Below are 52,292 nucleotides of genomic sequence, written 5' to 3'. Positions count from 1 at the left end.
ATTCCCAAGCCAGTTACAGGTATCAGTTACAATATTGCCCTTTGCAGTTTCAATATAAACAAGAAGTTATTCTTATACCATCATATTTACTGACTATTTTTATGACATTGTGTGTGGTAGTGATGAAAAACTGAAATTCTTCCTTTTCTCTTACATTTGAAAACACACTGATAGGAACAAAAATGAAGAAACATTTCAGTAGCTCTTCATTAGCATTTTATAGCTGTGGTCCAGGTCTTTGAGGATCTGACAACTTGATTCATTTATGAATCACTGCATGTCTGTGTTGATAGGTCAGCTAACTGTAAACTACAAAGAAATTTAAATAATCCAAAAAGAAATAAAAATATGAATTTATTTCACTAAATTCAGACTCATTTTTACTGTATAATATCTACCAAGAGCTCCCTTAAGTTTCCTTGATGAATCTGGGATATTTCTAGTGTGAAAACCATCTTATTTATTGAAAGAGCGTCCCCTGCAGACAGAGCTCTCAGGTTATTTATAGAGTGCATAAACAGCTGGAGAACTAACTGCACCATCCTGGAACAACACATCCTATTCCATTCAGTCTGCTGATTAAAATTTAAAGTCTCAATTTCTACATTTTTAAAATGCTGCATATTTGATGATCTGTAAAGAAGAAGGATGTGTTTGTGTTGCTGGGTAAATTGGTAATACTGGAAAATGTCCATTAGTGCAACTGGTAAGAGATATGATGCTGTTAGCATGTGTTGTTCCTCCCAAATAAGCTCCAACTGGAGGAGGTGGTTGCACATGTAAACCTGGAACATGATGGTCGTATCTTCTGTTTCACCTGCTCCTATTTTACACCGCATCAGTCCCGTCTACTCCTGTCTCTCCTCAATGCAACTTGTCAAGCTCATGCATATTTAAGTGTGAGTCCAGTGGGTTGCTATCAGATGAACCCGACTGGCTGAAGGGGTAGTGCTGGGGAAATGATGATGATGATGACGATCATGTGTAGAGTTAGGGGCTGGCTTTGAAAAACCAGCTACACCTGCCCCTCCTCAACAGGAATGGATGAGTTGGATGGAGAGGAGACGTAAGAAGCTCATTCAGACACAGAGAGACTCACAATGCCGAAAGACTAAAACAAAAGGATACACTCTCATTTACTTTCTTCTTTATCTCCCAGTATTGCCCTGACCAGGATTTTTTGGAGATGAAATAAGTTACTTTGGCTTGGCGGTGCTTTGGTTGTTCAGGACTGCATCCTACTCTTCTCACACTGGAGAAGTCTACCCTACCTCTGAGGGACCCCTGGCACCACTGAAAGGTGGAGCCAATCCCCGATGCCACAGACTCTGGGAGGATGAAGATTAGCTTGTAGTGCATTTTGATTTCATTCTCACAACAAACTGTGCAACTAGTGAGGTATCAGGGCACTGTTTTGTAGTAAAAGGGACAGAAAACAGAGGACAATGCCATTTGGTGGCTTAGCAGGTTTTAAGGAACAGGTGTTTAAACCTGGGAAGGAGGAAGTGAAGAACACAGTGGGGGACTCTCTAGGAAAAATACAAAGGTGAGTGGGTTTTTATGGTGGGAAGAGGGAAGGAGGCATGAAGGAAGAACTGGTTTCATTAGATGTCATCGGAGTTTTTTCACTCATAGATACTTTGTATTCACAGTGGAGATGCGTTTTAATCTTATCTTCACCTTAATTAAAAGTACTGAAACATGTGCTGTCAGAGTGATGTAGAGAGGCTGCAAGTGAACACATTAAGCTCAACGTGTTATCAGAGATCCTGACGATAAATAAATATTTGATTCTTGTGCTCGCCAGGCAATGTAAGTGATGTAATCATAGATTTTATTTTAAGACATTAATACATATTTCATGTCTGATTCATATTTCACACACAGAGGGATGTGTGTGTGATAGTTGGAGGTAGATGACTGCATATATGTGAAACCTGTTGTCACTGCTAAGAGATAATGTGCTACTGTAAGAGGTCAATTTCCTGAGAAATCAATTTCATGTATCATTAAGATGTTCCTCTTTTTGTTTCGATGAGGGGATTTTACTGACCACAAATTAAAAATTAATGGGAAGTACAAATGTTTTTATTCACTGTTAAAAAGTAATAACTCTAAACATGGCTTTGTAAATGCCTTACTTTATTTATATCACTACAGGCTTTTATTGGATGTATTGAAAACTACTTTGCATAAATACACAGTAGATATTAAGACCTCATAATCTGTTTTTTGTTCAGACCAAATTTCACTGAAAGCTGCACAATTTTCCACTGGAAAATATCTGCTCATATGCAGTTGCTGGTTAATTTTTATCCCTTAATTTTTAATGCCCAAGTAACTTCAAAATACAGATTTTTGTTTTTTGTCATTAATACTAAAAGGCTATGAGTTTTTATTCTGTGATGCAATTTCAACACATTTAATATAGACCTCTACATTAAATAAACCCATTGACTGTCCATCTGTCTGTCCATTTCAGATGTCTTATATTCTGGATGGTTTTGCTGTGTTACTTCATGCATGATATGATTTAGGGCTGAGGAGGTGTAGATTCATCCCAAAATATTATCTAGATGAGAAATGTCTGAGACTGTATAAGACACAGGATAAACCCTGGCAGTGACTATTAAAACTCACAGTATCTCCAATTTACTTTAGAAAATGTTGTGAATATTATTATGTAGCCCTGATACATTTGATAAGATGACTTTCTGTTTGTGTTCTTCTGTGATAACTGAGACATCAAAAGTGAGTTGTCATTATAAAGTTCTGCACTCTTTAGGACGAGTTTAAAAAAGACACAAACAGTGTAAAAGTCCACATCCAGGAGTAAATTGTGGTACTTTTGAATCATTCACTGTGTTTGTGAATGTGTTTCTACAAACTAAACTGTGAGGCCTTGACTAAATGAACCCAGTTCCTTTTCATTTTTCACTTTCAGCATTTCAGCATCTGTCACTGCCTAATGAGAGCAGGAAGACGGTTAAAAAGAGAGGGATTCTGGGTAGTGGAAAAGGTGTGGTGTATAATGCACCTGGAAGCAACCTGATAAGAGCAGCACTGTGACCTTTTTAGTCGTGTGTCTCCGTTTCACCTCCTGCCCTCTGTAAAATGACAGAGACTCGTGTTACTGTAAGATTTTTGATGCCAGAATTCCATGTAGACATTATGATGAAAATGAACACATGACCATATTCTATATTACGGAGCCTGGAAGTCCTGAAAAAGTCTTAAAATGTCTTAGATTCAGCTAGTATTAAATGTCTTAACTGTCCAAAGTATTTGATTTAATCTTATTAATGTTTCAATTTCAATTTTAGCAAAATTTAGGTTCACTTAAAGCTGTCAGATCTTAAATCAGGATGAAAAAAAAAACACCAGAATTGGAAAATACACTGTCCTTCTGCAGCTCTTTCATCTTGGTCCAAAGCAAAAGACTAAACATAAATATAGATAAACATGACGTTGAAGAAGCCACTTTTTTAGCTTCTGTGTCCAGATACAGAGCAGAATTGTAGATTGTATCATGGATTAGTGATTAATTATTACAGCTGTCAATCAAATATTTAACCCGCCCACAAGCACCATCAAGAACTGAAGCTGTAAGTCACCCTAATAACTATATCACTACATAAACCACCTCTTTATTGGACCAAATACATACTGCTTAACCTTTATGTTTGCCTGCTTCAACAAGAAAAAGAAAAATCTGAAGTGATCCTAAAAACATTTAATTAAAGTATGATATCTATAAATGTCATGTCCACCTTTGCTAGAATAACTTCCAGCCAAATTCATCTTACATAAATCACAAAATATATCCACATGGGAGCTTTGAAAAACAAAAAAGAAAGCTAATCATCCCACACTGCTCATATGCATGTCATTATTTCCATTCTGCTTCTTAAGGAAAATTGATGGAAGCAACGTAGAAGAAGAGGACAACATCGAACTGACAGAAGATGGGCGTCCGGTGGCATCAGCGCCTCGTTCTGCTCCTCTGCTGGACTGCAGCTGTGGTGGTCTGCCCAAGCGCTACATCATCGCCATCCTCAGCGGCCTGGGGTTCTGCATCTCCTTCGGCATCCGCTGCAACCTTGGTGTAGCCATTGTGGAGATGGTGAACAACAACACTGTCTACATCAATGGGACTCCAGTACTTCAGGTAGAGCTGGACGTATAGATGGGTTTAAACTGTACCTGTGATGCATGTTGGTGGAACAAACCAGCCTCGTATTCTGATTTTTTAGTTATGTCTGCATCCTATGGTGTGTTTTTTCTTCTTTCTTCCCAGAAAGCTCAGTTTAACTGGGATCCAGAGACAGTAGGGCTGATCCATGGCTCCTTTTTCTGGGGCTATATTGTCACTCAAATCCCTGGTGGTTTCATCTCTAACAAGCTGTCTGCCAACAGGTCATATATATATTTACTGACTGTGATTTATCTAAGCATGAAACAGAGAGACTTTGCTATGACGTTGGTTGTTATTTGGGCTTTTGTTAACATTTTCCGAGGTTTAATGTGGCAATTTTTTTATATCAGTGTTTCAACTGTTGACAAAAACTGTGACTCAAACTAAAAATAACAAGGAAGAAATAGTTTTAAGCAATATAACTGAGAACTGTGCTTATTAAAAACATGGATGATGAATAATGCTAAAGACTAAAATAGAAATGCAGGTCAAATCAGTTGCAATTTGTCTTAATTTTAAAAATTAATTCTTTATTTCTACTGCAAAGCAATCCATTCCAATCAAACCCATTTTTATCTATAAAGCACAAATCTAAACTAACACAAAGGTTTCCAAAGTGCTGTACAGTAAAATAAATGCAATAAAACATAACAAAATGATAAAATACTAAGATAAAAACACAATGAAACATGATAATTAAATACAAAGCAACCATAGAGTTGTAAAATATCACTTATATGGGGCACAATGTGGGACCTTTAATGAATAAGGGTTTTGTAAATCATATATTGTGTCACTTTGCCATTTCCAGCTAAGATTTCCTCCCAATACCTGAAAAAAAGAACCTTAAAATCCAAATGCAAAACTTGTACATTTGTAAAAACTAAACTAAATCATTCTTAACACCTGAGATGAATGACTGTGGAGTTTAATTAACAGTTAAAGTGAGGTCCCCTGCATCACTGATCAAGGATGTTAAATAAAATGACCAGGAGAAAAGGTGCTGAAGGTTTTGGGAGCTCCTCATCAGCGCATGTGGTTGAAGGGTTAAAGCTGTACGGTGCAGTGAGCGGTGCTGATGGAGCAGATAGCAGTCCTGTAATAAAAGCTTCACAGGAAAAGAGGACACGCCACTGACAGAGTTAATAATGAAAGATCCTGCCTCTGATTTCTTTCTGAAACACCAGCCACTGGAATATTACAAGTGTCACTTACACACTGTTTTGGAAAAAGAGAAGGAAGGGGTGGGGTGGGGGGGAGTTGACGAGAAGGAGAGAGGAGGAGGGAACTGAGCAGTACCGCCGCTGTGATGAAACGCAAACTTGTGGCTTCAGTCAGACATCTGTATCTCAGTGAAACGCGCAGAGAAGAGATCTGTCTCATTGTGAGATTAAGAGGGTTTGACAATGAGATATGTGGAGATATATCAGTACCTGACAATATTAGACACATACAGGAGCCTTTAGACACATGGATACATGTTGTTACTACACTTTTAATCCCTTCAAGAAAAATATCACAGGATACAGGAATCAAGTAATACCTTAACCCATAAAAACCCAGTGCTACTTTTTAAGCAGCTTCCAAAGTAATTTTTATATCTATTTGACCTTTTGCAAGTGATTTATCCTCTGCATTTTTTACTATAAATCATGTATTTTCCTCTATTTAATTTCCTATATTTAATTCAAATGTTCATGAAAACTCAGAGTAAATTCAAAGGTTATTATATCAAAACAGAGAAAACTGAATAAAAAGTGACATTTTCAGTAAATATATCAATAACTGAACATAAACCAAGTGTATCCATCAACTGTCATTGATCCAACTCCATAGGTTTTACTGGTGAATCAATGTTATAGAAGATGACGGTGTTTCCATGGTAACTACGGAGCATTTGAACGTTCAAATGGATCATAGACGATGACCATGAAAAGATGACAAACTGCGTTTCAAGGTTATTATCGTTAACGAAAACTAACAAAATGATGAAAACTAGAATTGTAAAAATATTTTCATTAACTGAAATAAATAAAAACTATAATTAAAAGAAAAAAACGATAACTAACTGAAACTGTTTTGTGTGTCTACAAAACTAACTAAAACATATAAAAATTATGGATAAAATTCCCTTAGTTTTCGTCTTTGTCAATGTTGGATTGATACGAAATCGATTTATTTCCAAGCAAATTTAGCTGCTGGCACCATATGATATTTAACGGTCTGTCACTTCTCGTCACTTGTGGTTTCCAGTCGTCTTCTGGTCCCCACTCTACCTGGAAACATAGAGACTAAAGTTGGGAGAAAGCAGCAGAGTCCTGTACGGGATTTATTTGAATACGATGGCGAAGAAGAGAAAAGATACGTCAAAACTAAACTAAAACTCAGCATTTAGAAAATAACAAAAACTAATAAAAACTAGCAAACCTGCTCTAAAAACTAATTAAAACTAACGGAATCGGAGAAGAGAAAGTCAAAACTAACTAAAACTAAACTATAATGAAAAATCCAAAACTATTATAACCTTGTTGCATTTTACACCAATTATTTACATGTATTGACAGGATTAGTGGATCAATTGTTATTAAATATTGTAGATTAGTAGATGCTTTTGGTTGCCGGTGGATGTTTGGGTCTTTATGGGTTAATAAGAAATTTCCTTAAAAGGACAATGAAAGTTTGTACTAACAACCAATTCTTTATAGACTTGTAATGCATTGAAACACAGCAAATACAGTTCTACTCTGAGAAAGTAACAAATATTCTTAAATATAAGCAAATTGTCTTGTATTAAGGGGGAAAAATGCAAATGCAATGAGCAAAGTTTGGTTAGCTATATTTATTAAACTAGTATTAAAGACATAAATACTGAAATATACTTTAGATTAAAACTAGACAAAGTATCATTTTATCTTAATAAAACTGATGGAATATCTTATTCAGGACAAAGTTGCACATATTTTCTGATAGTACACACTTTTTCTTTAAAAACAGAAACAGGCTTATTATTATAAGTCCCTGAAGATGCTTATTGATGTGACCACTTTTGTCTAACCCTGATATATGGATGCTGATGATGAAGTTCTTCTCCAGGGTGTTCGGAGCTGCCATTTTCCTGACATCAGTGCTGAACATGTTCATCCCGTCTGCAGCCAGGGTTCACTACGGCTGCGTCATGTTTGTCCGCATCCTTCAGGGCTTAGTGGAGGTAAGAACGCCAAACTAGAACAAGCAAAGTGTTTCCTCAGACTCATCCCTCAAGTTAAAGTTTGATCTCTGACTCTGACAGGGTGTCACATACCCAGCATGCCATGGGATGTGGTCCAAATGGGCTCCGCCTCTTGAAAGAAGTCGACTTGCTACCACTTCATTCTGTGGTGAGTGATTTGAAAACACAACACAAAGCTTTTCTTGTGTCCTGTATAAACCCTGTCTCAGAAATTGGCGAGTGTTGGTCAGTAAATGAATGTAAGACAGCTCATTTCAACCGCCTCAGATGTTAAAATGGTGCCATGACAACCCTGCCATGCGTCAAAACGCTCTTGACATTGTCTGTAAATGAACACTGCTCACCTGCACAGTCTGAAGGAGCGTCTCCCTTTATTCGCCTAAATGAAGCGTCATGGTGCTTACTGTACTAATACACTCTCCTGCTCCCAGCTCTATTGAAAGCATCAGCCTTCATGAATCTGTCAGATAATAGGAAACACATTAATGCATCCTGTCTGATGCCACAGTATTCATTCAATGAAACTAATGTGTGTTAGTTTATATTATTAGGACACATTTTCGTTTCAGTGTAGTTTACTTACAACTGAAGGCAGCTGCATACATCCATACATACAGTTATAGAAAAAGGACAGGTTTTGTTTTTTGTTTTTTGGGTTTTTTTTTATTATTATACTCTTGAGTTTTTTAATTCACATGACCAGTCCGAAGTGGAAAATGAATTGTTGTTACAATTTGTCTCTTTTGGATTGAAGTAAAATATTCCTTTTTGCTTTTTTTTTCTTTCTAAAAAATCCTGTATATTTTGGATTTTATGAGTTGTATTTCTCATAACAAAACACAGAAAGATTAACATATTCATGAAAATTAATTATGCACTGTTGTTGTCCCTGGTTATTTACATCATGCGTTTTAGTTTCTGGACTGATTTTATTCCAGATCTGCACTGTGAATAGTAACTACTTAAAAGTAAAAAAAATAAATAAATAAATTAAAAAAAAATTTAAAAAAAGGCATATGCTGGATTAATAAAAAAAAAACAGATAGATGTCTGACCATCTGGGCATTATAACTGGAGGTCAAAGCTATCTAGTTTGTTGTGAATATTAAACTGATTTCCAGTTTTAGTTTGTTTGTTTTTACTAAATTTTAAATATGTGACCTAATTTATTCTTCTTTCCATCCTTGATTATGTATCTTGGGACATACATATATATTTTTTTATAATATCTTTTTCTTCAGCTTAATATTAAGACAACAGTCCTAATTTGTTTTATGAGTTTTATTGTTGTTTAACTGAAAATACATATGATCAGTATTTAATTACTTGCAAACATTTCCTATACCAGTGTCAGCTATGATGGATTCTGCTCAGACTGGATAAATGACAACAGATAACCTGAACCAAATCATGTGACCTAGATACTAATACATTTTATATTAATACCTTTTGATAAATGATAACTTGATGAGTCACAGTTTTCCATAATGCCCCCCACAGGATGTTAAAGAGTTTATATCTCCTGGGGAATGTTGTGTGTTTAAGAGCTACAGTTGCTGTTCTTTGATATCAGCCTCTAAAACTTGGATATTTTTGGATTATGGACTAAACAAGACATTGATGTGTCTTCTTGATTAACATTTTATAGAGAATAGAAGCAACTTAATAGACAATGAGATGAATTGTTAGTTACAGCCTTAAATATCAGTGGGACTAGTGTTAATGCTGTCATTATAGGTAGATATAATTGTAATCCATTGTAATGTGCTATTGATTGATTGCAGGATCGTATGCAGGAGCAGTGATCGCCATGCCTTTAGCTGGAGTCCTCGTTCAGTATGTTGGCTGGTCCTCTGTCTTTTATATCTATGGTAAGACCGATACTGAATGATCATCCAATGAATAGCCTTATATTATAACAACACTTTATGGGCCAATAAAGTACGAGTTACCACATGAGTGTACACAATATAAAATGACTAAACCTTTCACCTTAACTACTGAAAAAGGTCAAATGAGACACATTCTGGTTTATATCACACAGGTCAAATGACAGCATTCCTCAAAAATTGTTCATAACTTCCAATGTGACCACATACATACTGGTTGAATCAAATAAAACCCAGTTTACAGCAGCAAAACCACCAACATGACATTTTTTTAGCTTGCAGTTTCACGTCTTTTCCTACAATGACCAAAAATGCACACAGATTGTACACTTTTGTGCAGGTACCGTAGGAAAAGTCATTAAATATGAAATAAAAAATGGATATCAGTCATTTATTTAGAAGCTTTAAACAATGACAAGTGTCAAATTTACACCTAAAAGTAGGCAGGTGCATGCTCAAACTTTATAAAAATCAGTAAAAATCAATATGGTTTTCACTGTATGTTTTCATGTATAAGGTTTTGTGGGATTTTCTACAGAAAGTGAGTTGATCTTGCTTTTTTTCCAGATGTTAATTAAAGATTAATCAACAATTTATTAATGTTAAATAGGCTGTTTTTAAATTTTAAATACATCTATGGGTCAGAATTTGGTCTATGCCTTTATTTTTAGGGGATTCTTGGGCTCTTAAAAATAGATAATGAACAAAATGTAAAGGTTAAAAGTCAGTCTAATAGACGTGTCCTTGGAAACTTTGATTATGTTTGTTGGTTAATCATCAGCAATGTCTGTACATCTCAGTTGTCATTTTTTACTTGTATATTTATTAAATGACATAAACGTGCACATGAGATCCTTTATGTTAAACATGGTTGATAAAAAACAGTCTTTTAATTGTGCTTCAGCCATAGTTTATACAGGTTGTCATAAGGAAAATAAAGCGCCCAGTTGTTTACAAGGCTTTTCTAATGTATTTTTCTGCCTACACCACTGGTTACATGATGTTTTAACAGCATTATCCTGGTGAAATTCAGCTAAACTAATGTGATGCAGTACAGAGTCCAACTACCTGTGTAGGTGATGAGTCACTGAATACACTAGGTGTCAGTTTAGTGACATGGTGAGTGGTTTTTGTGATCTTTGGCTTCTTTGTGCTGGTGTATGCAGGAGCCTTATCTGAATTGCCTCTGGGTTTGATTAAAATCATTAACACTTGCTTAAAAAAAAAAACCTCAACTTTGCTAAATGTGTTTTAATAAAAATCTACTCTAGTACTGCTGTGATACAATCTCATGATTTATTGATGTAAATTAGCATTTTTCTGTCTGGGCTCTGTGACTCATGTCTCATTCATTTCATTTTAATAATGGAAATTCTCGTGGTCTAGTCTGGTTTTAATTATGGTGTTCATCCCTCATACTGCTTTGTACTTTGGAAACCCTTGACTGCAAAGATACACAGCAAATCAAGCAGTGTTTATTTTCTAGAGTTGTGTTGATGAGTGTTGATTTGGATGTTGTTTTTACTCTCCTGCAGTGTGAAAGAGGTCAGTGGGCAGAGCTATTTCCACAGTGTCATTATTTTAAAGGAGTGACATTTAGCATTTTTAAATGGAATTACGCATTGTGCTCTACATAAACTGTAAATGCTATGCTTGGTTCCGAATTCTTCATTCAACTCCACAGGTCCATCTTCAACCCTATTCCTGACTAATGACACTAGAAAGGTTGTTTTGAGCTCTGGCCCTTTAAATCCAAATGAGCCACCCCCTCCAGGTTGTTAATTGTGCGTTCTGTCCTGTTCAGCTACTTGTGTTCGTTAATACAACCGACGACTGAACATTTTAGGTAATCGGCTCAAAGTTTGGATATATTTTCAGTTTTTACTACAACCTCTGCTGCTGACAAACAATTGTGGTGCACTTGGAGAAATGTGTGACGGAAGTCTTGACCTTATATGTGCAAAGGTCGAGACACAAAATGTGTCAAATTAAGCAGGATTTGAAACAAGTTGTAGAAATCCACTACATTTTTGCCGGAATGAATATAAAGATAGCTTTGCAGCATCTGGAGGGTTCAAATTCAAACTTTTTGAACTATTAGGGTCCAAATACAAATGTACCAAAGACTAATAAAAGTGGATTTAGCAAAATATGAACCTTTTAAATCATATGGATTGTCTTAAGGGGGCGTGTCCTGGAGGATGTTGGGTTGTAGCCAGTGTTGTATAAAGTACCGGAAAGTCACACTTGAGTAGAAGTACAGGTACCCAACAAAAAATTATTTTGGTAGAAGTTTAAGTCACCAATTGAAATGCTACTCAAGTTAAAGTGTATTTGCTGTACTTAAGTATATCAAGTAATGTATAATTAAATGTACTCAAGTAACGGAAGCAAAAATACAAGTAAATGTTAATAACAACCAAAGGCAGTCAGAATTTTGAATATTACACTGCTGCTCACATCAACAGATTGCCGGCAGGTTGAGTGTGAACTGTTGTTTGCACTTGTTCATTTTGTGATTAGGCCCAATGACAAATCCACTTCCTGACTTTGTTGATGTCACCGATAATCTCAACGGTGAAAACACTGAATTTCTTTGACCCATAAAGACCTAGTGTTACTTTTGTGGCAGTTCCAATGTATTATTTCCCTCTATATTTAACTTTTTTCCTCAATGATTTATCACCATTTACTTATAATATTACCCTCTGTGTTTTGTGGTTTTTTTTTTTCAGTGAAATCATGTATTTTACTAAATTTAATTTACTGATCATGTAGATGTTCATAAAAGCTATGATTAAAGTTTTTGGGTTATTGTTTGAGAACAGAGAAAAGTCAGCAAGAAGTGACACGTTCAGCATAGGTTTTATAGCATGGGTGGAAACTTGGTAGAAATTTTGCTCAATGTCATGTGCCAGCATAGAGCATGCTTTCAATTTGTCAAGCTGCAAGTCATGCATTGGGTCGAACAATCACAACAGGATAGCGATTGTTCGGCCTATGGCTCTCACTCATGGTGCAACTCTAAAAAAATACAAAAATAAACACAAAAAGGCCAATAAACATTGCCATACACATATTAAGTCAAAACTAATACTAACACAATAACCCTGCTGAACTCCTGCATATACAAATAACACATTTACAACAACATGCCCACTACCCACAATGCACTGTGGCAAACAAGCCACAATATCATTAACTGAACATAAAATAAGTGTCTCCATCCACTGTCATTGATCAGACTCCATGGGTTTTATTGGTGAATCAATGTTGTTGAGGATAACGTTGTAAAATATGTCATACATTCAGAATGCTCACCACAGACACGTCAGGGGTTAAAGGGTTAAGAGCAGTAAAGCAGTGTTGATTTGAACTCTGAGGGTGTTCAAATTGTTTGCAGTGTAAATGGTCGGACATAGATATGCACTGACCTTTTGTTATTGTATGTAAAGGTGTTTTTGGGATCATATGGTATATCCTATGGCTCTTGCTGGCATATGGAAGCCCGGCCCAACACCCCACAATCACAGATGAGGAAAGGACTTACATCGAGGCCTCCATCGGTGAGAGCATGCACCAGCAGAGCGTCACTGAGGTGTGTGTTTGTGTGTGTAATACGTCGGAAATCACAGATTTCATCTCATCACACGCATCAAAACCCCACTGATAACTCTCTCCGCTACAATTACAGAAATTTAAGACTCCTTGGCGTCGTTTCTTTACCTCCATGCCCGTCTACGCCATCATTGTGGCCAACTTCTGCCGCAGCTGGACTTTCTATCTGCTCCTCATTAGTCAGCCGGCGTATTTTGAAGAAGTCTTTGGCTTCCCCATCAGCAAGGTTTGCCTGAGATTTTCACTACAGCTGCTAAACAAACAAATTACACTATCAAAAACACAGATTGTTCAACACAGGATGTATCTGAATGTGTCATGTACTTACAGGTGGGGATACTCTCTGCCGTCCCCCACATGGTGATGACGATTGTGGTCCCTATCGGAGGACAGCTGGCTGACTATCTACGCAGCAACAAAATCATGTCCACTACAAATGTGAGGAAACTCATGAATTGTGGAGGTATGTCAGAGTAAAACTACTATTATCAATTCAATTCCAAAGTTGTCTATGAATTATATATCTGTCCTTATCTGTCCTCATATTTTGTCCTTTTCGAAATGACACAAAACATTGTTTTATGCTGAGAATCAATTTAAAAGCCAAATTATACTAAGCGCCCTTTTCCACTAGCTCCATAATAACCTTTGCTGCCTTAACTACACTGATGGCTCCTCTGTTTTAATATTTAATTTTGGAATTATGTGTTTTCTGTTTTTAATATAGAAGTAAATAATTAAAAACGTAGTGCTACTCTTTTCATTTCTGCACAGGAAAATCTTGTTTGATGACAGTGATTTCTTATATTGTTTTTTAAATGACCTAATAATTCCTGACGGTGTTTTTTTTTTTTTTTTAACAGGCTTTGGTATGGAGGCCACTCTGCTGCTGGTGGTCGGGTTTTCTCACACTCGTGGGATTGCTATCTCCTTCCTGGTGCTTGCAGTTGGCTTCAGTGGATTTGCCATCTCAGGTGTGCCATAGTTTTCAATATTTCAGATGGATCTGCACTAAATCAGTCCTATTGTATGAATGGTAAAGCAAAAAAGAGAATGCATGATCTTTTTTTAGCCTCTTTTTACAACTTGTAGTTCACTTTTCCCTTGGATGTGATGCACATACTCAGACACTAATGAATATTTTATAGATTTTTGTCAAATCTGCTGTTGTAAATGCAGATCTGAATCATACTTTTTTAAAAATACAATTACAAAGTGACTAAATATGTTATGTTTAATTAATCCAGTGCTCTTTTTGTGTCTGTTGTCATTAGGTTTTAATGTCAATCATCTGGATATTGCTCCTCGCTATGCCAGCATCCTGATGGGTATCTCTAATGGTGTGGGAACACTGTCTGGGATGGTGTGTCCTCTGATTGTTGGCGCCCTGACTAAACACAAGGTAAAAAACAGACTGATGTGTAAAACTGACCATTTTCCATACACGGTTTTTGATATTTTATTGGCTGTTACTACTGCCCTTTATATCTATCACATCTTTTTACACACTTACACATTTACATCACAAGTCCTTATGAACAAAATGAAGAGTTTTGTAAAATAATTGTGAAAACATGTGAAAAGGCTTCAATATTGCAGTAGTGAAATTGTTAAGTTGCTGTTTTGGTGTTTAAGGTTTTTCAGAAAATATGGCTTTATGATGTAGCATGAACACTGTGACATCATAAAAAGCCCATTACAATCAGTGCTTCACCTGTTTTATGCTATCAATATTATGTATTTCTAGCTTGACTAAATGGGGGAAAAAATGTTCTGTTGCAGACTGGAAATGAAAAGGTTGATCCTTTAGTGTCCTCATTGTCAAAACTGGATTCTGGCTGAAATATGCATGGAAATCCAATAAATCTGCTGGATGGAGCATCCGCTTTTCAGATCATAGAATTATTAAAAATGGTTAAGAGCGAAACACTGGAGAGTTATTTAGTGTCTCCACTGCTCCACCTCTTTAGGAGATTGTATCCCGTCTCATTCATTCCAGTGGGAGAAGTCATTTACAGATTTCAAATGATTGTTTTGTCTAAGGTCACCCAAGTAAATACAGTTTTCAAAATTTCTGTATTTTCTCACCATCCTGACATTAAAATGACATCTTTCAGACACAGATCAGGATAAAATTAACTGTGTTTGAGCCTAGTCTCTGTTTCAGGGACAAACTTTGTTGAGAATTTGCAACATGAATTTTATCTGAAAGAGATTAAAACAACAACCAAGAAGAAGTGAATTACAATTTATACAGTGATAGTTTATTATTAATTTATTTAGGCCTCAATCATCTACTTTCATCCACATTAAAGTCTCAAAACATCAGGCCAAGCTCAGTTAGGAGACAGGAAGTGAACTTTGTAGGAGGATTTTTGAATGTATTTGACTGTACCCATTGTTTAATTGTTCAACACTATTAATGCACAGAAAAGCACTTTTTATTTTATATACGTACAGTATGACAAATTTGGAATACACATTTATTACTGCTTTATAAACTTGTCCTCCTAGAAACTGTATGCCACTGATGTTTTTTTCCTCACACCATGTATTGTGAAACAGAATATCTAATGTTGCAGTTATCAAATGCTGCTGTTAATGATTTATAGCACTGGTTAATTTATTGTACACGTTGCAAATGTATGCAGTAAAGCATTGGATTTACTGCATTACCTCAGTGATAGGCCACCTCATTGAAATATCAGTAAGTCTGTTTCTGCCAGGGCGTTCACTGACTATTCATCTTCCCACAGACTCGTCTGGAGTGGCAGAATGTCTTTGTTATTGCCTCCATGGTGCATTACACTGGGGTCATCTTCTACGCTATCTTTGCTTCTGGAGAGCAGCAGGAGTGGGCAAACCCTGAGAGCACAAGCGAGGATAAATGTGGCATTATTGATGAGGATGAGCTGGCTGAAGAGTCTGAGCTCAACAGTGAGAACATACTGGCTGCCAAAAAGAGTTACGGAACCACAGACAATTCATCCGGTCGAAAACAGGGCTGGAAACAGAAACGAGGGGCGACCATGCAAGATGACGAGGAACATTATGGGAACGGGGACTACCAGGACCGTTACCAGTGAGACGCCCTGTTGGGCTAAGCACTTATAAACACTCACAGCCGATTTGACTTGATTTGCATCTGTGGATACATTAGAAACATCTGGAGCAGCGACATTAGCCTGTACCTCAAGAAGACCCTTCCTTCATCATCATGTCCATGGGGGAAAAAAACACTTGTCATAGCCGTGTTTCCACCGTAGGAATTTTCCTCAGGAACTGGGACATTTGAAAGAACTGAGTTTGTTTCTATCGTAGGGAACAGGCTCTAAATTTAGTACAAGGGATTTTATTTTAGCCCCAAATAGTCCCTGCTTGGGTGGTAGTACATTCTGATTGGCTGCCACAATATGTTTCAAGGCATTACCATGGAGCAGAGGTGGGAAGTACAAAGACTTAGTAACTGTAGTCAATTTTTCAGGTATCTTTACTTGAGTGTTTCTTTTCTATTTACTCTTAATTCCATCTAGTGATGAGGACGAGACCGCGTATGTCGAGACCGAGTCAAGACCAAGTCTTTGAAGGGTCGAGACCAAGACCATTGGTTTTCAAATGCAGTCGAGACTGAGTCAAGACCAAGTCTTTGAGGAAGCAAGACCGAGTCTTTCAGGAGTCAAGACCAAGTCAAGACCAAGACCATAAAAACACGTCAGTTCTCATAACCATGATTTAATATCAACCCAGTTGATAATCAACAGTTAGGCCTACAGACTAAGCTAGCCTCGAAATTGTTTATAGGAGCAGTCTGGCACACTCGTCTACTTAACCTCGTCATATTGACTTTTTACTATCATTCTATGTTTTTTTTTTATCATTTAAATTTATTGGTAATGATGAATAATTGGATTTTTTGTTAATATGAACATAAAAAAAATCTTAGTCTTGAGGACTCACTCTGAAATTATGAGTCCTTCTCCTCCCACTGTGGTCTGAGACCGAGTCAAGACTGAGTCCTTGAAGAGTCAAGTCGAGACGAGCCCAAGAACACAGAAAATGGTCTCAAGACCGGTCTCGAGTCTGAGACCAGACTGATGAACTACAACACTAATTCTATCATTCCAGCCCGCACAGCTGTACTTTTTAACCATTAGCAAACTGACATAGTAGTGTAAAAAATATAATAAGACAAAACAGACTGAATGAGACATCAGGGACCTGGAGAACTACTACCTACATTGATGATGTGAGGTAGAGGTAGATTTGCACAGAACCAGTGCATAGGAATGTAGAAGTTTTTCTTACATTCAGTCTTTGTCTACATTTCAGAGCTTGTATGTTTGCACTTTCACTTGAGTGAAGCTGTTAAAACACTCCTTTTTGACACAAGTATCAGTGCTTTTACTTGAGTAAAGAATGTATGTATTTTTTCCACCTCTGCCATGGAATTACAGAACAAAGCATGTGACAGACAAAGCACCAGTGAAAGTCCAGTCTGGTTTTGTTTTTTTTTTTTGCATTTATTTACAGCATGTTGTGTAGTAGCACACGATAACAACTTATTCTTTGCGGTGGAAATGCGGACAATTAAATGCCTGACGGAACCCTGTAATTCCTGAAAAGAGACATCTGGAATTGCATGTATTTTGGGTGGAAATGCGGCTAATGAAGTAAAAACATCATAAAGAAACTAAAGGCTTGTAACTTAATAATATAGACAGCAAATAGTACAATGGAAGAGTCAGTTGTATTGACACACTATACAGTAGAGTAGTATGATGTTGTAATGGAGACTAAACCACAGACAAACATTATTGAACCACCTAGTGCTGTTTACTAACATCAGAAACACATATCAGCTTTCAAGCCTGACTACTTTTCATACAAACTGTGCTGATGATACGTCATCTGTGAGAGCTAATGAAGTTTGTGTCGCTTCTTCTTCCCATGTTTTCACATGTTTTGTGTCAGCTATGCAATGTGAAAAGGGACACGTTCCTGGAATGTAGCCGTGGGTTTGACAGCAGACCACAGTGTTAACGTAATGAGCCTTATTTTTTTCCTTTTTTTGCTGGTACTGTATATATTTGCCGTTGCTGACTGATTGCACTTTGTCGCAGCTTTTTGCCTCTTCCTTTCCGAGAAGGTCTTGGTTCGCCCTATTTTTGCAATGCACTTCTTCCAGCATTATATCAGCTTTATTATTTATAGTGCTCTGAGCTTGTAATGGGACAAAATGGATTTAACACTGACGTATCTCAGTGAAGCATTTAGTGTTTCTCAATTTAGTCATCTGCTGTTTGTCTTCTTGCAATGTGTCAGTGTTTGATACATGGGAACCTAGTTTGTTTCTAAAAAAAATACTGTACTGTAATGTTTCACCATAAACCTAAAGGAAAATGGGAACTTTACACTCACTGCTTATTATTAATACTATAGAAAAGAAATCAATTTTGTACAGTAAATTATTATCTTACTGTTTGAAAAGGCATTGATTTGATTTGCACTTTACTTGAACACAAAAGAAATGTAATGAAATACATTTCTTAATCTGTATTATGATTGTTTAGGAACATAAAATCACTAAAAAAAAGTGTCAATTCTGAATTCCTGAGTCAAGCAAGTTATTTAACATTTCACATGATATTACATAGAACAACAAATGTTACAATTTGTTTCCATTTCTCTTATGCCTCATTTTACTCTAAAATCTTTGCTCCCTCTACAGTTTAGATGTTTTCTGCTCTGGTCGACCAAGGCTGAATGTTTATGTTGGAGGTCTCAAATTAGACATCTCCATTTTTAAATATCCCAAAGGCTGCTCTGTTTCTTATCACGCTGTGGTAAACATCCTTTGTCTTATCTGTCTTTATCCACCACTGCTTCATTTTCAACACCAAACATAATTACTGTACAGGATATTCCTCTCCAGTGATGAAGCCACAGCTACAAACAGTGACAAACATAAATACACATATAAAGATATGGTTAACAAGTAGAATCAATACATTGTGTGTGTATAACCTTAGGCACTACACACATTTACAATTTGCACAAGCTGTGCAACATTATTATAAGACTGTACCCAATTAAATACTATTAAACAATCAACGATTTTATTATCAGACATAGTTCTTTATTGCAATTTACTGCATTTTGTCAGGTGAAATATCAAGTGAAATGTTAGTTTAAAAAAAAAAATAAATGTTTGATGTTAGAAAAAGTAGATTTAACTGTGATGAACGTAGAAATGTAGTTTGATTAACAAAATATTTCACAAACATATTCTCAGATTTTTTATCTACTAAAGGTCTGGGTAAAATGTTAAATTAACAAAATGTAGGTAATTTGAATAATTTCTTTAAAAAAAAAAAAAAAATGTAACAATTTCAATAGTTCATAATAAATCAGTGCAGTGCAATCCTGGGAAATACCCAACACTGTCTAATTAGTAAATAGTCTTATTACCAAATTTATTAACTAAGAATTTATTCAACTACAGATGCAATGATTAATGAACTAACAATTTTTTTTTTTTTTAATTAATTCATAAATGTGAATATTTCCTGGTTTCTTAAGTGTTCTATGACAGGATGCTGAATATGTTGAAAATGTTTTTATTTAGGGTTTTTTTTTTCAATTTATGGAAGAAAAGTGAGGATATCATCAACAAATAACATGACAATGAACTTTCTCACATTTAACATTGTAGATATGTTTAATACATGTTGCATTTGTCAGAATAATGTTGGTTTCTATCTGACATTGATTGTAGTGCGATAAAAAGAATCTGAGTATTATGTACTTACTTAGAGTAGAAAAAAAGCTGAGACTGATCCTGCTATGCTGAATAAAGAAGATTATAACGAGAGAAATGTGTAACCCACGGCACAGAATTATTATTTTTTTTAAATCAGGCATACTGAGGGACAACAGCATTTTTCTGAAATCAGAATTACATGTACATCTCTATCATATCTCTTCATTCTCTTCAAATTCTTCAAGAGTTGAGTTCATGTTATTTCATGTGTATGTCACAAACAGTCAGACTGTCTGGAAGGAGTAACAAAACACCAAGGTGAAAGGAAAGACAAAAGCCCAAACCCCATATCTGTTTTACCAGAGGTGGACGGACACATTTAAATGTTTTAAATGAACCTCGTAGATTATATCGCCTGACAACTGTTCCCGTTGCTCATAAACATGTTTGGTGGAGTTTTGTGTCATCTCTCCTCACAGCTCATCCCTCACATGCTCAAACACAGACCAGATAGTTCACAAACAGGCAGCAGCCAATGGCAAAGGTTCTGTTTATTTCAGAGCGACTGTCTGTTGACTCAGAAGGGCCTCTTTGGATGGAGCAACAACTCACCCATCAATGATTAAACGATTGTTTTTGCACAAATTAAGAACTATTAAGACATGAAGGATTGTATTTAATCTGCGTATCTCCGTTTTAGTCTACGCAAAGAGAGCAGGTTAGTGGATTGTTTACAGGTGCAAATAAGAACAAATCTGGCGTATTTTGGCGGTACACATCACCCTGACATGATAAAATGGCTTTGATAAGTTCAAGGACGCAGAGTAATGATTGCCTCACAGCCTGCTTGCAGAGGTTTTCTATTTCTCCATGTACTAGTCAAAATATTTTAAAGATTCCAACTAAGTGTACACATACATTTGGCGTAAGAGCACCACATAATACTGTTTTCATTCGAAGATAAGTCCAGTAAACTAATGAACTGATAGCAGCGTACCACTTGTTTGTGTCACGCTAATGACTGGATGTATGGTGCATGTGTGATGTTTTTGTATGTGGGTGGGATTTCTGCTCTGCTGGAGGATTCATGATTCATGTGGCAGCCCCTTGTCTTGGTGAGATAAAGAGTTCTTTTTTTTTTTTTTTTTTTTTTTTGTGGGAGTCTGTGCTGTATGGGTGGGTGGGGGGTAACGTACAGGAATGAACAGTTTAATTAATAACCACCAACCATTTCTCTCTGACCTCAACTGGTTACACATGCTCTCACTGGAGTCCAGACACAAGCTGTTTAATGTTCATTAGTAAGAATTGATGGAGCTGTAGTGGATATCAGAAAACACGGCTGAATAAAATTGTAACCAGGCAGGAATTCGACACAGGGGGGAACGCAACTGTGCATTATAAGGTAAGGTATGAGACCAAACATATTTCATGTTCACAGGTCTACAGATCATTTCTTATGAGCCATCGGTGTGCCACTATTCCTGATGTTTGGAAGTTGTGTGGGTTGTGAGAGTGTAGAGTGTAAAATGGACTGTGAATTGTGGGCTGCTATTGGATCTCAAGGGAAATTACACTATTAGAGTTAATTAAAAAGTGTATCAGATGTGGTCAATAAAAGTCATGTTCACATGTGACTGTGTTGTGGCCTGGATACCAGTAAAAACCTCAACTTTATTATACCTTCAGGCTCAGGTCAGTATTTACTAAAATGGTTAAATTTGGTAACTAAGGCTATTGAAGATTTATATTTATCACAGCTATTAAGGTAACATAAAAAAGTGAACTTGAGAAGTGAAACATTAAAATACCACAGTACAAATTTGCAAACCATGGTTAATTCCAGACTAAAAGATTTTTTCATTAAGTTTTGGTCCTGACGAGGTTTAATCCTGTCTGGTTGAATGCATCCTTGAATAAATAATAGCACAAGATATTAAATGGACTCAGAGGCCTTTTCTGTATCATCTCTGTGTGGGTGAGAGGTGCTTTCACTGGTGTGTTGATGTGAATGTTCACTAGTTGACGTTTAATTACCGTGTGCTGTCGGTTGTATAGGACCTCACAGACCTACAGAGTAACAGAATGCACCACTGTTTTATACTTTTGTCAGAAGTGGCATAGGGAAGTATCCTGGCCACTAAGTCCAACCTGTGTTATTGAGTTGGTGCCTGAAGACCCTCCTGAATGAATGAGTGGGTGGGCCCCGACATCAATGTGGTGGGACCACTGCAAATCCCACCCAGCGATGAATTCTCCATCTCTGAGAGTTCCCACTTGTTTGGTAAGTCTATTTGGAATAAATAAATTGAATTCACTAAAAACAAATTAATACAACAGGATATAAATAACCCTTAACCTCCTGAGACCCAGGAAATGTCAGCAAAGTACAAGCTTTTTTTGTTTTTTATTAAATAAGTGCCTATATTGGAAACATTATGATGCAACAGTTTTTTTCAGATGCAGTTTTTAAAATTTTTGTGGAATGTCCTTTGTGGTGGACAGTTTTCTTTTTTTTGTGTGTGTGTAAAGTTGTGAAACTCTTGTCCACAGATGTGGACAGAAAACCCATACCTGGGTCCTGGGAGGTTAATATTACATTTGAGCTTGTTTTAAGTATATTATCTTTTGGCCTCACACTTAACACACTAACTAGAGGATGTTCCTCCTCAAATGATGTTTAAAATATGAAAAGTGTCTGAAATTCCATGTATTTACAGGGTAATTTTACAATATGCAAGCCCTGGACACTTCATTTGCATAAATTTCCCATAATGCAATTCAGTTGTGGCAACAATGGACAATGAAAGCAGGCAAATAGCAATAATATTATACACTGATCAGCCATAATATTATGCCCATTGACACGCTTATCTTTCTGTTTCCAACACATCAACTTCCAGGGTTAAATGTTCACTTCCTGCCTAATATAATCAACCTACTGGCAGGTCCCATAATATTACAGAGGTGCTGTTAGAGGTGAGATTGCCGGTTACCAAGGTTACATGTATCCAGATGGTGAGGAAGCTTTCAGGAAGTAACATATCCTCCTGAGACTGAGGAAAGTCACATTTTCTGCTTGTTTGTATTAAATAATAAGAAATTAGTAATTAAATACGGGCCATCATTTTCAGATGCATTTTTGATTTTTTTCTTCCAATGGATGATTGCAAAGCGCACCTTACAGCTCTTCTATTCAAAGCCTAAGCAAATGTTCCATGAAAAGTTTGGATGTGTGATTTTTAATTTCACTCAAAATAATCACACAGGAGGTGTGAGGCTGTTTAGTCAACCTGGAATACCTCACTTGTAAAGATGTTAGCACATGTAGTCAAATTAAAAACCTAAAAATAACGTGTGAATATTGGTTTGACCTTAGTGAACTTAATGAAAAAAGGCTCATTCTGAGCACCATAGGTCAGATGTTTTATGATTGGACCGTGGATTTATATCAGACACTGAACATAAACATACTATGAGCAAACAATACCTGATGAAGCTTATTGATCCACCTCTTGACAGGACCAAAAAAGGACTATTTATATTTGATCACAAATCGTAACAGACCAAACAGTAGCAGTCAGCTGCTACAATCACCATGTAAACGACCGCAGACATTTGCCACTCGCAATGATATTCAGATGATATACATATGTAATAGCGTGGTTAATGAGTAGCCATGGTAACCTTTGCTCCTCTTGGGATTTCTCAAGCAAGCACCAAGTGCTCCTGTGCTTGAGCTACCGTACTCACTTTTACAGGAATGTTTCTGATTAAAAGAAATAAAAGGTGATTAGTTCAAAATAAATGCAGGACTGAGGACCTTCAGAGTCAATGCTGTAGGAGTCTGAATAGTCTGAGGCTTTGGTCGGACTGGGATGGCCATGGTTCAGACCAAGTCTTCAAGAGGTCAGTGTTGCGTACTTTACACAATTTACAGTACATTTGGTCAGTTTGACTTTGCTAATTAAAATATCAATGTATATTCATTAAACCTGAGAGTGGATTCTTTTGACTTTAGTTGTTTTTATAAGCTCTGTGCTGTTCATTAAGGATGTGTCAAGTCATAATAATTACTGTCAAAAATCCATAATAGTATTTCAGTCCTATTGGTCCTGTAATTGAATCAGTTTGAGCATGTTTGAATTGAAGCTACATGTCATTTTAAAAACACAGTGTGTTCTGTGTAGGCTAACTGTTAATCATTTATGGGTTTATAGTATGTGCTGTGTGGGTTACCTGTACTGCTGTGCCACTTTCTCTTCCACGGAGCCTCTGCAGTCCATTTTGTGGTGTTTATCTCATTAAAACCCAGGGATTACAGATCTTTCATTCACTTAGCAGCTTCAATATATGTGATTTTACTGTATGTGATTTATTTTTCTTTTTATATTTTCTTTTACATTGATTGAATGACAAGTATTCTTTACTGTTATGAACTCATTTGGCCACTTATATTGAAAAGACTTAATATGTTTAGGGACTTATAGGGATGTAACTGTATGACCATAAATATAGAACCACATTTTCACTAGGGTCTAATCACCTGAGAATAGAGATTATTCTGATTTCGTTTCCATAGAAGGAGTAATTTACAATCATGTTCATAAGCATTTGTACACCACCACAGTGGATCTGACATGTAGCGATCTAGATGTGATCGAGGTACGGATTTATTGCTTTAATTCAAGGGGTTTTACAAAAATATTGCATTAACCATTTAAGAATTTCAATCATTTTAATCCCAAATAGAACTGCTTATGTCATGCAACGCTTATACAATGTCACTATAAATGTCGTGACATTTATTTCAGTCCAGATTTCCATTAATTTTGCATTAATGTCTTGCATTACATTCTTGTAATGATAATGGAGAGTCAGACCACTGTATAAGATGACTCCATCAGATCCATACGATTCTCAATGGGATTCAGATCTGGACTCTGAGGTGGTCATGCATGAAAATGACATGTCATGCTCCATGAACTACTCTTTAACAATCTGAGCCTGATGAATCCGGTATTGTCATGTTGTCATCAGGGAAGACAAAAAAGTCACTCAGTATATTCAGGTCATCAGCTGACCTCATTTTTTGGACACATAATGTTACTAAACCTAAACCTGACCAACTCAGTCAACCCCGGATCACAACACTGCCCCCACAGGCTTGTACTGTAGGCACTAGGCATGACGAATAATCACTTCATCCACCTCTCCTCTTACCCTGATGCACAAGTCTCCCTAGAACAGGGTCAATCTGGACTCATCAGACCTTTTCACACTGAAACACAGTCCAATCTTTATGCACTCTAAAAACTGATGGTTGTTTAAGAAATGAGAACCTATTTTCTGCATCACTTAAAGAACTTGAAGCTGAAAGATGCTTTCAGCTTTAGAAGGTTACAGATTATATATTGATGTTTTGTTTGCAGCTTATTCATATAGTTGTTACTAGTTACAACTAAAAGAGACACTTCTGCTCATGCATTGTTTATCATTTTTTCGTCTCCCTCTCAGATATTCTGGCAGATCAAGGCAGTCCTCTTCTGCAAGATCCTGACATCCTACCTTTCAACAGTTGTCCCAGCATGCAGTACCCCTCCATGGAGCCGGCCATGTCTTCCACACCATATTACTTCAGTCAGAACTACTACCCTCAGTATAATGGAGATGAGTGGTACTCACACACAGGGATATATGAACTGAGAAAAGGACCACTGGATGTCAGCTATGATGCTGAGATGGACGAGGTGTCCACGGCGGTGCCTGCTGTGTGCAAGAGGACCCGACACATGTCTCAAGGTGGAAGGGTCAAAGGGGAGGAACTGTGTGTAGTGTGTGGAGACAAGGCCTCTGGATACCACTATAATGCTCTCACCTGTGAGGGATGTAAAGGTGAGAGGGGAAATGCAGTTTGGCTGAATTTAAGATCAGAGGAGACCAGATGGAAATTTGTTTTTTTTGCACTAGATTTCAGGAAAACTGAAAATATTCCATCTAAGAGAGGATGGAGACAGTGTGCTCAGACAAAAGACCCATATTTTATATCAGGGAAATGATGTTCAGCACATCATTTTGTCCCCTTAATCTAAAAGCTCTAAGATGTAATGTATTTTGTAATGTAATTTTCCTATACAGTTTAATACTCGTAACTAGATCTAGCAAGAAATTAGTACCAGATTGTCAGTGTACCACTTCCAGGACTACATGAACTCAAACTCCCTGTTGTTTTAACAGACTTGCCCTAATAGTGCAAATTCAAATTGTCAGACTGACCTGTACGTGAGAATGTAGAGGCTCACAATGTGAGGCAATGATGCACATTCACACAAATCACAGTTTGAGTGATAATCAGGAGCTCAAACTGCCAGAAATTCAGGCCCAGCCATTCCATGAGGAATGGTAAATCTGAAAAGTCAATACACATACACAAAGGAATATTAGGGCCTTTACTTTGAAACAGTTACAGGAGGTGAAAAGTAGGATTTGTCAGATGCAGTTTCATTCATTTTTAAGCAAGATGCCAGAAAACCTAAGAGTCACAGGTTTTGAACTCGTCAATGTATGTGCCTGGTTTCATAAAGATTGATCTAACTGTTGAGTTATTCTTTTCATTCACTCCCAAACAGATGGATATGAGTGAAAACAATTCCCTTTTCAGGGAAGTAATATATACATAGTGCCCAAACTTATGTTATTGTCTGTAACCTTTAACGTTCAGAGGTCTTTTAAGACTAACATGTTCATAATTATTCTCCAAACATGAGCTGTAACATTTCAGCATCTGATGCTGGCTCAGGGTCTGTTGTGCCTTCTGCCAGTAAAGACAAGATAAGTTGTTTTGAATAGGCTGTGGTTTTATTAACTGGCATATTACATACGCATATGTTTGTGATAAAGAAAAATAAGGATTAGTATAAAAGATAAAGGATTTAAATAATATCATATAACTATCACTGTATACTGTGGAATAGTGCTTATTGCATGTTTAATTGTAAGAACATATTCTAATATCCAGACTGTAGCACCTGCAACCTGTGAAACTCAAGAACAATGTTAAAAGGTCAAAGTTACTTTGCATTTATATTTCCAATATTTAGCCTTTTTGACACCAAAGTCATGGCTTTAGGAACTCCCCTTTACATTTTATGACACTGTGAATTTGCTGTGATTCCTGCTGGACCGTGGGGTGAACGGAGATGCATGTAATTCCACACTGACTTTGGACAATGCCAGCAGTGCAGCAGCTGGCCTGTCCTGCCATTTGACTGAGAATAGGTTCATGTCCACCTGAACTCTACCCAGAGCTGCTGCCAGATTGGGTTCCCTCTCAGCTTTCTGCTGTACAATGCAGAGGCAACCTGAGCTCAGTTACGCTAATGCACGCCATTGTCCTTAATTTTCTGTGTCAGAATGTCTAATAACTATTCCAGCGTTATTCTCTGTATCTGTATTTGCTCTGTTGCTCTCCATACTGGGTCTTTTCCACATGAACCTCTCTCTGCAGCATTAATAGAACAGTGTGTAGTCTATGATCTATATCATTTTACAAGAGCCAACATCTAAATTATCTTGTCATTGAACTGAAGTAGAGCACCAAACAGATAAAATAAATTTCTATGGAGTTGGTACAGACTAAAAACAGAGTTAATAAGGGACAATAACATGAATGAAAACCAAAACGGTAGCAGAGTTGTTTGGTTTGTTTCCCTTTTACAGCCATGTGTTTGGAACAGTATCCTCTTTAGGCTGATCAAAATGGACATAATGTATGGTGTTATATAAATATACGATTTGATGAGATATAGTATTTATTTGTGCTTTTTATGTAAAACTTTAAAAAGAAGGAACTTGTTGAATAAGTAGAGGACTTGAATGGAAATAATGAGAACTGAAGTAATCTGCTAAATTAATTTCAGAACATACAGATGAATTTAATCTATGTCATTTGTCTATGTTAGCATTTCTGTTTTATGCTCATGGTTGTCATATTTTATGACCCAGGTTTTTTTAGACGGAGTATAACAAAGAACGCTGTGTACAAATGCAAGAGTGGGGGGAACTGTGAGATGGACATGTATATGCGCCGGAAATGCCAAGAGTGTCGACTACGAAAGTGCAAAGAAATGGGGATGCTGGCAGAATGTAAGTATCCCTGCAGAAATTCTAGTATCTGAACATGAAAATAACCTTTAGTCAAGAGAGAATAAAGGCAGTGAAGGTATTTTCTCACTTCCTGTCAGTTCAAGCTGCTCAGAAGAACAAACTGTACTCTCCTTGTGGTTTTATCAAGAGCTGCTGTCAAAGTCTACAGCCTGCATGTCTCATCTTCTGTTCTGACATGGTCTGCTGCATTTTACAGAGCACTGAATGTCCCATATTACACAATACAAAGGGTCCAGCTTTTGTTACCGTTACAGAAATAGAAACTGTTACGGGGACACCACATGCTCCATTTAGGAAACACTAACACCTTCAACATCATTAAAATGAATTTGTTGTGGATTATCTTTCACCTTGAAACTCCTTATATGATAGGGGGTCAAATACAAGGCCCTTAAATGTGTAATTGTAGCCTGTGGAGGATTATTAGTTATAGAGTCTATTAGGACCTGTCAGTGGAAAAGAGCAGGTGGATTGACTGGACTCCTGTTGCTCATAAATAGTGCAGGAAAGTTGTGATGAATATTGCAGGGTGGCAAACAATCACCACTCTGTCTGTTAGCACAAATACAGCTCAATGTGTTGGACTGTTTTTTTGCCATAAGGTGAAAAGAAGCATTGATTTACTTTACTTTACTTTGGTATGGATTCAGGGTTGTGCAATAGTTTTATTTATTTATCTATTTGTGCTGTATACTGTCCCATGCCTCAGTATGCTATGTCATAGTATGGTTGGTGTTATTTACTGTTGTCATGCGTCTGCAGTGTTATTTATTTTTATGTGTCTGCACTGAGATGTCTTCTTGTTCGTACTGTTTTCTGTATGGCGTTATCTTATCTTATCTTATCTCATCTCATCTCATCTCATCTCATCTCATCTCATCTCATCTCATCTCATCTCATCTCATCTCATCTCATCTCATCTTATCTTATTACCTCTGCCATGGAGGTGATGTTTTTGCCGACGTTGGTCTGTCTGTCTGTCCATGTGCAAGATAACTCAAAAAGTTATGGACAGATTTGGATGAAAATTTCAGGAAATGTTGATACTGGCACAAGGAACAAATGATTAAATTTTGGTGGTGATGGTGGTGGTGGTGGTGGTGGTGGGGGGGGGTTTGGGGGCACTGATCTGCCATGGCAGAGGTCTGCGTTCTCCGAGTGCTTATCTTATCTTATCTTATCTTATCTTATCTTATCTTATCTTATCTTATCTTATCTTATATCCAATTTTTTTCACTGTGTCTTCATTTAATTAATATTTGTGCATTTTCATACATATAAATTACACTATATTAAATAATAAGAATGAATAGTAGTATCTAAAAAAACAAAAATCACTGGAAAAACACTGAAAAATAAATAGACATGTAATTAAAGCACAAAATAGGAATTAAAATATAATTGAATGAATTGAAAAATGTTAAATGAACTATGATGTGTGCTGGTCAAGCCAAAAAATGGAAGTAAAAAGTATTCACAGAGTGAGGCCTCTGTCAATGTCAACAGGTCTGCTGACAGAGATTCAGTGTAAATCCAAAAGGCTTCGGAAAAACACAAAAGCCTCCCCTGGACAGTCAACTGGAGATGAGACAGAGGGGGCAGAAACCGCAGACAACAAACAGGTCACATCAACCACCAAACTGTCAAAGGTAATCACCACCTTTTACGCAACATGTAAGAGACATGACTAATGACCACGTCAACGTTTTATTTGACGTGTAGTTCTAAGATGTCACTAGAAACTTTAAAACTTTTTGATATCTGAAATTCCCCCTGAAATAAGATGTTATTATTGAATATCTCCTGTATTAATTTTGTAACTGAATTAACTTTACCTCTTATAAGGGCTGAGTTTAAAGAAATGTAAAAATGAAAAGGGGAGAATGAATACCTGCTAGCAGATGATGATTAAATGCGCCGTGAATTTCTAACTGAAATTCACATAAAATGTAAATAAGTTTGTTAAGTCAATGTTTTTGTTTTCTGTTTTATCCAGGAAAAAGTTGAGATCACCAAAGAGCAGCGGACACTTATGAGGCTTATTGTAGATGCTCACAACAGACATCAAATTCCTCAAGACATCACTAAAAAACTGGTATATCACGATTTATATTGTCGTAAAGTTTACTCCTATTTCATTTCATTTTCTTTTGTTTGCTTAAATTTGGCCAAAGAGAGTATAAGTCATGCATTAAGCCAGTACAGAAATACATTTAACTGACAATATATACAAGTCTAGTGATCTGTTTCAGTGGCATTTACTCCAGACATTTCTTCAACAGCTACAAGAACAGTACAGTGCAGAAGAAAACTTCCTCCTGCTGACAGAAGTGGCAACAAATCAAGTTCAAGTTCTTGTGGAATTTACAAAGAATATACCAGGTATTGTGTCTAGATTGACAAATTTGCCGCAAACAGTAACATATCCTCCTGAGATCCAGCAATGCATTTTTGTCCTCTGTAGGGGACAAAAGTTTGACAGTTTTACTTTAAAAAAAAATGCCATCCATTGCAAAGGATATTTCCATTAAACAATAAATAAATGAATAAATAAAAATAATTTCAAAAATGTATCCGAAAAACTGTTGTATTAGGCATTTTCTAATCAAGACAATTGTTTAATGTAAGAAAAAAAAAGCTACAATTTTCACTTTCCTGGGTCTTTCCTGGGATATAACACATCAACTATGTTCAAACACCAATATATTGATGTGAAATAAGTGCTGTGATGCATTTGGCAGGTTTTCTTTCTCTGGATCATGAAGATCAGATTGCTTTGCTGAAAGGTTCAGCTGTGGAGGCCATGTTTCTGCGCTCAGCTCAGGTTTTCAGCAGGAAGATGCCCAACGGATACATAGAAGTTTTGGAGGAGAGGATTCGCAAGAGTGGTGAGTCAGCGAACTGGGAAAATGTTTAACTTCTAAGATGCTGTATCAGACTTCACACCAGGACTGGGGTGCCCCAGTGGCACACCTGGTAGAGTGCATCCCATCTCAGTGGCCCGGTTTCAATTCCAACCTCAGGCCAATTTGCTGCGTGTCATTATCCTACTCCCTGTTTCCCCTCATTTCCTGTCTCTCTCCACTAACTTATCAAAAAAGGTAAAAAATAAATCTTAAAAAAATACCGTGATTAACACCACAAATAGGACACTCCAATCTTTCATCCCATAGTAATGCATCATCAGCTCTGGGCCTTTGCTCCACATGCAGCAGTTCGACATTCACTGTCTCACCTGCAGCCAAGTCTAGTCAGATCCACCATCAATAATTCATCTGACTGATCTATTTAACGCAGCTGGGAGATGTGTGCTGACCTGTTGATCTCTAACTTGGTTTAGATTACGTACACGCATACGCACCATCACCATCTCCAGTTTCTCTCAGTTTGAGTATTTATGTGAAGATGCTCACAGGCAAAGGAGAGCAGCTGAAGCAGGTCTTCAGCAACACTGGCTTTCATTTATAAATGGATGCTTCTACGAAACTGGTCCCTAAAAACAGGACAGAGGGGCTAAAAATTCAAGCAAGATGTAGACTAATGTTAAAAAGCAAGTTTGGAAGCACTTTGGGTCAATTTTAAAAATAAATATTTTTTTTAGATAAAAGAAAAACTATTTTTCAGATAAAACACATTTTTATATTACTTTTATACAAAAATCCACTTACAACACGGTAAAAAGGACATGAAAATTACACGCTACTATTTTTTTTTAATATCTTTTTATTCTCTCACAGGTACATTTTGGGAATTAAACTAATTATGCAAGGCAGAGTGTTTCACAAAAATGACCACTGTTGCAAAATCACGTATGATTTATTTGTGTTTAAATGGGCAGGTTCAACATGTAACACGAGTGTACATGATGGTTACGTACAAAAACCTGGAATGAGACTGCCGATTCATGAAAAACCTGCATGTCTGGATTAGAAAAACCACTAGGATGGTCAAATTTAACACAGTCTTTATTGATAGCAGTATATAAGATCATTTCAAGCCATGTTTTCCAGATCAAACGCACTGACACCTAGGTAGCTTTTCATGTCCCAATTTTGGTCCCATTTTTGGCCCCAATATTTTATTAAAAATTCATCAATTTTGGGATGGCTCAGAGCAAGAGTATAATTTTTTTTTTGCATTTATCTGAGGTCATCATTAGGTACGTCCTGGGGGGAAATATGTCTAAATTTCTCTTTTATTATTGGGTCTAAAAAGCTGAAAAAGTGCCAGGTACCAAAATAAACCCAGTTTCATAGAAGCACCCACCTCTGCATTTAACCCATCACTACTGTAACATGCAGGAACACACCACACACTGCAGTCTAGGGGTAGTGGGCTGCCATTTGAAGCGCTCAGGAGGCAAATGGTGGGTTAAGTGCCTTGCTCAAGGGCCCATCAGTCATCAGTCTCTCTGCCAGTCACAGAGGTACTTCTCCAGCTTTCTCAGCCACGGCTGCCCCAGCATTGGGTTCTAAACTCAGACAGTTAAACCATTATCATGTGGTTCAGAAATGAGTATGAATGTGTTTCTTTGCATTATTTTAGATCAGAAAACACATCATTTTTGTTCTCCTTACAAGTTTGTTTTATGCAAAAAAAGGCTGCAAATTATATTATTTTTCTTTGGAATTTGGAAGAAAAGCTATCAGCAGTTTCAAGAATAAACAAAAATGTTCATTTACTCAACCGTATATCCATAAACAGTAAAACTGATTGTCTTGAATTTTTTCCAGAGTTACACATTTCATTCCTTCTCCCTCTCTGTTTACAAATATATTTAAACACTTTATGTCTTGAAGGTTTAAAAAAAAAAAATCATCTATATGTATGTGGAGTGTCATTATGTCAACTGGACTGGACAGTTGGACGGACAGTGATGGCAGGAGTGTGTGTGTGTCAGTGGATCCCTCAGCGCTGCTCAACTGTGAATGGTGGGGATAAAAGATATTCACACCAAAGGCCAGTCTGTGAGAATAAGGGACCAAAGCTGTCTGAAGAGACCATTGTCTCTTATCAAAACATCATGAGTGCTATTGTCCACCTCCCTCCCTCTGAGCCCCACTGGCATTTCTGAATGCTTGATGTGTCTGAGTGGACAGACACCCGACTAGTTTGAAGGGAGTCCAAAGTAGAAACTGTTGCCAATGTGAAGGAGCAAACTGCAAGCACATATAATTATGTAAAATCAGTTTGCATTTTGGCAGCTGGGTGGTGTTAGATATCCAATGTGTAAGATTTAGTAGAATCTAATTGCACAAATAGAATAAAATATTCATAATTACATTTTTATTAGTGTTTAATTGTCTGAAAATGAGAATTGCTCTGTCTTCATGACCCTAGCATGAGTCATTTTATCTACAGAGGGAGCAGCAATGCCTTGTTGCTACAGTAGCTCCTCTTTATGCTGTTTTTAACATTTAGTACTAGTGTGCATTAGTGTGTGGACAAGAGGAAATATCCCCTTAACTAAAGGAATGGACAAAATAAACACTGGACTACATCGTCTCTATTAGATGTCACTAAAAACTGCATACTCTACCTTTAATATTCGTTCTCAATCATCATTAAATTATAACCTTGAAGAATACAAGGCTGACTTGCATAATACTATAAGAAGTATTCACTCATCTTTTTACAGATTCAGCTTTTCATAACTAATTAAAAGGATATTAGCATGTTTATCAGTAAAATTACAAACTTTTATTTAAATGCACAAAAAATATTACAGGAAAATACCTGATTATTTGATTTTCATAGTTTTCAGCAGCAGTGTGGGAATGCAATGGTGGAAAAACAGACCAGCTTTGTGCTTTGTTCTTGTTGTACAGTAAAGCACACTTCCATAGGACTGGCTCAATGTTCTGGCTCAAAGTGCAGACTGTTGTGTTATGCAAGATAAGCATTCCCTTTTCCTTGTTGTTTTATTGCCTATAGAACATCTATAGGCGAATAATAAAACTGTTCTTTCATCTTGTGGCATTACAAACACATTTGACAGTGTTTCTTGTCCAGCACCAACTCTGATGTAATATTTCATAAATGTCCTGTACAGCTAAAAGTGGGATTTTTTTTTTTTTTTAAATATATCAGGTATATCAGAGGAGTTTATCACACCAATGTTCAACTTTTACAAAAGCATCAATGAACTGCACATGGTGGAGGAAGAACAGGCCCTCCTCACAGCCATAACCATCCTCACACCAGGTAAATATCTAATATAGTAAGTCCAAGTGCAAATCCCCTTGAAGTGTTCCCTGACCGTCTGGTTCACCCTCGTCCTCTCCAGATCGGCCGTATGTAAAGGATCAGCAGGCGGTTGAGAGACTTCAGGAGCCCATGCTGGATGTGCTGAGGAAGCTGTGTATCCTGCAGCATCCACAGGAGCCACAGTACTTTGCTCGTCTCCTGGGTCGTCTGACTGAGCTGAGAACACTCAACCACTACCACGCAGAGATGCTCACGTCCTGGAGGATGAACGACCACAAGTTTACCCCGCTACTCTGTGAGATCTGGGATGTGCAGTGACTGCTCAGCTGAAAAAGCAATAAAGGGCAAATTTGAGGACAGTAACACGAACATTTCAATTTCCAAGGCCAATTAAAAGCATATTTATACTGCTGGAATGAAGGCCCCTGTGGTGCCTGACCTTGATGACGATTAGAAATGAGTTGTGTGCAGACAAATTTGACAAATACTGTATTAATTTACTGTTGTCATGGGCTCACATCATGGTCATGCCTATTTACTGTGTGATCTAAACAACTCAGACTAATCTCACTGTGAGATTTTTCTTTTCATATCCTGTATCATGTGAACTACACTGAAGGCCCAGCATGATTATTCAGTACAAACACTGGAACTTATTCACAGCAGAGATGGTGCTCTTTAGAAATGTAACATTTAGATTACAATCATTTTCACCATGGATTCATTTGTTGTTGTTTTTTAACTGTGATGTTCAGACTCCATACTTACAACATGTGAATACACAAAAGTTGTAGATTGCGCTTCAATAAATAGCAAAATTAACAAGAAAGATGTTTAAGTTTGATGTCATTCTGCAAACATCAAACATATTTCTTAACTTTTCTCAAACCAAATTATACACTCACGGATGTTATAATGTAACAAAATTGGTAAAAACTGTAAATGTCACTAATTATATATGTTCATTGTCTTACTTTCTTTCCAGGTATGCCTCTATTGTGTACTTCTTTCGTACTCCATTACTATTTGTGAACACAGTTTTCAGGCGAGGAGACGCTTTAGCATAATCAGTAGCGCCACCACCTGGATTTTGGAGTAGTTGCAGTAGCAGGAGTAAATGCAAATAAAGGCGGACTACTGTTAAGGCAAAGAGAATATTTATTTATTTATTAGGGTTTTTTTTTTTTTTATTAGGTCTGCAATGCGTACAAAACAACACAACAGATATATCCACAATATAAAATTTCCATTATGACAAACAAAGGTCTTAATATCATGATGTTAGGGATGCACTGATACACTGGGCTTCTTTACCACTGCTGTATACTGCAAAGAATATGACAATCACCTACTGATGTGGCTGATGTTTATGTATACTGTTTGACTATAGGTTATTACATAAATTTGTCTGATTTACTTTTTCAACAAAGGCCTGAAAACACCTTAGTAATTTTTTCTTTACGATGAGGATTTCTATGTTCCCCCTGGCACATAGGGGGGTAAATAAAAAAAGCCAGCATCACCTATTGACCACATTCTTATTTTAAACATCAATATCAGCCTAGAGTTTCCTAACTTGTACATCCCTTTGTGATATATCTAAAATCTATTTCTGATTACAATCTAAAATCTTGCCCAGCATTTTACAGCAACAACTATACATCATTTACATACAAAAAGACTTAAAAAAAAATTGTTATACAAAGATTTTTTACGTATACGTATCTTTGAGTTTTATCTAAAACGCATAATATAAACGTAAACATCTTTCCTTTTAGCAGTGTCTTCAGGAGTAAACCTAACCTTATTGCATTATTGTACTATAGCGCCATCTTATGGAGCAGCGTGGCAGCAGTAGTTGTCCCTGGAATGCCATTTGAAGAGAAAACAAACCAAAAAAAAAAAAAAAAAAATAGAAAACCTAACCCTACACTGATCACAGACTGTTTCTTGTTTATGAACACAGAAATAACCCACAGTTGTTCTAACACTTTTATGGACTTTTGCACTATTATTTAAACATAACATCATAAACTGTTGAAGTTGTTTAGAGGTGAGTTCTGTCCTGGATGGTAGAAGGTGTGAGTTGTTCTGCTTCAGGATACACCAGGAAGCCAGAGAAGGTGGTGTACCTGCCCTGGTTGCTGTACACAGCGTAACGCTCATCCTGCTGACTGTACAGCCACACAGTGTCGCCCTGGCGAAGAGACAGCAGCAAGCTCTGACTCTGCATCTCCCTCCTCTTGGATGTGTCCTCATCAAACACCATGGCCTGCACGTCACCCTTTCCGGTCATCAGCTTCACAGAAACTGCTTTACGAGGGTGTTTCCCTACAGTGAAGGCAAAGTAGTACGCCCCTGGGAAGTGGCAGGTGAACATGCCTGAGGTTTTGTTGAAATGGCCCCCGATGTTGACATATTCCACATCAAAGGTCAGAGGTGGCTTGTCCTGCTGGCGGCTGCTCTGACCCAGTAACGTGGATGTTCGTGCCACAGAGAAGGCCGAACGTGGGGCTCTGGCCAAGGGGTCGGGTTGGGGGGGGCAGCTCTGGTAGGACAGCCCGGATGCTGAGAGGTGGTTGCTGATGTAGCTGGTTGTGGAAATGTCAGGAGAGACCAGGTAACCAGAGAAGGAGATGTAAGGACCTGCATTGCTGTACAAAGCATACTGTGGACTCTGCTGTAGGAGCAGCCACACTGTGTCCATTTCCTTCAAATTAATCATCACACTTTGGCTTTGCACTTTCCTCCCTTTCTTGCGGTAGTCATCATATGCAATAGCCTGCACCTCCTCCCCGTTTTTAACCAGTATGACAGAAAGCATTTTTTTGGGAAATTTCCCCACAGAGAAGGAGAAATAGTAAGCCCCTGGAATGCGGCAGCGGAAGTGGCCAGTGTCAGGGTTGAAATCCCCCCCTGCGTTGACCATCAGCCTGTTGAAGGTCACCGCCTTCTGCTTGCCTCCCATGACGCTGCTGGTTCGTGTTGCAGAGAAGGCAGAGCGCAGGCCTGTTGTCACTGGAGGGGGGTTTAAAGATGAAACTGGTCCTGAGCAGGCCATCATAAGGAGTAACTTAGCCAGGCACCAGCATGTGTTCCACTGAGCTGCAAAAAAAGAGATGTGGTGTAAATAAGTCTAACAGGAAATAACAGGAGACTCACCCATGGTAACTGTAAAGCAGGGGTGTCAAACTCATTTTAGTTCAGGGGCCACATACAGCCTAATATGATATAAAATGGGCCAGACCAGTAAAATAATATAAATAATAGGATAAGAAGTTTTGAGTAAAAGTAAATTAAAAAAGTAAAAGTAAATTCCGTAATGAAAATGTTTACATTTATGAATTGTACTTGAACATAACATGAACAAATATGAACAACCTAAAAATTCTTTAGTAAAATAAATGCAATGTTAAAAAAATTACGCTTTAGTTTATCATTTATACATGTGAATCACAACTTACAGATCACAGTGGATCTACAGATACACAAAACATTAAATAACAGGGAGAATATTATTAAAATTCCACATACTTCTCATAAGACATTTCAGATATTTACATTTTTTGTAAAAGGCTAGTCTGTAAATGTCAACATTTTTATGTAATTTTACTTTTTTTTTTTTTTTTTACACTAAAACAAAGAGACAAATTTGATTATTTATAGGTTATTATGATAGTATTTTACTGGTCTGGTCCACTTTAGACTGAAATGACCTAAAATGATTCTAACATCCTTGATTGTTAATATCTTCATTGTAATTTTTGCATTTCACAAATTCACCCCAGGGACCAGATTGAATCCTTTGGCGGGCGGGATTTGGCCCCCGGGCCACATGTTTGACACCTGTGCTGTAAAGAGACAAAAGTTAATCTAAATGGAGGGCATTATACAAGCAGTGTTCTAACTGCTTGATAGTAATTCTATTAATTTGCCTGATTAATTTGAGAATATTGTAACAAAAAAAAAAATCCATGAACTGTTTAGTTTAGTTTATTTGCACATTAAATACAATAAGATTGCAACATATTGTGCAAGAGAGGTGAGATGCTAAACATGGCTTATGCAGAAACTTGTACAAATGCAGGTATCAATTTAACCTAAGAAAGGAAAAAAAAAATACAGCTTACATAGATAATAGATTTGCAATAATATAGAATGAAAGACTTCTGATACCTTCTGTTGTTGTGTCTTAATTATATTGAGATACAATACTAAAAGGAGAGCGACAAAAACAGAAAAAAAAATATCATAAATCTTTAATGAGATGATAATAAGATGTAATTTAATAGGTAAACTGTACATGTTACATGCACAAATTATGGTTTCATTGTCATTACATTTATCATGTGCCATGATGGAGAAAAAAAATCAAATGACTAAAAACAACTCTGGTCTGCAGGCCCCGGATCGGTCGACGCCGGTCCAGTCAATCTTAAAGAAACAGCTCTTTTAGTTTAATTTATCAGACTGATCTCATCACATAATGCCCCTCTATAAAATGATAAGGAAGTTTGGTTTAGTCCTGTCGGGATCAATCCTCCCAGTCAAATCAAGTCATCAGTGCGAGCAACAGCGCCTATAATGCTGCTGATATTGTCTGTTCACTCTGTGCACTGAGAGAAGGGACTAGATTAGGTGCTGGTTCATCTGTTCCTGTGTGTGTTGGACAATGGAAAATTTGGGATGGTTGGTGAGGTAGGGCATGGCAGAAAGTTAAAAGACGCCATTGCAAACTGTATTTAAAAAACACATTTTTGTTACACAGGTGCTGCAAAGTTGGTACATATGTTTTCTAATGGCATTTCCAATGCATTTGCTTACACCAAAGGCATTTTGTTCTACTTTTACACATGTAATATCAATCCAACAAAGAGCAGATTGTATTTAAAATCAATAAAAGTATCCCTAAATACATTAAATGGAATTTGAAGACTTGCTTGTAATGTCTGGATGTGTATTTATTAATAGAGTCATAGATTTTACATCACATAAAGGCAGTTTGATGTAGAGTTTAACCTTGCACCTGTTAGAGTAACTAAAATAAACAACAATAGACTTGATTAGATTACATTCAACTTATAGAATAGACTAAACATGTTGGATGTTTCCTCTTGTTGTCTAAAATATGCATACTTTACAAAAGATGAACAATTTAAACTGAGCTTGCAATACCATTCTGTTGTCATTCTAATGGAATGAATGAAAAACAAAGACTGATCACTTTCAGGTTGAAGAAAATTTGTAGAATTTTTAGCAAATGAATGTAAAAATATTGCAGTTCAGTGATGTATATAATGCATGTTTACTATAAAACACTAGATCTGAGTTTTACCTTTTGCAAAATATACAAATTCTGTATTTTCTGGTCATTTAAACAAAATTTTCCAAGTGAAAAGACTCCATACATTTTTTTTTTTAAATTCCCTTTCTATCTCATGGCACTATCAAAGTATTAAACCCACCTTTTGCTCTATACTTGGTCAGAACTTGCATGATGGACCTCCTCTCCTCTCCAGCTTTTTTCATAAGACTCCTGTCAGTTTGCTGCACTTCTAATATCCATGTAACAGGCCTGACGTCCAAAGGCACAAAGCTTTTGGCCCTGCGTACAAATCAGGAGGAGGAGGAGCTCTGAATGCCCTCCAATCTGTCGCTCCCGCTCACCATGTGGTACATAAAAAAGTATGCCTCTGTGCCACTATGCCAGTGGAAGAGTAATTCATGCTTTGTTTAGTCTAAAGCTGTGAGACAACCGCCACAACATCTTCAGAACGAGTCAAACAGAGTAATGAATGAAAGTTTTTGTTCTTTTACACTGCACTCTTCAGGTGTGATTTGCTGTATATGTATAAAACATTCTGTAGGCAATAAAATTTTTACATAAGATTATATGTGGAAAAACATTTACACTCAGTACCAAAGTCTAAAACAAATTACTTTCCATAAATTTGGGATAATTGTAAAGATTATAAGCAAATAGAAGGGTCTTTGTTGCTGACCTTTTTAAATAATTTAACCGTTTATGTCTCAAACTGTTATGACCACATTAAAGATGGTTCATTTTTTGCAATATCCTTTTAAGAGCTTTAATAAGTGTGTTTTGCATTTAAAATGTGAAACTGTGTTGCATAATCATTAGCATATCACTGTGAAATGAGAAGCGGCTTATTTTATTTAAATTTTATTTCACAGGGACAACACATTTAACCATTGTTACATTTTAAGATGTGTAATCACTGCAATCCACATAGCACTTGTAGCCACTGTAGCTATTGTGCACACCATGTGTCTGGTACAATGCTGTCAAGAACTGTTTTTATGATTGGATATTTCTAAGATTAGGGATGTGAGGATTGATTTTAGATGCTCGTAGTCATCCTATCAAAGGACAGAATGTAGAAATAATTGAGTCCTAGTATTTAGGTATCATACTACATTTATATTGCATTCGCATTTCTGCATTTGGCAGATGCTTTTATCCAAAGTGACTTACAGGGGAAGATTAACAATTATGCTCTCTCTCTCTCTGCTTCTTTTGTAAAGCACCTTAAAACAACCACAGTGGACCAAAGTGCTGTGCAGAAGAATAAATAAATACCAAAATAAAAGAATAAGGACAATGAATGAAAGACAAAAAATGAATGAAATTACTATTTGAGAATAACACACAGGATTTATAAGTAAAGTCAGAGGAAACTTGCAAAGTTCTAGGTTGGCTTGACCCTGTTGACCATGTCTTATCATTCTTTTACTGAGTCTGTACATTTTGTTTCATTTGTTGGTTCCAATCTCTTAAAGGTAAAGTAGGAAAATAAAAGATGGATGATGAATAAGATGATTGTCTGTCATAGAATAACAGGAACTGCTTAAGAAACTTTGCAGGATCTTTACAACAAACAGGTGAGCAAGAAAGGAGAATCCAGCTGGTCTGATTACACCCATCCTTTACATCAACATTTCCAGTTTCTTCCATCTGATTCACTGCTCAGACTTCCATTAGCCAAAACTAACACATACAAACATTCATTTTTACCTTTGGCCCTGTTCCCACTGAACTCCAGGAAGAAAAGGTGGTTTATTTTTAGTGGTGTCCTTTGTGTTTTTCAGCATTTTCCTCTCTTTTGTTTATGTATTTATGCTATTGGTTGTATTGCTGTATTTTTGTGCTATGAAAAATGTTTTACATGTACTGCATTGTAATGTTCTTTCATCACTGCACTTTCTTTGTTGACATACAGTATGTATTAAATGTGATCTATTGTATAGATTAAGCAGGGTCAGCAGTGCAAGACTTAAAATGAGCCCCACTGTCAGTCGCTGTAATACTAAAAATGAACACATCAATGCATCATTAATTATAATCCAACAAAATATAGATTATTGTGCAATGGGTCACTCTATGTGTTTATTTTTTGGACTTTACACATATTTAGATATTGACTTTTAACACAGTTTTGACACTCTGATTACATGTTGGCAAATCAGCTTCATATATACTTCCTGTGTAGTTGCAGATCAATGATAAGTTCTCATAATATTCATATTCATTTACTTTTTAAAACACAGAGTAATAGAGTTTTCTTACAAAGCAGCAGGAAATAGGTATTTTTACCTGAGAACTTCCTCTACTACTGGATAAAGATCTGATGAATAGATTATAACTGAGTGTATTTTAAAAAAAAAAAATCCGTCTGAATGCTATTTTGTGTGCATTATTAAAGTGTGGGCAACAATGAATGCATAACTGCTGTGCCTTGTGTCATTGTTGTCTCTTTAAGTGTAAAAACCTTGAAATGACTGATTTATTAACCTCAGATTTGGGTTACTTTATTATGACAGTGAAATATGACCATAAACAGGCCATTTAATGTTTAAATGTGTTAGATTATATTATTGCGAGATGTGTGCAAAAACTTTTTTTAAAGGAACTTCATTAAAGAACTACAACAATGCAGTCAAACATTACAGGCAAAAGACTACAGAAAATATACAAATTATGATAATAACACAGCGCCATTATTAGAAGGGGGTGTAGTCATTCCATTTTACAGAATATTTGGTACATTCCGGGGTTTTGTTGCTTTTTCACTGAGTTTATTAGGGTTGACACATGCAAATTTCAAAATGTGGAACTTCTTTCAAAAATGCATGTTTATAAATATGAAATTTATCTGATACAATACATACATCGATTATAAATGATCTTTTAGAATTCACGTTGTCAAAATGTGTAATAATGTTCTTATCTGTGATTTCCATGGCGCTGATTAAATTGGAAGAAATGTAATTTGTAGGATGGGCCATAAAGAAAGAGAATAAGGGCAATAATAGAACAGATGAAGATGTGATTCTGATTCTTAATTACAAAAAGTACATGTATTTTCAATATCAAAACATTTACAGTATAGGTGGTGGGATATATGTTGTGTAAAATTTGATCTTATTGCTGATACAGTAAATAAAACTGAATGTCCAGGATTTATATCAATATAAATTTGTTGGGAAGATAGTATTTCAGAGAGCTTTTCCTTCTGGTGTTTTTTTGTCTTTGTTTGTAAAATGATGCCTGTTTATTGCTACATTTAGAGTCAGTCAATTCTAAACCATTAATAAATAATTGAGAATCGATTCTTTTTCTAAATGGATCCTGGTTAGTTGTATTAAGCCTGAGAATTGCTTCAAACTCAATTAAATTCTTTATTGTTGTGCGCGTGAAGCTCTTACACAGTCTGTGTCATGACGCGAAAAACCCGGAAGACGTGTATGTGCTGCTGTCAATGCCAACGGCGGAGGAGGCACTGAGAGCTGAAGACCACATTTAAGACAAGATGGCAGGTCTGCCCCGCAGGATCGTCAAGGTAATTATTTTACACGAAAACGAAGAGCTAATGACAAATTTTCTGTCACGGATAGAACCGCTTAGAGACGACCAGTGCTCCCTCAGTTGATCTGCTGCGCCCGGTGAACAGTTTGGTGTGCTAACATTAGCCGCCTGCTGGCTAACATTAGTTTGCTAAAGTAACTTCCGTTTCGTGCCCAGAAACACCGAAGCAGGGTGGGTTAAAATCTATCAAGGCTCTGTAGATATAGCAGATAAACATCGTCTATGTCGGGCTTTCTGTCCAGAACAGACTTTTAATCAGTGATAATTAGTCTGACGTTTCTGCTGAACAGATTTTAGGGCTGACTGAATGACTGGCTAATCAGGCTAACCGTGCTAAACCGGCTAGTTTGTTAGCTTTCTCTCAAATTATTATTCACACGCCGTTTTGTGTCTACTAAACAGTCAGAACCAGAAATATCTGTTATAGTTTTGTTATATTTCAGATGTTATCACGACCAAAGCTGCTCAAGTTAACACTTTTTTATATTTTTTTGATGAGAACTGAAAGTACATTGTTCCAAATAATTATGCATTACCTAGTTTGACTGGAGATCCAGTGGAACGTAAAGAGCATGGATAAATTATTTTAGTAGTGGTTTACCATCTCAGGAAAAAACAAAAAACTACCCACTCTGTAAACATCTGTATAATCACTGTCAGTTAACTTCAATTTATCACTTATTGAAGTCCAGGTGCCTTTTAAGTAGAGGATGTATTATATTGAAAAAGATTTAGAGTATTACAACCTAAACTTTATAATAAGTGAGATTCAAACAGAAAAAGATATGTGTCAAAACTAGAAGTACTCCCCAAAGCACCATAGCTACAAAGGAACCAGTGAAAGGAAATATTGAGCAATCTGCTGTTTGTGCATATTAATAGGCCTATATGAGCCTTTGTTTGGTATCACTTAAATGCCTCAGCTTCTCCATGAGTATTTTCTGCCTGTGTTTGATTTGAGGATGCCAGTATTACATTCTACAAATACACTTTTCCAGTACTGCTTGGAATCCTTATAGGTCTTTACTTAAGGGTGCTACACAGTAAAGTTGTGATATATGAATGTATGTTTTATTAGGTTAGTAAAAGTATTTCCTATCGTATTACACTCTTATTTACAGTGTTCACACTCTTTATATCCGTAATTGTTGTCAGTTGGGCATTTGCGGTCATCCACATGGTACAAATGCAGGCAGGAAATTTGCATGAAGCAACACAAACACAGAGCAGAGTGAATGTGACACAGAATGGTGTAAGTCTGAATATGGAAAATACTCCAACCAGCCAAGACAAAGCAAGTAGTGAGTGGCTGATATTGGGGTTGGGCGTTATAACAATACTAAGCAAAAGCAGAAATATGCCCACTGGTAGAGATTTGTCAAAAGAAAACTAAGTATGTGTTTTCCAAATTCTTTAGGGCTCTGAATCACACAAATCGTGACTTAATTCATTCACTATCACTCTCAAAGTATTCCAAAATATCAATTGCTATCCTTTTGTGAAAACACTGCAGCACTGTAGCTTGCTTAATAATGTGGAACAACCTGTTTAAGTAGGTTCCCTTTAGCAAGTCCCAGTCCTCGAAGAGTGGTTGAAAGACTGTGGTTGTTGTATCTTATGCAGACTCTTAAGCCCCTTGAGGTAAATTTGTGATATTTGTCTACATACTGTAAGTAAAATAAATAAAATTGACTTTACCTGACCCATACTTCAGCATAGTGGGTGGGAGTGATGTACCTTGAATGGTTATTGTGTCCTGCCATTAGACAAAAGGAAATGACAGGAATGCGCTGTTGGATTAAATACATCAAGCAGATAATTCAGTGAGACTTGTTCAGTTGGGTCTATATGGCACATTACAGATTTTCAGGTTTACAGATTATTTTTAGATCAGTAGTAGATATGTGCCATTTCAGACACATCTTCATTACTGTAGAAAACAAAGGCATGGTTATATTATTTTATAGTAAATGTACAGCAAATGGGATGGTTTGAATGTCAACCACACTATTTAAAGGAGGACTTTGGTTTCAGATCATGCTGTAAATTAGTGTAACTATAGGTGCACATCAATAAAATTACAAATCGGATTCAACAGAAACTGAACATGCTATTACACTAACATGGTGTTGATGCACACTGCTTGTCTTCAATTTGTCATAGAATGCACACTTTATTTATCTATGCATTAGTCATACAACAGTCACTTCACCATCCATTTATTTTGCAAGCAAAAAACCTTAGCTCTGTAAAATGCCAGTTTACTTACATTTTCTTTTCTTTTCCGATGAGCAGTTCCAAATAACCAAATAGGGTTTATAATGACAGGATTTTCACAATAACTGAAAAAAATTACAGTTATGCGTTGCAGTGAGCCTGAAAAGAATGAGGGCAGAAGTTGCTTGATATGTGTAAAGTCTCCTTTTTGTTGATGAATAAAATAAACAAGAAAGCTGTTAATCTACGATTCCAATGCAAGAAATTGGAGAAAAAATGGATCAGTGCCTCCATGGAAAAATAAGCTTCCCTCAGAAATAAAGGAAACTGCCCCTTCATTTAGCAACAAAAATGACAAAGAACATGCATGCCAAACCGAGCTTGTCTGTCTAGTTGTTTTGTTTTCCCAATAGCAAATGTACACTGTAATAAACATCAATTTTTGTATCACAATATACTTTATAAGTAACAATTGCAACCCTTTTCCCAAATGTTTAATGTTCAACAGACACAGAAAATCTAACCAATAAAATTTGAGTATCAAGTTTTCTACCGCATGACAAATGCAGGATTTGCTTAATGATTGGTAACAGTGAGTGCATTGAAACTGAATTTACATTTATTTGAGGGAATCCACTAGTATTATAGCTGCCAGAACATTAATTGTACATTTACATTTTGTGAACTTGTAAATTAACCCTATATTGAGATGAATCATGAAGCCATTTTAGGAATGTGAACAGCGCATAAGAGGATGTTGCACAGGTGGGCGAGGAAGCAGACCACAGACTTGCATTGGTGGGAAAAGGTGGGAGGGATGGGAACAGTATTTAGTGGGCCGAGCCCTTGAGCCCTCAGAGCGTGTGACTGGGATCGGGAGCCCCTCTCCTGTCTGTGTTTTCACTGCAAGGTTTTGTCTGTGGGTTATCTGAAACATTTCAGGAATTTCACTCCCAGTTACATTCAGGAAAAGAGTGTTCAAAACAGGAATGGCAGCTGTTGGCAAGAGTTTTTTTTTATTATTATTATTTCTTTTGTTCAGGGTGGTATGTATTGTTTAGGTGTACTGAGATATACATTCCCCTTGTCCTGCAGATGATCGTAGTACATTTACAAGCTACTGCACCTTTCAAAGTTGAACAAAAAGAACATTATTAATAAAACTGTCAGTATGGGGTAGATATAGAAGTTATCAACACTGAAACTGATTTGAATTCAGATCCAGTCAATGTAGTTTCCTTGTGGTAGCTTCTCCCTGAGGCATGTCTGGCATATCACAAGACATATCAGGTACCTGCTCCTCTTTCGCAGTACAGGTGCGGGTTTCTGTAGGTCACTTTGCTGTCACTATGAGCTGGGAGTAGCCTTACTGCATTTGACTGATGGGAGTGTTTGTAATAGCCTCCTGCGGTGCGGTGGCTGAGTCAGTGTCACCTCTAAAAAGACGGTTGCATACCGCACAGGCTTCAGATAGTCAGGGCTGAGCCTTTATTGAAGCCATGCTACTCTCAACACTCCTAAAGAGACTGAAAGACAGTAAATGCATTGGAGTTTCCCATGTTCACATCTGGCTCTCTCCTGATATTCATTTTACTAATTTCAATAATCCAATCAAAATTTTACATTTCATGCTCTTGTATAAATAAAAATATGCTGTGTTTAATTTAGTCAAATGTAAGTCATTCATCTCCAACTGTAAAGGTGCACTACGTACACTATGTGCAGCTACTACTGTAACAGTGAGTACAACACTCACTCATTGCTTAGAAATGCAGCCAAGTACTGTAAATAAACATCCAGCTTCCATTACAACACAGACTCCAATACAAACTTGAACTTTAAAGAATCCTGCAGCCTTTTCTTATGCATGAATAATTGATCAGTTGATTAGTTAAACGGTAAGTAAGAGTCGACTAATTTTTAAAAGTGGGTGGATGTGGGAAGAGATTTATGTTTTATTTCATAGAGACACAAGCCTCAAGATGTGATTCTAATGTGTATGGTGTGATTTCTGCCTAACTGCTGCACAACTAAAGACTGTTTGGTCATCATTATTATCTTTATTATTATTATTATTATTATTATTATTATTATTATTATTTTGGGTTTGTTTGAGTGCACATGCTAACAATGATGTCGTGACTAATCAACTTAAACTGGCGTGAATAAATAATTTAAATAATAACAAGTAATAAACTAACAAAAATAATTTTATTGCCCATCCCTTACCCTTACAAACATCAGCCCAGATCAGCATAGGAGACTAAGGTGAGGCAAATTCAGTTTAAACATATGAACATCCAGTTCCCCACCTTTGTTAAGATGCAGGTTTCACTCTGGACCAAGTTTAGATCAGATGCTATTTATAAAGAATAACAAGCCATTTAAATCCCACAGCTTTGTTTTATTAGCTGTGTTCTGTTGTTTGATCACTAAGTGTAATTATTTAATAATATATCTATTATTGGATCTGGAGGTTGAAAATTGTCATCTGTGATTGTGTGGCCCACCTGCAGTGCCTACTTAGCCCACCAGGGGGCAGTGGCCTGGGGCAGATACACGGGGACTGGCTGAATACCAAATGATACATATTTCCACTGTAGTACAGTTTATGAAAGCATTCCTCATGACTGATGGTGTCTTAGATTAGTGAATGAATGCTTCAGTTTATTGGATCACTGTATAGTTATTGTCTTTGTCATTTCTTTCCAGGAAACTCAGCGTTTGATTGCAGAACCTGTTCCAGGCATCAAAGCAGAACCAGATGAGAGCAATGCGCGCTACTTTCACGTGGTCATCGCTGGACCTCAGGACTCACCGTTTGAGGGGGGCACATTTAAACTTGAACTCTTTTTACCAGAGGAATACCCCATGGCAGCTCCTAAAGTACGCTTTATGACCAAAATATATCATCCCAATGTAGACAAGTTGGGAAGAATATGCCTAGACATTTTGAAAGGTAAGTGATGATGTGTTTAGAGGCCTGGTACTGGTAGAAAGTCTGTATGTATTGCATTTAATGATATTCAGCTTAAGAGTAAGTGAGGATTTGCCAAATTAATCTTACTCAAACGATTAAGGGTCTCTCACATTACACTCGTGCTACTGCCTCATTGGTCTTGGACCTTAAATGAATATTCTGTTCTTATACTCTTTGTTCACTCACACCCTTGTTTTAATGTCTTACAGTTTATTTTTTTTATTTGATTGTTTTTTTCTTTTAGATAAATGGTCACCAGCTCTGCAAATTCGCACAGTACTGCTGTCGATCCAGGCATTACTAAGCGCACCAAACCCGGATGATCCCCTAGCAAATGATGTTGCAGAGACGTGGAAGAGCAATGAAGCTGAAGCCATAAAAATAGGTGAGAACTGTAGTTCAGCTGAAGGTTTATTACACTTCATTTCAAACTCTTGCCTATTTTCCTTGCCTGCTCATTTTGATCATTGGAATATCCAGTATCTCGCAAAACATAAAAACACAGCATTGTTATAATACACTTTGTATTTACAGTGTCTTTAAGAAAATTTCCACACACATTTACTGGTTTGTTCATCATCTTTTGAAATGAAATAATGGATTCATACAGACAAATAGGTATCTGTTTTTATTGTTGATAAAGAAGTAGGTCTGTGCAGTTTGATCAAAATCTTATATTCCCACTTCATATATGATAGAACACACTTTCTGGTAAGTCGGTGAATAAATAGTTTATATAAAGCAACAACAAGGGCCTATTTCATGTAACAAATAAAAAATATATACTTGACAAGTAAAATAAATGTACTTGGATTTTATTATTTTACTCGTTTTGTCCAGAACTGGGAACATTTCTATTAAGTATGCAACAAAATATGAAATATTAATAAAGGAAATGTAAAAAAAAAAGCTCGATACATATAGGTGAAACAAAATGAATATAGGCCCTAAAATGTGACACTATTCTGGTCCATGTCAGACTTTTTAGACCCAAACAATGTCCATGTAACAGAAGGCATCTGGTTTTGTAATTTCCTTCTTGCCCGTGATTGGAACAATGTAAAACCTGGTCGAAATGATGGGAATATTGTTGTACAAAGTGTGAAAGTATTTTTTATTACTGTGTCTTGTCATGTATGTCATCCATCTCATCATATTTTGAGGTCTCACTTTTCTGAAGAATTTAAGTTCGCTGTTTCAGTGAATATCCTTCTAAATTTCCACCCAATTTGAAAACTTTCCTTCATCACCCCCATATTTCTCAAACAGAAACTGGTACAAATTTATGAATCAGCCTTTTGTGTAACAGAACAGATTGTGAAATATAGACTGATAAAAGTGCATTCCTAATGGCAACACAGTGAAAAAAGTTGATTTCATCATATTGAACAAGAAAAAGAGAAAGATTTGATGTTTATTTTTAGAATTCAGTGTTCAGTGTTAGTTGAATTTCACATATGTATTTTAGCTTGCCAAGAGGTTGACATGTTTGCTGCCTGTGGATTTAAAGTTTCTGTTCTATTTTTTTGTTTTGACTTTTCAGCTCAGACATGGACCAAGCTTTATGCTGGAAACAAATATGACGTGTAAAACAGCCTGACAACTGGAGACACAAGTGGAAGTCAAGTGTGAACACAATTCATCATGTTCTGCCAAGGCCTCTTCCTACTTCATTTGCATATAAAGGACACAGTCTTAAATATACAGTATATAAAAAATATACATATATATTATAATATAAACATAATCTAAAGGAAAAAAAAGACCTGATGACAGTTGGTGATTTAAATGCACACTAGCGATGACATGACTCGTCTTTGTCCTTATTCACTACTGTTCAAATGCATGGGCAGAGGTTTTCGATCTACTCACCTGGCTTTCTTTGTCCATCGATTTTTGGGAGGCTTTCGCCAACAGCTGCTTCAACAAGCACATTTAGGGGTAAAAGGGTGTTGTGTATGTCCCATATGTTTGGTGTGGTGTGGGGTTGAGGGTGGGGCGGAGCAGAGGAGGGAAAAACTGACTAGATGTGGTCAACATGGTATATATATATATATTTTTTTTTTGTTTTTGTTTTAGCTTCGTTCTCTTGTGTTGCTGTTCGTTTATAAAAATGCAGCTAACTACTATTAGCCCCTTATATTTAGACACTCACCTGGAGATGGACATGAGTTGAGTCTTGCATAGATGGCCCAGTGGGACGCATAAACAATCGTAGCCCTACTTCTGTAAGTCACAAACAGCTCCATTACATACAGAGCATTCATTCATTTTCTGAACTGCTTACCCCAGAGATGGTCGTGTAGGCACTGGAGCCTATCCCAACTATCAACAGGCCCTGGATGTGTCGCCAGTTCATCACAGGGCTGACATATAAAAGAACAACCACCCCCCTCACCAATACAGAATACTAACACAAAAAAAAACAATCTGAGCCTGCCACCATCACATTAACCTTTTCAACCGCTGTCAGTTTAGACTGTGGAAGAGGAGGAGGAGGAGGAAGAGTGTAGAAGATAGAGTGGACATGAGTGAACCTTTCCTTAGTTTTTAGCACAAATATTTTTATTACCATATCCTGTCTTCTCTGAAATGTTTTTGCTATGGCCATACTAACTACTCTGCCTTTTCCCCATGTTTCATCACAATCTAATGCTTCAAGACTCAGTGGTTTGCTTCCTTCCAATGGCATTTATTTCACAAGGCAGTGGTTACATTGAGCTGTCAGTCGTATGATGTCGATTATAATAATAGATGTATTTACGTGGGAGGACGAGATGCAGGTTTGTTGCAGGATCAAACTCCAGAAGATCAATGAAGGCTCTGACTGATGTCATGATTGGTCTTTGGCTGAAAGTCTATATTCAGTTCACTGTTTGTAAATTCATTCTTTCTATTAATCTGGGAGGGGATTATTTTCCTTCTCCCAGTGTGCTATGAAACAGTCCACCTGCATATGTTTTTGTTCTGTAAATAAAATCTGTTGATTAATAATCCAATGCCTGGTTTGGGTCTTTGGGAGGGAAACATAAGGCATATTGGTAAATAGTTTACTGCTATTGATGTTGCATGATTTAGACTGTGATAGCCAAGATATCTTTACTAGTAAATTTATACCTCTGAATTATTTAACTCAACTTTATAAAGCACCTCAAGAACATTTTTGTCCTTTTTAATCAAATATTTATTCACCACACTAGTACAACAACTTGAGAAATCATACCAAAGTGTTAAAGATGTAGTCTGCTTCATTGTTAAGATATAGTAAGTCAGGAGTTCCCAAAGTGGGGTACATGGGAACTTGAACTTTTTGGAAAAAAATATATTAAATAAGTCATCATGTACTGAATACAAAATAATAAGAATTAATGCTGAAATATAAAGCACAATAAATACATTCATGTAATAGTTTTATTGTCAATCATCTTGTTTAAGCTTTGGTAATATTTTGAGAACATTTCTATTTTATAATATTCAAAATGAGTTTATTTGAGTCGCTAAGTAATTATTTTTTGTTCATTTAAGGTTAATTTATTAATGACCAATTTATTTTTCTCATCAATGAAAGAGGGCATTTTTCGGTTTATATTTTGCACACAAAATTTACTTAAAAATGTGTTATTTTTTATTTATTACAGTTAAATATATGCTGTTTGTTTCCAAAGTTTTGAAAATATAAATGGACACCTTTGGCACAGGAACAAATTTTGTCTAATTTTTTTCCAATCAAAAATGCTGAAGCGAGTGTTGGGGGTATTTCAAGGGGTATTCCACTTTTCAAAGTTTGGGAACCACTGTACTAAGCCAAGTTTTCAAGCAAGTTGGTAACTGGGCAAAATTTAGAAGTGTGTATCTTTTACAGAAGTTAAAGGAATCTCATACATTCAAACAAGTCCTTAAAATTTCATGAACTATCATGAATAGTTCAAATGTAATGACTGAATCTTAGCATCTTTACTGTACCATCAGTTTTTACAGTGAAATCAGTGTCAAACCACAATTTCAAACCCACAAAAAACTAAGGACTGATTTTTTTTGTGCTGTTTATTGGGACTAATAATGTTCTATACATATATATTGTTAAACAGATGGAGGGGATTAAACAGAGGTGTAACAGACTGACAAAACTTGTGCCATTGTGAAC

At 36.6% G+C, this 52,292-nt stretch overlaps 4 protein-coding genes across 4 annotated transcripts; 3 read left to right on the top strand and 1 right to left on the bottom strand.

Moving 5' to 3' along the window:
* Positions 1 to 968: 968 nt before the first annotated feature.
* slc17a8 (solute carrier family 17 member 8) lies at positions 969 to 16,042 on the top strand. Its single transcript, XM_030137691.1, has 12 exons — positions 969 to 1,546; positions 3,913 to 4,168; positions 4,298 to 4,416; positions 7,289 to 7,403; positions 7,485 to 7,572; positions 9,209 to 9,295; positions 12,769 to 12,911; positions 13,008 to 13,157; positions 13,262 to 13,394; positions 13,795 to 13,905; positions 14,206 to 14,333; positions 15,688 to 16,042. The coding sequence occupies exons 1-12, from the start codon at positions 1,446 to 1,448 to the stop codon at positions 16,015 to 16,017; spliced, it is 1,761 nt and encodes a 586-aa protein (XP_029993551.1). The 5' UTR covers positions 969 to 1,445; the 3' UTR covers positions 16,018 to 16,042.
* Positions 16,043 to 21,878: 5,836 nt separating this feature from the next.
* On the top strand, positions 21,879 to 34,419 carry nr1h4 (nuclear receptor subfamily 1, group H, member 4). Its single transcript, XM_030137090.1, has 9 exons — positions 21,879 to 21,975; positions 25,209 to 25,586; positions 27,696 to 27,836; positions 29,364 to 29,506; positions 29,854 to 29,952; positions 30,140 to 30,239; positions 30,599 to 30,745; positions 33,948 to 34,061; positions 34,144 to 34,419. The coding sequence occupies exons 1-9, from the start codon at positions 21,879 to 21,881 to the stop codon at positions 34,380 to 34,382; spliced, it is 1,458 nt and encodes a 485-aa protein (XP_029992950.1). The 3' UTR covers positions 34,383 to 34,419.
* Positions 34,420 to 35,202: 783 nt separating this feature from the next.
* Positions 35,203 to 39,619, bottom strand: c1qtnf13 (C1q and TNF related 13). Its single transcript, XM_030136818.1, has 2 exons — positions 39,530 to 39,619; positions 35,203 to 37,169 (listed from the first exon to the last, which is right to left on the bottom strand). The coding sequence occupies exons 1-2, from the start codon at positions 39,591 to 39,593 to the stop codon at positions 36,112 to 36,114; spliced, it is 1,122 nt and encodes a 373-aa protein (XP_029992678.1). The 5' UTR covers positions 39,594 to 39,619; the 3' UTR covers positions 35,203 to 36,111.
* Positions 39,620 to 42,820: 3,201 nt separating this feature from the next.
* ube2na (ubiquitin-conjugating enzyme E2Na) lies at positions 42,821 to 51,142 on the top strand. Its single transcript, XM_030136854.1, has 4 exons — positions 42,821 to 42,925; positions 47,881 to 48,127; positions 48,393 to 48,533; positions 49,692 to 51,142. Exons 1-4 carry the CDS (start codon positions 42,896 to 42,898, stop codon positions 49,736 to 49,738), a joined length of 465 nt encoding a protein of 154 aa, XP_029992714.1. The 5' UTR covers positions 42,821 to 42,895; the 3' UTR covers positions 49,739 to 51,142.
* Positions 51,143 to 52,292: the final 1,150 nt, after the last annotated feature.

The sequence above is a fragment of the Sphaeramia orbicularis genome, chromosome 6 (assembly GCF_902148855.1).
Source record: "Sphaeramia orbicularis chromosome 6, fSphaOr1.1, whole genome shotgun sequence".
NCBI classification, from domain to species: Eukaryota; Metazoa; Chordata; class Actinopteri; order Kurtiformes; family Apogonidae; genus Sphaeramia; species Sphaeramia orbicularis.
Note: the sequence above shows the minus strand (reverse complement) of the source record. Positions and strands in the feature narration are given on the sequence as shown.

What these genes read in the sequence shown, in the direction of transcription:
- c1qtnf13 (XM_030136818.1), bottom strand. Translation starts at nt 39,593, where the DNA reads ATGAAAAAAGCTGGAGAGGAGAGGAGGTCCATCATGCAAGTTCTGACC. An exon ending in GACCAAGTATAGAGCAAAAG is followed by an intron (nt 37,170 to 39,529) that starts GTGGGTTTAATA and finishes CTTTTTTTGCAG; the next exon opens with CTCAGTGGAACACATGCTGG.
- slc17a8 (XM_030137691.1), top strand. Translation starts at nt 1,446, where the DNA reads ATGCCATTTGGTGGCTTAGCAGGTTTTAAGGAACAGGTGTTTAAACCT. An exon ending in ATGGGACTCCAGTACTTCAG is followed by an intron (nt 4,169 to 4,297) that starts GTAGAGCTGGAC and finishes CTTTCTTCCCAG; the next exon opens with AAAGCTCAGTTTAACTGGGA. An exon ending in GAAACTCATGAATTGTGGAG is followed by an intron (nt 13,395 to 13,794) that starts GTATGTCAGAGT and finishes TTTTTTTAACAG; the next exon opens with GCTTTGGTATGGAGGCCACT.
- nr1h4 (XM_030137090.1), top strand. Translation starts at nt 21,879, where the DNA reads ATGAATGAGTGGGTGGGCCCCGACATCAATGTGGTGGGACCACTGCAA. An exon ending in GGAGAGGATTCGCAAGAGTG is followed by an intron (nt 30,746 to 33,947) that starts GTGAGTCAGCGA and finishes TAAATATATCAG; the next exon opens with GTATATCAGAGGAGTTTATC. An exon ending in CATAACCATCCTCACACCAG is followed by an intron (nt 34,062 to 34,143) that starts GTAAATATCTAA and finishes CGTCCTCTCCAG; the next exon opens with ATCGGCCGTATGTAAAGGAT.
- ube2na (XM_030136854.1), top strand. Translation starts at nt 42,896, where the DNA reads ATGGCAGGTCTGCCCCGCAGGATCGTCAAG. An exon ending in TGCCCCGCAGGATCGTCAAG is followed by an intron (nt 42,926 to 47,880) that starts GTAATTATTTTA and finishes ATTTCTTTCCAG; the next exon opens with GAAACTCAGCGTTTGATTGC. An exon ending in ATGCCTAGACATTTTGAAAG is followed by an intron (nt 48,128 to 48,392) that starts GTAAGTGATGAT and finishes TTTTTCTTTTAG; the next exon opens with ATAAATGGTCACCAGCTCTG.